This window comes from Phodopus roborovskii, unplaced genomic scaffold, assembly GCF_943737965.1.
Source record: "Phodopus roborovskii unplaced genomic scaffold, PHOROB, whole genome shotgun sequence".
In the NCBI taxonomy this organism is placed as follows: domain Eukaryota; kingdom Metazoa; phylum Chordata; class Mammalia; order Rodentia; family Cricetidae; genus Phodopus; species Phodopus roborovskii.
Genome location: NW_026125489.1, coordinates 1,965,451 through 2,031,893, shown reverse-complemented (window position 1 = coordinate 2,031,893; position 66,443 = coordinate 1,965,451). Strand labels below are relative to the sequence as shown.

Genomic DNA, 66,443 nt, shown 5'->3' with positions numbered 1-66,443 from the left:
CTGGACAGCTGGTCATGCTGGCCGCTCCGGTTGGACCACGTTGCATAATCCTCAGTCGCATCATCATCACCACGTCTCTGAGCGTTTTGATGGGGAGAAGGGGCAGTGTAGTGTGTATGGGAGGGGAAGATCCACACGGTCCTCCGTGCCCCCTTACCCCTTCCTACATCCCAGAGGAAAGCGGAGGGAACCTGGCTACACTCTGAAATGAGGCTGTGTGTTTCCATCCTGGGGTCAGGGGTCAGAGGGGTCTGTGCTTTGAGCAACCTGAGCCAGAGGCAGAGGGGTTCTAGCGGGTGCTAGCGGGTGCAGGAAGATGCATGGTGCTTATTGCTCTGTACCTTTCACTGGGAAGGAGGCAGCAGCCAACAGTAGCTCAAAGGTTTGTAAACTGAGCCTGCTGGCTTTAAGAAGGGAGGCAATGAAGTCGAATTAAATATAAAAGAGTCATTTGTGCAAAAATAACTTAAACAAATAAAAGACCTGGGGAAGGGGTGTTCCCCTTGCGCCTGATGAGGAGAGGCCATATACCACCCCCCCAGGCCTCTTCAGTGACATGGCTTTGGGGGGGAGGGGGAGCTTCCCTACCCCCTGCAATGGCTCAGGATGGGGTTTGTAGGGGAAGGGGTTGCATGTGTGCTCTGAGTGGGGAGTAGTGCCCCACCCACTGTCCACTGTGCACGTGGCTGGCAGGGGCTCCCAAGGCTCAGCACTCAGCTCTCCCCAGGCAGGGTGTCAGATCCAGCTTCAGGTATGGCTGCTATGGGGCCAGTTTCCTCCTCTTATTTTTGGCAGGACGTCCAGGGCGGGCCCGGGGAGGCAGAGGGACGGCCGCCTGTACAGAAGTTAAGAGAAGGTAACAGGAGTCTTCTTCCTCACCATCTTCCTCTTGGCTCACCTCCTCATGCCTCTAACCACACATCCACCCTGGCCCACACTTACTCTGGTTGTAGGGCTGGGATCCAAGGTAACGTCCTGGCGGGAGCTACTGCTGTTCCGGGCAGGGCTGCAATAAGGGCACAGATGATCAGGAACAGCTCCCAAGCACCAGGTGAATTTCAGAAGGCTGGGTGAGAAACTTTCTACATTTGGATAGTAAAGGCACAATATCCTTATTCATATTCAAATATCTGCCATTTTTGAAAACCAAGCCACTATTTGGGGCCAGGGGGTGTAGCTCAGAGGTAGAACACTTGGCCTGACATGCCCCAAGCCCCAGGTTGGATCCCCAACACCACAACAATGACAGCAAGCCGCTACGTGGACATTTTCTACAGTCCCAACAGAGGTGACACAAGGGTGGGCCTCACACTCACTTGTATTTTCTCCTCCGGCCACGACGAGACTTTCTGACTGTCCCCGGGGCCACCTGAGGAAAGATGGACAGGGTCCATGGTTAAAGTGAGGGCTGTGCTCGGGCGCCCTGAGCCCGAACCTTAGTTATCACACTTACCTTAAGGTCCTCAGAATGGGGCCCGGGAAGGGGTGGGTCCTTGGGCTCAGCACCCCCTTCCACTAGCTCCCCATTATGCTGCCAGTGGTGGGTCCTTCTTGGGGACCGTTCCATTTGTCCATTGAAGCCACCACGTGTCCCCCACTTGAGAGCCAGTCGGCCAGGTTCTCGGCGGCTGCCAGGCTTTCGGCCCCTGCCTGGCCTGGTCTCACCATTAATGCCCCTAAGTCCCCCTCCTCCCCTCCGGCCCCGTTTCCCTGACCCCCTCCCAGTGAGCAGCTCAGGGACTGGGGGGTCAGGAGAACCATGGGGTGGGGCTAAGGCACTGAGGGGAGGCCGGGCAGGCTCCGGTTCGAGGGCTGAGGCAGGGCTCTCGGGTGGCAGACAGGGGGCGTCTGGCTGCTCTGGAGGGATCTGCTGGCAAAAAACATCTCCATTTCAACCAAAGCCCTGCGTCCTCAGGAACCCTTCCCAGTTTTAAGAACCATCTTCTTCAGACAGACCCACCCACACTTGCTCACCTGGAGACTCTGTAGCAGGCAGGCTAGGGGACTAGAAGTCTCTGACAGGGAGGGAGGCGCTCCCCCCCCAGGGAGGAGCTGCAGTCCTAACTGGCTGGAAAGAAGGGGGCCAGGGGGCTGCAGCAGGCTGGGGAGGGGGCCAGGGCTGCTGGCCAGTGAAGACAGATCACCTGTGGGGAGGCTGAGGTCAGGGCTCTCCCTAGACGGGCGGGCGAGCTGGGTCTTACCCCGTGGCCACTCCCTCCCCAGCTGTCGCTGCCCTTTCCCACCACTCACCCAGCAGGCTGGCACTCAGCAAAGGGCTGACAAGTTGGGGGGGTCTCCCTGAGTTGGAGGGGGCCTTGCCCAGAGTGGAGGCCCCCGGGTCAGTAGTTGCCGTGGTGACACTGGAGGTAGGTGGTCCAGGTTGGGGGGCACTCAGGACACAGGGCTAAGAAGAGAGCGGCTAGAGCATGAGGCCAGTGCTTGATGGGCGGCAGTAGCTTGACACGCTCTGACTCCCTCCTCATACCCACCCTGCCCCCAGCCCAGATGCGTCTTCCCCGGCAGCCCCCAGGCAGAGTCCCCATACCCTGATCTACTCCTCCACCAGTGCCCTAGGCCTTACCTGGGGGGGTGTCCCCGAGGGGGGATCCAGGCTGGCAGCCAGCAGCGCAGAATTTAAAGCTATGAGGGTAGGGGGGGCTGATAGTGGGGGGAACAGTAGGGGGGGCAGGTCTCCCAAACCTGAAAATGGCTCCCCACTCGGACCCCCGGCCCCCTCTGCAGATCCTTCCCCGTCCCCAGCTGTGGGGCCCAGGGCCAACAGGGGCAGAAAAGAAGCAACAAGGTTGCTAGGGGGCGCAGAAGGGGGGGGGAGGAGGTCTGAAGGGGGCGGCGAAAGCAAAGAGGCCACCAAAAGCGAAGGCCCTTCGGGCTCGCCTGGGGCTAAGGGAGGGCCAGGTCCCCCTGGTGGGGGCAGCAGGGGCTCAGGGGGAGGCTGTCCTCCCCCAGCCAGCACACCAAATAAACTGTGGCTAAGTAATGGAGAAGGTGGAGGCTGTCCCAGACCCAGAGGGAGAGGCAAGGCCCCCAGCATCCCTGGGAAGCCGGCGCCACTGAGTGCCAGGCCCTGCTCGGGACTGGGGAAAGGGAAAGCCTCCCCACCAGCCAAGGGAGGCAGAGGGCAGGCTGGGCCTGCCCCCATCCCCAGCCCATCAGATGGGCTTTGAAGCACAGGACTGGGGACTACAGGGGCTTTGGAGGCAGCTGGTGGGACAGGGGCACCTGTAAAAGAAAAGAAAGCCAGCTCCAGGGAAGCCTCTTCCTGGAACCCACCTCCCTGTCACAAACCCCCCAGGCGAGCTCGAAACTTCCCGGGTGCCCCGAATGAGTGTACCCCCCCCCCCGCGCTCAGAAAGCAGCCCAGGGCAGGCACTCATACCTGGCACACTGCTGAGGCTGCCGCTGGTGGTCCCAGGCAGAGAGGGCTGAATGGGGTGCCTGGGCTGGGGAGGGCTCCCTGAGGAGAGGGTCGGGGGAGGAGGGAGGTGTGCATCTGACGCCAAGAGGTTAAAGCTTCCGTCAGAGTGTGGAGGGCCAGGGGTGGGGAGCCCCAGCAGGGACAGCACAGAAGGGAGAATGGGCTGGGACGGCTCTGGGAGAGGGAAGGCCTGGGGGACGGGAGCAGGGGCCCGAGGACGGCTCCGCCTAGGGGTCTGAGGGCCTCCCCCTTCTAGCAACCGCAAGACAGTCGGGGGCCTGCGGGGGCGACGCTGAGAGGGCCGGGGTGAAGAGTGGGAAGCTGAGGGTGCCTGGGCACGGGGCCTTCGGCCCTGTAAAGTGCTGGGAGGGGGCAGCGGGGGATGCTGTGCCTTGGCCGCTGCAGAGAGGAGGCTGCTAGCGAGGAATGAGGGTGCTCCAGGCCCCTCCACTGTGGGGGCCCCTCCCAAGGACCCCAGGACCAAGGGCAGGTGCATAGTGGCTGAAGACACTGGTGGCTGAGTGGCGGGACCAGGGGGAGCAGGGGGAGCAGGGAGATTATTGCTTGGGGGCAGGGGAGGGGTTGTTAAGGCATCACTACAGTGGAAGACAGGAGAGTCTGGAGGTGGGGCGGCGGCGGCGGCATGAGGGGCTGGGGCAGAGCCCAGGTCAGGGGGCACCAGGCTGCATCGGGGAGAGGCCCTCCAGTTGTAGGAGGGAGCGGGAGGGGGAGCACTGCCTCTGGGGAGGAAGCCAGGACCGCTGCTGCCCCCAGAGGGGACTGCGTCGGGAAGCCGTGGTGGTGGGAAGAGCCCTGCTGGGCCTGGGAGAGGGGGGAAGGACTGTGGAGCTGAAGGTGGTTCTTGGGGCAGGGAGCCAGGACCCCCATTAAGAGGAGTTGTAGGAGGAACTCGACAAGGAGGGCGGGCAGAGGGGGGCCCTGGGGACACAGTGTGGAACATCTGGGAACTTGCTCCCTCTCCTGCAATAAATGAGAATGAAGGGTCAGCTTGTGGGTCCCTATCATCGGTGTTCTCCAGCCTCAACTCCCCCAAGCTGTGTCCGCCAGCTCCATCCTGTGCACTCCTGCACAGCTCTTCCACCACCCACTGCCAGGCCCTCAGCTTTTCCTCTCTCTCCTCTAAAGTGGCAGGAAAACTCACCAGGAGAAGGGTGTGAGCAGGTGGTCTCCATGCTGCGGTACAGAGTTGCCATGGCAACAGCTTTCCGCCTGTGGTTGCACAGCTTGGTCATGTCCTCCTCTGATGCGGGCCCCACCCCAGCCCCACCCGGGGTCACCGGGGCCAAAGGGTCAAAGTTGAAAACCTGTAAGGTAGAAGACGTGGACAGGGACACTGAGGGGGGCGGAACCTTAATAAGGTACCATGGTCAGTAATTTGGATTAAGTCTTCTGGCTTATGTCTATAGGGATGCCAGGACTCTGACCTTGGGGACATTGAGTGGACACTCCAGACCGCACTTGCAGGTCCCATCGCTGAGGAGGTAGCTCCGGGTTTGCTCCAAGGAAGAGAGCTCTGTGCCACTTGGGCTGGGAAAGAACAGGGTCACGGGAATGGGCTAACTGTCAGCCAGTCTGGAGGTACTTCCGACCTACAGTTAAATGCTTTCCTGGGGAGCACGGGGCATAAGTGATGTGAGAAGCAACAAAGAGTCAGTGGCTTCAAAGACCCCGGGGACACAGAGCAGGAAGGCTGAGGTGGCCAGAAGAGAGAACAAGATCCCAGAGACTCAAGTTTTGAGAGGGCAGGGGAACTCGGGCAACAAAAGCACAGCTGGGCTGGGGACAACTCGGGGCCCCTGAGCAGCCATACCTGATATAGAACACAGCACCTTCTCGCACACAGCGCTGCCAACCGATGGGGACAGATGTGGCCACAGGGCCCCCAGCTCTGTCTGCTGCACTGGTATCATTGCCCCCATTCATTGTGTGTGATCAGCTCCCGGGTGCCTGATAACACACACACCCATGTGGGCACCGGGCCGACCAAACGGGGCTGGCTACCTGAGGGACGGTTCCGGGGAGGCAAAGGGAGCCCAGCGGAGGGCTGGGAAGGAGGAGGGATCCTCTGGCACACCACCATGGCTACCTGAACATCTCTGCAAACATTGTGGGATCCAGTCTAAAGCCGGGGCCACCAGCTTAGCCCACACCTGCAACACAAGGAAGAGGAGGACCTCTCACGAACCCACCTAACTCAAGACAGCACCGCAGCCCGCAATCGGCAAGGAAAGGTCCATGAATAACATGACGGATGCCTACGAGGGCCTCAGGGTTCTCCTGGTCGTGTCCACAAATGTCCTCTCTGAGCCAAATTCCCCAGGGACCACAGGAGTTAAGCACCTCAACTCCCAAGGACCACACCATCATACCCTAATTTCTTGACATATGAAGGACTAGTTCCCTTTGTCTAGGGACAGAAGACTCCAACAGGAGTGTGGGCTAATTCCCATAATGCCAGGCCACTAGGAAGTTTCCCAGTGCCTGGCCACTGCTGTCCCCTCCCCCAGGAAGATCATATAAAAAGTACAGATTGCCCCACGGGCCACCAAGCAATTGCCCAACTGCCTGGCAGGGTGGTGCCAACAGAAATGCCCCCGTGCCCACTCGGTCGGACAGTCTCAGATCTAATGCATTTGGAGCTCGAGAGGGGCTGGAGCCAAAGCCCTGCCTCCCTGCAGGATCCCGAGACGCTGCCGGTCCTCTCAAGCCGAAGAAAAGGGGGTCCATAATCAACCCCCGGCTTCCAGCGAGCAACAACAAGTACTCCCTGGCACGCAGGGGCGACCCTCACCAACCTCACCATCGCTCCCACCGCACACTGCCGGCTTCCAAACTTTCCCTCTCATAACAAGGCGCCCTGTCACCCAGACTGCTTCCTTCAGCTTGGGGAGGAGGGGAAGGCAGGCAGGCGGGCGCACGAAGTAGGAAGGAACTTGGGGAGAGGGCGGGTGGAGGGTGGGCGAAGCGCTGGAGGGAGGGAGGGAGGAGGGAGGGAGGGAGGTCAGGAAGGCACAAGTCAGGCACCGAGGGGGAGGGCGGCGGGGGCAGGTGAGGGTGCGGGCCGTGGATGGCGCCCGGGCAGGGCAGGGCAGGGCAGGGGCCGGGAGGACGCGCGGACGCCGAGGGAGGGGGCAGAGGGTCGGGGCAGAAGGGGAGGAGAGCGGGGAGGGGGAGGGGCGGGGGGGCCGGGCCCCGCACTCACCGCGGCCCATGGTTCGGCTGGCCCCGCCCTGCGCAGTCGCGGCCCAGAGGTTGAGCGGGAGGGGGTGTGAGGTGGGTCGGTGGAGCCCGAGCCTCCGGTACGGCCCCGGCCGGTCTCAGCAGGAAGCGCCGCCGCCGCCGCCGCCGCCGATCACCGAGCGGCCTCCCGCGCATGCGCCATAGGGGCCAGGGGCAGCCCTGGGGATTCCGTTCCCAGAAGGCACCGCGCAGGCCGCCGCCGCCGCCGCCGCCGCCGCCGCCACCGCCGCAGCCGCCGCCGCCGCCGCCGCTGCCCCGACGGGAGAGGGGCGGGGCCGGCCCCCGCCCAGCGGACCGCAGCGAGCCAACAGGAGGGGACGCAGTGCGCATGCGGGAGCGCGCCGGCCCCTCCCCCACAGCCCCCCATTAATCCCCAAGAGAACAAACACCCCACGCGGCCGCCGCACCCCGCCCTCCGCGGAAGGATCTGGGCCTCTTCCCAGGCCACCGGTGGCCAATCGCGGTCCTCCCCGGGGAGGGGCCCCTTCCGAAGCCACAGTCTGCTGGGGGAGCCAGGAATGTCAGGTCCGGGAGGGGCCGGCCCTAAAAGATGAAAGTCGCGACTTGCCCTGCCCCGCCCCAGAGGCTGCCCGGGTAGTGTGCCGGGACTTGACCCGCCTCTCCAGGTCAACATGTCACAACACGACCTCCGCCTGTCAAGTCACGTGACCCCCGCCTGTCACTGACAACCTGGTCTGTCTTGAGGCCAGGAGAGACCATCTGGTTCGACCCACCCCCACCCCTGCTAACAGAAGGGGAGGCGAGGGTCTGCAGCAAAGCAGCGGTCTGGCCAAGGACCTGTCACTGTCGCGCCCTCCAATGGCAGCCGCTCCTGGTGCGGTCTCTGCTCAGACAAACTCTGGCTTGCCCGTCTGAGCGCATGACAGACTATGTGCTAGGACACCACATGGCCTCTCTTTTCGTGGCACGAAAAATACGTTTCGCGAGGCGTTTTTACTTCTGTTCAAGTTGCCCCCACAGTGGTCTTTATTTACCTCCACGCCTCGTTCTTTAATTTACAGATTTAAGGTCGCATCTGTGTCCCCCCTGATAACCCAGTGCAGGGCAGGCAAGCGCTCAAGTGCATGCGCGTCCCCGTCCCTACTGTAGGTCGTGACCCCAGACTCTTAGAGGCCAGCTGCTCGGCAGGGAGTCGCAGCACTTGCTTTCGGGAGAAGGGGAAGGGTGGGCGCCGGTCTCAGTGAGATAAGTAGGAGGTGGGACTCCGGTGCACTCTACAAAGAACTGGAATTCTGGCGTGCAATGGGCGACTCAAACCAACGCCAGCAAAGGTGCCCGTGCGGGACGAGCGGGTGCACGACCGAGGAAATGGCAGGACCTCGGCCTCTGGGAAGCGTTAGGAGGTTAAAAGAGGTGAGGTCCCTGTGGAAAGGCTCGCGGGGATGTCAGTCCAGGTGGAGCTGGTGCAAACTTTAGTGCGGTTCCAGGGCCTCGGCGCGCTTTAGCGGGGAGGGGCCGGGGGAGCTGGGAGCCCTGACGGAGGAGCAAGTTGGAGGTGATGGGAGGTGGGCAGAGCCGCAGCTCCCGGGCAGACAAGTTCAGGAAGGACAGCCGTTGGGGCCGTTGGACGCTGGGAGCTGGCGCTCCGCCCTCTTCCCTCTCTCCCCCACCCTACCCCGCACCTCCCACCACCATCGGTGGGCACTGCGCGTGCGCGCGCGCGCAGACACCGGTTGCCAAACATTGCATCATCCCCGCCCCCCGTCATCCCTCCCTCGCCACACGCTCCTCCGCCCGCGCGCGCGCATGACTCACTCGCCCCCTCCGCGGAGCCTCGTGACCCAAAGCCACTTCCGGGTCCGAGACAACGTAGGCGCTCCAGCCAGAGGGCGTGGCGGGGGCGGGGCCGCGGGGGCTCCTGAGTGGCGGGTGAGAGGGGTGGGGCGGGGCCAGTGCCAGCGTGCCGCTTTCCGATTGGCAGGCTCCTGGGCCCTGCCCCCCGAGGGGCGGGGAAGGCCCGCGTAAAAGATCTTCGCTGGGCGCTCCGGAGGTCAGTAGCCTGAGTCTCACGCGCCCATCCTATCATGTTGAAGATGAACGGGTGGCAGCGACAGAGCCAGAATAGAAGCCGGGACCTGAGGAGCGAGGCGAGTACCGACTCCGTCTACCCGTCCCTTCCCGTCCTCGGCAGCGTGGCTGTTCCCTGAGGTTGGGGGCGACTGCTCTGCAGGATGTAGCCCCACCCCGTCCACAGTGGCCCTGTTGGCGGAGGGAGGGATGAAGGCGGGGGAGGGGGGAGTCCCTGACCCTGGAGTGGTGCTCTAAGCCCCCTCCTCCTTCGGGCGATTGCATCTCTGTCCCCTGTCTTGGCTGTGCTCTGTGCCGCTAGGCAGAGGGACTCCGGTTGTCCTCCGGAGATCCATCCTCACCCTCTGTACCGGGAACTGCGGGCCGTCTTAGGCGGGGCATCAGGACACACCCCCATGTAGAGGACTCTGGCGTTCCCACCTCATCTCCAACAGCTTCCTTAGCCCCGACTCTCCCAAGCGGCTCTGGGGCCAGCATGGCCACCTTAGTCGCTGACCCTAAGGTTCGAGAGAATCCTAAGGCTTGACAGACCTTTGCGGGTAGGGGTGGGAGGAGCGCAGACGGGTTTTCCCCTTTTCCCCAGAGGCTTCTGTACACGAGAGCAGCCTCTGGACCCTCTCCAGGGTCTTGGGCTTCTCCCAGGATTGAGTTCTATCTCTTTCCCCAGTCCGCTCCTCACTAACCTCTGTAAGCATTGCGTCAGGCCGGCCCACTGTTTGTCTCTGCGCCCTCTGGCCTGGGGCCCCACTGCTGATGAAAGCCAGGCCCCACACACTGGAAGACCGAGGGAGTTTCCCCCAGAGAACAGCCCTGCAGAGAAACACTCAGGGCAATATTGCATCTCCAGTCCCCAGAGATAAGCAGCTCCAGCTCTGCCTCTGGGCTTAGCCCTCCATTCTCTTTAAGGGAAGTTGGGGGCGTGGCTTTTTCCCTATTCATTTCTAACAAATGCTTAATAACCATCAACTATGTGCCAAGCATTTGAGGACCCAAATGATAACACTGCTCTCAATACAGCCGGTATTTCTACAGAAACCAAGAGCTGACAAGTAAGAGTGCTTGGGATTGTGGGTGTAGGAATTGCCTCACTGGGATTTTAAGAGAGAGATCCAGAGAAGGCAAGCCTTGGAGCTCTGCAGATAGAAGAGCTTGTCAGGAGCAGTGGGAGCAGAGGGTTAAGATAAAGCCTGCCTGGTAACACAGGAGTGAGCATGAGAGGGGATGGGAAACAGGAAGCCACTGGAGGGATCTGGGCAGAGGAATGGCCTAAGGCCCAGTGTCATGGCATATGTATTTAATCCCAACACTCAGGCAGGGCCAGGCAAGTCTCTGAGTTCCGGAGCAGCCTGGGCTACAAAGTGAGACCTTGACTCAAATGAATCCAAAAATGTAGCTCAGTGATAGACTGCTTGCCTAGTTTAGAGGACAGCCCCAACAGTGAAACTCAAGTAATAAAAGACAAGAATAGAAATGGGAGATACCACTAGGGCATGGTGGCACACGCCTTTAATCCCAGCACTCAGGAAGCAGAGGCAATCAAATCTGTGAGTTTGAGGCCTGTTTGGTCTACATGTGGGTTCCAGGACTGTCATGGCTACATATGAAACCCTGTCCCTGTCTCGAAGAAAAGAATTAGGAGATCTCTTGAAGGAGTAATCTTGGGGAAGTAAGGTGAATTGGTTTCCATTTGGAAATAATATAGCAGAAGTACTTAGGCTTGTTCTATGAAGTGGCCAAAACCTTTAATCCCAGCACTTGGGAGGCAGAGGCAGGTGGACCTCTCTGAGTTCAAGGCCAGCCTGGACTATAGAGTGAGTTACAGGACCCTGTCTGGGAAAAAGAAAAACTCAGGCTTTAGGTACTTTAAAAGAATGTATAAAGCTGCCTGTGCCGCTCCATACTGAGCTGTGGGATGAGAGGAGGGAGCAAGGGTACGAGCAAGCGGAGTTGCCACTGATACAGCCCTGGAGAGGAGAGGCCAGCAGACTGTTGTAACTGTAGTCTGAATGCCTGCTACACATTCAAAAGGTGACACAGTAGAAGACAACAGGGGTGGAGGTCCCAGGCTAGATCTGGACCGGAGGGAACGTAGCAAGTGCTGCTGTACTTTTCCCTATAGTTTAGCCCTCACTCTGGCAGATTTGAGGTCTATCTGGAACTTAGAGAAAGCTTAGTTGGCTAGGACTTTGCTATTATGTAATCAGGACTACAAATGTCAGCAGCTAAAAATAAAATCAAGCTTGCCTCTATCCTTGGAATTGGTGGGCTGTCCTTGGGATTGGCGCTGGCGCGCGCACACACACACACACACACACACACACACACACACACACACACACACACACACACGTGTGTGTGAGAGAGAGAGGGGGGGGAAATTACAGTCTGGTCTACAGAGCTAGTTTTAGGACAGCCAGAGTTACACAGACAGAGAAACCCTGTCTTGAAAGACCAGGAGAAGGGGGGAGTGGCTAGAGAAGAAATAAACAATCCGAGGCTAGAGGTAAAGGACCTGTTTCTTTCCTCAAACAGTAAACATGTGTCTCTGTTCTCCACAGTGTTCCAGAAGGAAGTGTATCTTCATACATCACCATACCTGAAAGCAGGTAAACTTCACCCACCCCTCTCAAAGTCAACTCCCAGTGCTGCTTAGGGTTGCTTTCCTGGGACAGTAGTTAGCAGAGGATTTGATTTGCACAAACTTTTGCTGTCAGACTGTCTTTCTCTGACCCCATAACGTTATTTTTAAAGCACTTCCCAATTGAAAGCTGGCACTCACAGCCAGCCTCAACAAAGGCAATTGGTTTGTCTTTCCGAGTCACAGCCCACACCAAAGTTAGACAACCCCAGGACCTTGTGCCCAAGCTTCCCACACACGAGAGGAACACAAATGGCGTGGTAATTGCTCCTGGAATTCACCAACAGTGTTCCCAAGTGAGTTGAATACTTTTACTATATAATCCCATAAGAATATATATGCATAGCCAAGCATAATGCCCATTCTTGTCATCTCAGAACTTGAGAGGCAGAGGCAAGAGGATCATAAAGTTGAAGACCAGCCTGAGCTATCTGCAGTAAGACCCTATGTCAATAAAATGTCTGTTCTTAGGAAGTGGAGAGGTGGCTCAGTGGTTAAGAGCACTGGCTGCTCTTGCAGAGGACCCAGGTTCAACTCCCAGCACCCACACAGCATCTTAAAACCATCTATGACTCTAGTTTCCAGGGAACCCATTCCCTCTTCTGGCCTCCATGTGTACCAGGAACACACGGCACACAGACATACATGTAGGCACTCACACATGTATATTGAGGCTGGACTGGGGGTGTAGTTCAGTATTTGTGTATGAGGCAGTAGGTTTAATTGATGGCCAAAATCGCGTACAAAAGTGTATTGTTTTCTTCAGTCCTGGTAGTGTGTGCTGTATTAAGCATATATACAAGGCTCTTGCTCAGTTCCTCGCACAACAAATGACAGAGCAAAGGAATGGAAGTGGGAGCTGGAGAGGAAACTCGTCAGTGAGGCGAGGTGGCCCTGAACTGGGTTCCAGGACCCACATAGGTGCCTCACAACTGCTGAACTGCAGCTCCAGGAACTGGCCCCACCCAGAGCACTCATGTGACCCGTGTGCATACACATGGAACGAGTTGTTTACAGAGACAAAGTTGTAGAAGGATCACTAAGTAATATTGTATTTACATTTATCAATTTTGGTTTTTCCTTTCTCTGTGCTGCCCTGGCTGTACTAACACCTCACTCTGTAGACCAGACTGACCTCAAACTCAGCGATCCTGCCGCCTGAGTCCTGGGATTAAACACCACTGCCTGGGGGTTCCAGTTTTTTCAGTCACATTGATTTTGTGTTGTGGGGTGCTAGCCGTAGTGTTGGGGCCGTTTCTGGCAGTTCGTTCCTTTCCTTATTGCTAGGCTTGGTTGGTGGCAGGTATTTCGTTACTCAGCCATTGCCATCCCTGCATTCACTCACTGTGGTGCCTGTGTGCAGTGGTGTGAGTGTGGAGGTCAGAGGACACCCTGTGGGAGCTGCTTTTCCACCCCCACCCACCCCCTGCCAATGCCCCTCCCTGACCCCCAAGTCTAGTAAGTTTTAAATCCTATGTGTTAAAGCAGACGTGAGATTGGTTCGCCAGCCGTGGTGAGTGGAACCTTTACCCTGTATATTCTCTTCCAGAATCCAGTCCAACCACAGCCATGGCAGCCGAGTCCCTGCCTTTCACCTTGGACACAGTGTCCAGCTGGGAGCTGGAGGCCTGGTATGAGGATCTGCAGGAGGTGCTGTCCTCAGATGAAAATGGGGGCCCCTATATCTCCCTTGGAAACGAACAGGTGAGTGAGAATGCTCGTCTTAAAATGGGCAAGGCAAGCAGGTGTGGTGGCGAACACCTGGAACCCCAGGCTTGCTGGGTTCACGGCCAGGCTTAGCTTGTCTAAGGACAAGCAGTAATAAAATAAACCCCACAAAACTGGGGAGCGTGTAAGCCTCTTCACAACGAATAGCCACTGCCCCTTCTCCGCTTCCTTAAAGGGGGAGTCAAAAACCTTCACTACGCTGGACCCCACGTCCCTGGCTTGGCTGACTGAGGAGCCAGGGCCCGCAGAGGTGACAAGCAGCTCCCACAGCCCCCGCTCTCCAGATTCCAGCCAGAGCTCTATGGCTCAGGAGGAAGAGGAAGATCAAGGGAGAAGTAGGAAACGGAAACAGAGTGGTCAGTGCCCAGCCCGGGCCGGGAAGCAGCGCACGAGGGACAAGGAACAGGAGAATGAGAGGAGAGTGGCAGAGCTGGCCGAGGAGAACGACCGGCTCAAGCGGGAAATCGAGCGCCTGACCAGGGAGGTAGAGGCCACTCGCCGCGCTCTCATCGACCGCGTGGTGAATCTGCAGCAGGCATGAACACGGGCCATCGCGTCCCCAGCACCCGTGTGCACACCGTCATGCCAATGCCAAGGGTGTTGGGTAGGGAGGAGAAAGGTCTCAGCTTGTTTGTATATATGTGTTGTCCGTTCTTTATTATTGTCCATACCCAGTAAAGGGACTTTGTATAAACATGGCCTCTCACTTCTTCTTGCCTTTAGGGGTTTCAATGGGTTTCCCCTCAGCCAAAGCCAACTGTTTCTTTAGATCCAAGAGCTTAGCCACCTCTGCAGCCACCTGGTTCTTGTCTGCCTTCTGTGCTTTCAGTTCCCGGACTATGCTGCCCTGAGAGGGGAGTGGGAGGTGAGGGGACCACAGTGTAGGACTCAGCCTCCAGTCCCCTCAGCCACAAGCGTCATACCTGTTTGGTCACCTCCTCCATCAGCATTCGTATCTGCTGTGGCCCAGCTGCTGAAACTTCCTCCACCACTGCTGGCTTGGGGGATCTTTTAGCCTGCAGAAAAGCAGTAGAATTAATGCTTGCTGCCACAAAGCCCTCTGGCATCCAGTTTTACACAACGGCTCAGAGAAAATGGTTACCTTTAACTCCAAGGACTCTTCTAGCTAAGACAGGAAAGAAAAACCTTAAGTAAGGAAGCAGCGAGGTCAGAGGTAGGAGGGGACGAGCGAGGGAGACAGACTTGCAGAGATTAAGGGGACAGTAGCATGCCTGCAGGGAAAGGCACGGCCGAGCTTGCTTACCTGGCCGCCTCCAAAGCGCTGCCTCAAGTTTTCAATCTGGTCATTTTCCAGTTTTTGGAACAAAGGACTGACCTGGGGGGAACACATGCCTGAGTCAACCACCAATAATACCCTCTACCACACCAGAGAGCCCACCCTCTCTGACACTCAAGAGAGCCCAGATGCTTTACAAGAAAGGAGTGGAGCACTGAGCAAGTGTCCGACAGCTTCAAGACCTCACTCACTACGGAGAGCCTGGACTCTTCATGGGGTGAAAGTAAATGGACGGGACAAAGGGTGTATGTTCATCATCCAGTGTCAGAGGAAATGGCTATGAACACCCAGGGATCAGGTCATCGCGGTCATCTTCAACCATGCCTACGCCACTTCCTGGCTTCTGGCATGAACAGCAGTAAGGACACATGGACAGTTCTGTACTCACCAAGAACCTTTTAGACAGGTGTTGGTGGTTCACGCCTTTAATCCCAGCCCTTTAGAGGCAGAGGCAGGCGGACCTCTGTGAGTTCGAGGCCAGCCTGATCTATAGAGTGAGTGCCAGCACGGCCTCCAAAACTACAGAGAAACCCTGTCTCGAACCCCCCCACCCCACCCCACCAAAAACCAAAACCACAAGAAGAACCTTTCATAAGAAGCTCCGGTGTAGAATCAGAATCGGGGAAAGATTTTACAACAGCTGGCTCAAAGCCAGATGTTTAAGGCAGTACTGTAAAAATGAGAACTTTGGTTGTCTAGCTCCACCGAGCTTAACGAGACCTACTGTGCCAATCTGATGGCCTGCTGGTAAGGCACAAATGAAGCTTGTGACGAGGATGCGGCATGCTGGAAGGGGAAGCTGTAGCTGCGTCTGGATGGTGGCGCTAACTGTGGGCATGTAAGGCTGGAGCATGACGGACAGCAAGGCAGCTATGTTTACCGCCACACCTGTCACTGTGCCTGCCCGCTGCCTGAGGAGAGAGAGGTCAAAGTTACCAAGAAGACATAACATAGCCTGCCGTGCCGTGCCCATAGGCAGCCACAGCCCCTGAACACACCTGTCCACCTCACTTCCTTTAATCCGTTTCCAGGGCTCATTCACTTGAATGTATTGGTTGCCGTGTCGAGATATGGTGAGGATACTACGCAAGGCATCTCGGATCCTGGGAAGGGAGGGGGCACATGGAGCTGCAAACTGTAGCAGGGCACGGCTAACATGACTGTGCTGGAAATCACTTACCGAACCTTTTCCAGCAGCTGGTGATAGTGCTGGAGTTCCCAGGAGATATGGGCCAGCAGGCGTCTGTCATCTTGCGTAAGCACCATCTCGGGCACGCAACCCCCAAAAAACTTAGACACAAACATGCCAGCTCTTGGGGTGGAGGAAGACAAGACAAAGTCAATGCCCAGTTTCCTTAGAGAAACTTCACCCCACTTCCATAACTCTTCGGGCTTGGGCCAGCCAGGGCTCGGCAGATAAAGGATGCCACCAAGCCCGATGACCTGACTGAACTCAGATGGTGGAAGGAAAAACTGACTCAGTCACATCCCACACTCGAACAGTAAACAGATGTCACAAAAACAAACTTCATCCTTGTGGCATCCCTGTGCAAACCTGACAATTCCTGGCCCCTCAAACTACAAGTGTACATTCTCTCTCTCCTAAAAACCTGATTCTGCAAACAAAGAAATAACTCATTTCTAGAAGTAAATATTCAGAATTACCAAGTTGAAGAGCATTACAAGCTAACAGATACTCTAATGAAGGCTGCTAAATGTGGTTAGTGTTGAGTTAAAGGTCCAGAACTCTGACTGAAGAGTCTTAACCCTGTACATGTGTGCCTGTCTCTGTGTGTGCGTGCGTGCATATGTGAACATGTGTGTTGTGTGTATGTGTGTGTGCATGTGTGTATGTATGTGCTGTGTACCTGTCCGTGTGCAAGTATGTGTGTAAGTGTGTGTGTGTGTGTGTGTCGAAGATGAAACTCAGCTTTGAATCTGCTACACAAAAACAAAGCAATTCACAAAGATTTGCTCGGTGACCCACCCTGCCTAACCACCCATCTCCAGCTAACATACCTGAGTACATCCAGTGTATGCTGGCCTGGCAGGGACAACTCTCCCCACCCGCTTCCTGTCAGCCCCCTCCCGCTTAGCTCCCTCCACACTGTGACCTTCCTGCCAGGTCCGTCCCACCTGTTGATGAAGTTGCCCAGATTGTTAAGCAGCTCAGAATTGTTCTTAACCATCATGTCTGTCCAGGAGAAGGCGCTGTCCTGGCCCTCAGGCCGAATGTACAGCAGATAAAAGCGCCAGATGTCAGCAGGGATCCCTGTATCCTGGGCCATGTCCCCAAACACTCCTACCCCTCGGCTCTTAGAGAACTTCCCATCCTCGTAATTCAGGTACTCTGCACAGAAGACAAAGGTTCAAATGCCACCCTCCCTCCTCCACCCCTGCATCTTTCCCTCGCTCTCAATGGGGAGTATCCAAAGGACCTTTCCATGCCCCCAATGTGGCCTCCTGTTCTCTACTTACCCTAGTTTCAGCGTTAGACTTTTGCTTTCCCTCTTTTGGATGGAATTCTCACTTTAATTACTTCCTATTTCGTCTCAGATCCTAACCTGAGACCTAGCCCGGCCCCAGGCCTGCCCGAGGCCTGATTCCTCGAATGTGCACTGCCTGGGTGCCTACCTGTAGCAATGAGGTTCTTCACTAAGGTATAGTTGTCTTCAGCTCCTAGGGCCGAACAAGGAAAGACTAGGCCATGGAAGGGAACATTGTCTTTCGCCATGAACTGGTAAAGGTCCACCTAGGAGAATACATTGGAAGAGACTGCCTGAAACCTTCTAACACTACACCTCTTACTCACCCTGCCCCACAGACAGGCTAAGGCCTGCTTACTTGTTCTGGATTCTTCCACCATCTCTCCCACTGGTCTGTATAGTTGGCTGTGATGGACAGGTAGCCAATGGTGGCATCAAACCAGACATAAAATACCTGAAAGGACACAGACAGCAATGGAGCAGTCTCAGGCTGACCTTGTAACTGGCAGCAGTGGCGGTCCTGAGGCTGAGCACTCTAAGCTGTGACTAAGGGATAAGGGCATTCACCTTGTCCTCGAACCCTTCCAAAGGCACGGGCGTTCCCCATTTCAGGTCTCTGGTTATGCATCGTGGCTTGAGGCCATCTCGAAGCCAAGAACGAATAATAAACCGGGCGTTGGGTGTCCAATCACTGCCAGGCAATGTCTTCCCCAGCCAGTCTTCCAGTCGCTTTTCCAGCTGAGATGACAGAAACAGGGGTGTGGCAGGACTGTCTCAAACAGGGCTGGCACCAAGGTGAGTGAGCACAAAAGCTTTGAGGCAGGGCTTCTCTGCGTAACAGCCCTGGCTGTCCGGGAACTCACTCTACACCAGGCTGGCCTCGAACTCACAGAGATCTGCCTGCCGGACAGTGGTGGCTCACGCCTTTAATCCCAGCACTCGGGAGACAGGCAGGTGGATCATTGGGAGCCTGGTCTATAGAGCTAGTTTCAGGACAGTTAGGGCTATTACACAGAGAAGACCCATCTTCAAACAAACAAACAAACAAACAAAAAAACAAGTGTACTGGGATTAAAGGCATATGCTAACACATGCAGGCAAAATCCCATACACGTAGAAAATAAAAATATTTTGTAAAACAGAAAAGTGTTATTGGAATTAATGAATTTTAGAATATGGGTGTTAGAGAGATGGCTCAGAGGTTAAGAGCACTAGCTGCTCTTCCAGAGGTCCTGAGTTCAATTCCCAGCAACCATCTGTAATGAGATCTGGTGTCCTCTTCCGGCCTGCAGGGATACATGCAGGCAGAGCATCGCATACATGATAAATGTTTTTTAAAAAATTTAGCATATGAGCTGGGTGCAGTGGTGCACAACTTTAATGTAGCTACATAGTGAGACCCTTTTGGAAGAAAAGAAAACAAAAAAACCCAAAAACTAAAATGAAATTTTGGGTTTTTTTTTTTTAATTTGGAAAATGGACAGCAGAGGAAAAGAACTGGAGCTGGTTATGTCTATCTGTAACCGTGTACTTGGAAGGCAGAGGGAGAAGGGTTAGGAGTTCAAGAGCCTCTTCAGCTAACCAGAGTCTAAGTCTTCACTATAATGGCACCCTGCTGGGAAAACGGTCTGGGAAATGGGCCTGGGACCTAACCCTGAAACAGGCAACCTGTTTCATCACAACAATGTGTCTGTTTACTTTATCACTTCTGAAATACAATCTTACTATCATGTAGCTCAGGCTAGCCTTCACTTCATGCCTCTCCAGGTGGCCAGCTTCAGCCCCTCAACAGCGTGCTGTCACCGCACCCACAGATGAGCCTCGTCCTCCAGTGCCAGCTGTGGGACAGAGTGACTCGAACGTACCAGGCCAGGAGCTCACCACAAGCTTTGTTCCCCAGATTATTTATTTGTTTGTTTGTTTGTTTATTGTTTTCTCGAGACAGGGGTTCTCTAGCTTTGGAGCCTGTCCTGGAACTTGCTCTATAGACCAGGCTGGCCTCCAACTCAAGAGATCCGCCTGCCTCTGCCTTCTGAGTGCTGGAACTAAAGGCATGCATCACCAAAGCCTAGCTAATTTTTTTTTATTTTTTTAAGATTTATTTATTTATTATGTATACAGTGTTCTGTCTGCATGTTTCCCTGCAGGCCAGAAGAGGGCGCCAGATCTCATTACAGATGAGCAGCCAGTACTTTAACCTCTGAGCCATCTCTCCAGCCCTGTTCCCCAGCTACTTAAATGTTTACAAGAAATAAAATATTCTTCCGAGTGCCCAAAGTTTAGTTCTCAGCACCCGCACTGGGTGATTCACAACTACCTCCAACTGCAGCCCCAGATCTGATGCTCTCTTCTGTCTTTCTTGGGCGCGCATGCACGCACACAAAGAAACACAAACAAAAAACTAAAATAAAAAGACTGGAATGGTGGTACACACCTAAGAATTAAAACAAAACCCCCGTTTGCGAATGGTTGGCTATCAGTGTGTGGCTGAGGCAGGAGGAGGCTGAAGAAGACCCTGAAGAGCAGACTGGGGGGACACTGACTCACTCACCTTAGGTAAGTCCAGAAACAGGTGCCGAGAGGACCTCACCACGGGGCACGACCGGCACACTTTGCATTGTGGCTTCTGTAAAGGGAAATCCCAGAGGGCGGAGTCCAGGTGGAGCAGGGCCCGGCCAAAGTTGAGGGAAATTGCGGGCAAGCTGAGGGCATGGGGGGATGGACCAAGCAGCCTCCCTCGAGATTAGCATCACAGCACCCCATGGGTCCATCCCCCCCATATGTGGCCTCCTTGCACGGTGGCAACCTCTGTCCCTGAGACTCAGGTCTCAGCGCTTACTGCATAACAGACAGACAGCCATGCTCAGCACAGGTTGGCTACAGAGCACATCACTGTACTCAGTTCTGAGTACTGTACCCAGGGTTCTTTGGTCTGGTTGGTTTTTTTTTTGAGTCAGGGTCTCTCTAAGTAGCCCTGGCTGTCCCGAAGTTCACCAAGCTGCATCTGGTCTACCTCCACAGAGACTCATGGCCCCTGTCTCCCAAGTGCCTGAACTGAAGGCATGCCCAGGTCTTTACTGTTGTTTATGAGACAGGGTCTGGAAAGCCCGAGGGTGACCTCAAACTCCAGATCCCTTGTATCTACTCCTGAGGGCTGGCACTGCCGGTGTGCTCTAACCTGCATGGCTGATCTACCGGGTTTGTTCCTTTTGATGTATAGATCTTATGTGTGAGGTGAGCCCGTGGGGATCAGAGGCCAACTTTCCACGATTCTCTTCCCTCCCACCACATGGGGCTCTGGGTTGCCAGGCTTGGCAACATTAAATGCTTTTACCTACTCATCCACCCTGCCAACCCTGACCCGAGGAAAGGCAGTAACTGTCTCATGACATGTCTTCTGAAGCCCTCTCTGTTCCAGCTGCCTCCTAAGACCTCTACAGACACCTCAGCTCAGCAAACGCAAACAGTACTTCCACCTTGAGCTGCGTGTCTCATTCTCTTACCCATGCCTGTGCCCACACATGGCACTCCCTTCTACCCACACCCCGTCTTCCCACTGCCTGTTACTAGGGCTCAAACCCACATTAGCCAAGTACTCCACCACCGAGCTACAGCTCCAACACTGATCCAAGGACCTCAAGCCATCCTTTACCCCAAAGCTAATTTCTCCATTTCCCTGTACTAGTGACCTAGTATAAACTAGTTTAACACCATCTTTTCACATCCCAGCCTCCAGAGTGTTCTCCTTCCTCTTTTGTCCAGCCCATCAGTTTCCCACACAATAGCCTCCCACTCAGCTAGAGTAGTATCTGAACTTCCCAAAGTTCCCATGTGAGATAAAAGCCTGTCTTGTCCATTCCCTCATTCCCAGCCTATAAAAGGACTCAACAATTGTTAAATAACCGAATAGTAAGTAAATCAACAAATGAGCTAACTTAGACTAGAAGTCAGATGTATTTATGAGAAAAAGAATAATCTACCAGATGTGGAGACATGCACCTTTAACCCCAGCACTTGGGAGCCAAAGGCAAGCACATTTCTAGAGGCCAACATGTGGATCTCTGAGTTCCAGACTAGCCTAAAATATATGTTGAGAGTTCCGTGCCTGTCAGGCTACACAGTGAAACCCTGACTCAAAATAAATAAATAAAAATAAAAATTCTGAATGGACAGTGAATGCCCTTTAAAAATAGCTGCTGTGTCCATCGGAGCCCATGGCTCCCTCGTTAGAGATACAGTTGTTTCCTTTGGGGACCCTTGGGCTCTTCCTCTTTCTTACCTTGAGTTCAATGGCATTAATGAGCTTGCCACACTTGTCACACTGGTCACCTCGGGCCTCTTCGTAACCACAGAAGGGACACACACCCTCCACAAATCGGTCAGCCAGGAAGCGCGCACACTGCTCACACCGTAGCTGCTCTACGGTGTCTTGCAACACGAAACCCCGTGTCAGCAACCTCTGGAAGATGTCCTGGGTGATTCTAGCAAAGTCAGCAAGCAAGGGATGAGGAAGAAGAGCCAGGAGCGTGGGCCCCTCCCGCTTCCTCTGCTGCTCTAACCAGAGCCCCAAATCCACAGGCAGAAGGCCTCCCAGGACGAAGGCCACCTATCGCTGATTAGAGCCTACTGGATGAGGCCCTCAGGGTTCTTCCCTCGACACATTGTACTACTTCACTTCTGCTGACTCTGCAGTCATGTCATTTTGTCTTGGTTTCATTTGGTTCTGAGGGAGGTCTCGCAGGGCCGACACTGGCCACCATTTTGAACCCCTGGCCTTTCCTCTGCTTCCACGTCTCAAATGCTGTGATTATAAGCGGTATAAGCGGGTGACCACGTTTGTATGTAGTGCCATCCACTGTCACCAGGCAGAGGAAGAATGAGCTGTGTACTAGAAATATAAACTCCAGGTTGGGCTTGGTGGCAGCGCCTATAATCCCAGCGTTGGTAAATCTCGGGCGCGAGGGGTCCCCCGAGCTCAGGCTGCACAGTGAGACCCTGCCTTACGAGAGTCCCCGGCAGCCAGAGGCAGGGAGACGCCCTCTCTCGTCCTTCCTCGGGCGTTCCTCCAGGCCCCAGCCCTGTGCACAACTGTAAACAAGGAGCTCTCTTAAGGCCTGAAAAGCGCCCAGGCACCCGTCAGGAAGTCGGCCCCTAGCCACCCTGGCTCGTCTCTGCTTTTCCCATCACCCTGGCTCGTCTCAGCTCTCGGTCTGTCTCTGCCTCATTATCCGGAACCTACTTGGTCTGGTATGGAGTGGTGGTGCGGCCAAAAGTATCGAATGAGATATTGAACCAGCGGTAGATGTCAGCGTGGATGGCATGGTATTTGTCACAGATTTCCTGTGGCGTGAGGCCCTCTTCCATGGCCTTGGTCTCTGTGGCTGTGCCATACTCATCTGTACCACACAGATAGAGGGTGTTCCACTGGCGGAGACGAGAGTACCTACAAGGAGGCAGGGTGGTTAAGGGAGGGCTCCTCCAGCCTCCTCCACACCTGCCCCCAGCTCCCCCAGGGCCCACTCCCCGCACTAGCCCCACCTTGCAAAGACATCGGCACTGAGCACACAGCCAATGATGTTACCCAGATGGGGGACGTTGTTAACGTAAGGGAGGGCACTGGTAATGAGCACATTCCTCTCTCCAGCCACAGGCAATCTGGCAAAAAGGAAATAGAAGAACTCACTGCAGGGATGCAAGTATCGTAAAAACAAAAGACTAAATCTAGAATACCGACAGACGAAATCTAGGTGCCTCATATCCAAGTCTGTCCTCACAGGGATCCACAGAACTATCAGCCCAAAGTTGCTGGTACGGGCCCTGCCTAGTCGGGAAGCTTCATGCCGGGAAGCTTCATGTGCTGCCTGGGTAGTGCATTCCCCATTCCAACAGCTTCCTCTTTCACTCTCACGACCTTAGCTCATCCTCAGGCTCAAGCCTCCCAGGCACCAACACAATTCTCTCACGATGCGTCTGCCCATCATTCACTGTTTCCAAGCAGCCTCCCAGTACTGACTTCTTCTTACCAAGTTCTGTGTCACTAGGACTCTCAATCATTACCTGAAACAAACTACAGCTAACTACCTCCACACAGGTAGAGACGAGATGGTGATCCTGGGACAAGCTGACTAGATAAGACTAGCCAGAACCAGAGAACTCCAGGGTCAAGGTCAGCACCAGACCCTGAGGTCTCATAAACAAAATCAAGAATGATCAAGAAAGACCTCTCTCTCTCACACACACACACACACAACACACACACCCCTGCAGAACAAATAGTCTTCACAGACACTATCTCTTCTCCAAAACCATTTCTAGTCATGCCACTCAATCTGCTGACTGAAGTCACTCATCACCTTTTAATGCTTCTCCGCCCTTGACAGCTAGCGGTACACATTCCCACCTCCCCACATCTCACCAAAGCTCCTGTCATTACACACTTCATTACACACTGGTTCTCAGTCCCTTGCTTGTTCTTCCCAGAAGGTCTACCTCCTGCAGGGCGCAGCTGACTTCCTCCACAGAATCAGTAGTAATCTCTCATACACTTCTTGGCCTGTCTTCCCATAACTGGATCCCATGAACTGCTGACGCTCACCTTCCACATCTTCTGCAAGGCCCTTTCTTTCCCTGTCTTTGCTGCAGCCCAAGTCCTCTTGGGCTCTGCACCAGCTTGTGGGGCGGTCCTTGAACAGCACCTCTAAACTTGTCTTATCATGGGCATGCCAGCTACTGTGACAGACACAGACAAGAATGCCCTGGGTGCCCTGGGCTCTGACTATCATCCAGTCATCCCCCTTACTCCTAGGGATACTTCCAAGACCTAGTGCACTCCTGACTTCACAGACAGTACCAAACCCTACAGCTACTAGCCTTCCCCCTCACCTACAAAAGCATCTAGGCATAACTTATACACAGTATCAATAAACAGCAACAATGTAACAGTCCTAATGATATGCCATAAAAGTCATTTAAAACTCATGGGTGCTCAGGAGGTGGTGGTGCTCCCTTTAATGCCAGTATTTGGTCAAAATTGAGTTCCAGGACAGGCAGGGCTACTTGTGGATGGGCTATTTCTGGAGTTTTTCCATATAAAATTTTCAGATCTGGGCAAAACTTTGCCATTCACATCCGCAGTCCCCCTCATACATAACACACTCGGTAGTCGGACAACTGAATTTGCTCAAGAAGTCTATTTGTGCAGCACTAAAGACTGAGCCCAGGGCCTCATGCACGCTATGCAAGAACTCTACCCCTGACCCTGGACCTTTCCGTCTGATTAGTGGGTGGTTTTTAACGGTAGGGCCTGACCCCCTGGTCACCTTGCCTGCTGGGACTAACCTGCACATGACACTACACCCGGCTCCCAGCCCTCCTTTTGCCTTTTAAAACAAGGTCTCTAAGCTGCCCAAGCTAGTCTGGAGCTTGAAATCCTCCTGCCTCAGCCTCCCAAGTAGCTGGGATTACAGGTTCGGCCAATGCCAGTTGACTCCTGTTTAGGCAGTTAAACACGTTAGCCAGTATAAATATAAAAATGGCAGACATGGAGGTGCACTTCCCTAATCCTAGCATTTGGAGGCAGAGAAAGAGCCCTATGAGTTCTAGACCAGTGTGGTCTACACCTTGAGTCCCAGGCCAGCCAAGGTTAAACCTCGACTCAAAGGGGATGGAGGGTGGCGAGACAGGTGAGTGGTTAAGAGTGTTTGTTGCTCTTTCACAGGACCTGAGTTTAACTCCCAGCACCCACACAGTGGCTCGCAACAACCATCTGAGACTCCGGTCCCAGGAGATCCGATGCCTCTGCTGACCTCCATAGGAACTGCGCGTGCATGCAGTATACATACGGTCAAACACTCAGACTCATAAAACAGATAAATCTGAAAGAAAAAACCATGTGTTGGACTGGGACAGGCATGTCCTAACACACATGTGGAAGTTGAGGACAACTGTGTAAAGCCCATCTTTATGTGGGTTCTGGGAGTCAAACTTGGGACATCAGGCTGTGCAGAAAGTGCTTTTCCCACCAAGCCATCCCGCTGTCCCTCAACTAGTAACACTTTTTAAGAGGGGCCTAGTAGCTGTCTATGGCCATGCCATCCTGAACGTGCCCAACCTTGTGGATCTCAGAAGCTAAGCAGGGTCGGGACTGGTTAGTGCTTGGATGGGAGAAGAGAGACCGAGCTTGGTAAGGTCTCTGTTCTGTTGCCCCTGCACTCAGGGGAGGGGCAAGCGAATAAGGGTTCAATGTCATTTTCATTTGAGGCAAGACTGCGCTTAAAAAAAAAATATTTTAAAACAGAGAGGTCAGCCAGGTGGTGGTGGTGCACGCCTTTAGCCCTAGCACTCAGCACCCGGGAGGTAGAGGCAGGTAGATCTCTGTGAGTTCGAGGCCAGCCTGGTCTACAGAGTGAGTTCCAGGACAGGCTCCAAAGCTACAGAGACCCTGCCTCAAAAATACAAAAGCAAACGAACAAACCCCAACAAAAAACAGAGAGGCCTTTGGTTTCATGACGTTTTCCTTGCAGTCTTTTCTTCGTTGGACTTACTAAGTGTGGCAATTTTGGGAACACCTTCCTACCCTGCTGGAATCAACATTCCATGAGCAAAGAAGATGCCTGTTGCTACCCCAGCAACAATTCCCAGTTCTGAAACGGAACCCCCTGCCGTCTACTCACACTGGATGCTGCTGTGGCTGCAGCGGGGGCAAGCTTCCCAAGCCCCGTTCCCAAGCAGTCACAGCCATGAGGATGTCCTCCTCTGACAGGGTAGCCAGCTCCTCCTCCTATGAAGAACACATGGGGGCCCCAAGGTAAGAAACTCAGCTCTTGCTCTCTACCTACTAAGAAGGCGGCCACAATACCAGCCTCCTAGCCACCTCCTAGCTCAGACCCCAAGGCTCTGCAAGGTGCTCCACCCTGTTCCAAACCTCAGGTTCATTGCTGACCGCCCTCCCCTCGGGAAGGCGGGGCTGGGGCTGTTTTTGGAGGTAGGGACGCAGAGCCAGGACACCTTGCTGTTTCAGCACAGTCTCTGCAGCTCTCTGGCATGGTTCCTGGGTACTCAGCATCTGGAACCAGCTTTGTAGAGCACCCAGCTCCTCTGTAGGCACAGCAAAAAGAAAGGCAAACGGGACATCAAGATGGGAGGCAGGAGTTTGCAACCTCTTCAGCGGTGTCTTCAGACGCTGTCCCCAGCTGCCCAGCTGTATTCTGCTAGTTTCCTGTCTTCACACACTGTCCCCAGCTGCCCGGCTGTATTCTGCTAGTTTCCTGTCTTCACACGCTGTCCCCAGCTGCCCGGCTGTATTCTGCTAGTTTCCTGTCTTCACACGCTGTCCCCAGCTGCCCGGCTGTATTCTGCTAGTTTCCTGTCTTCAGACCCTGTCCCTAGCTGCCCGGCTGTATTCTGCTAGTTTCCCTGTCAAACTGTACCTGCAAGTGAATACTCAATATTCTACTGCTCTATAGCCCAGTACCAAGCTAGCTCCAGGGGTTGGGGATGAAGTGGCATGTATAATTCTCACCAGGGAGGTAAGTTGGGTCTTGCAGTAATGGATATAGCGCTCCCCACAAAACAATGTCAGCCAGAGATTCTGTGTCCTGGTTGGAGAAAGAAAAAAAGTACACGGTTGAAGCACTCATGCATTTCCCAGTGGTATTAGTGAATGTTTGTTCTTTTCTTTCTTTTTAGTAAAGTCTCACATAGCTCTAGCAGGTCTTGAACCTACGTAGCTAAGGATGACTTTGAACTTCTGATCCTCCTGATTCTGCCTCCCAAGAGCTGGGAGGACGGGTGTGTGCCACCACAGGGGTTACTTTCTATGTACCAATGTGTGCTTTCTGACATAACCCTCACAATAACGCTAAACAAAGCAGGAACTATTACTCCCAATTCACAAGTGAACAAAAAGAAAACTCAAGGGTTAGTTGTGGCTCGACTTTAATCCTAGCACTTGTGAGGCAGAAGAGCCTGATCTCTGAGTTCCAGGCCAGCCTGGTCTACAGATCAAGTTCCAGGACAGCCAGGGACACGGAGAGAAACAATAGGGATTAGAAAAATAAGTGATGTGTCAAGGTTACACTGCCAATAATTGGTAACTGGCAATTAAGTCCTACACCATAGCCTTTTACAAACCACATACCAAGACCAACTCACCCCAACCAGGAATGGACAGTGTTGACGACTCAAGCTGTGATCAATGTGAGTCAGGGCTCTCCGAAGCGGGCCAAGGACATCTTCCCCTTTCTTGCCTTGAACCACTAAACAGTGTAGGGCAGCAGACAAAGCAGGCTACAATGCAGGGAACATGGGTCAGGGTATTCAAGCAAAGGACAGGCAGCCTGCCCTCCCTCCCCAGCTCACGAATCCCACCTGCAGCTCTGTGGCTTCCCACTCTAGCCACTGATTAGTGAGGTCATCTTGCTCCCAGCCAGATAACAGAAAAAAATACCTGTCCAGGGAGAGAACAGGGGTTAAAAATTGCAGGGTTCCTTTGTGAACTTCATGTATGAACCCTTGCTGAAACCTTATGCAAGTAAGGTCACCATAAGGTCAGGGGGGCCATCTATGATCCAGCCACCTCCCCACAGCAAGAAACAATCAGTACTGACCGGCAGATGGCACTGGTAGAGAAGAGGTAGTTGCCACTATCCAGCTGCAAGACCGGGGCCTTAGGTCGGGCCAGGAATGGTACCACACACTCTTGAGAGAGGAAGATGAGTGAAAACGGGGCAAAAAAGAAAATTATCTGACAACTTCACATTTCCCGGGGGAGGGAGGGGGGTGCTGGGGACACCGCAGGTTCCAAGGTAGCAACACTAGAAGGGGTTAAAAGGGGGTGGGTCTGGAGTGTGCTAGAGAGGCTAGCAAGTGTTCAGTTGAGGGTGCCAACTGGAAACAACAGGTGAAGACAACCGAGACGAGGTGGTGGGTAGTGCTTCAGACAAGAACCGGATCTGACCTGAGGTCAGCGTGGGAGAACATTTATTGAGGATCTGACAAGACTGCTCTTTAAAAGGCATCCAAATAATTGGCTGGCAATAAGAACAGGTAAACGCGAAGGGCCGGGTGTGCATATGTCTGTATTGAGGTCCCAGGGAGGAGGGAGGGCTACGGGAAAAAAACCAAAAACGACAATGGGGTGGGTGGAGGTTCTCATGAGTGACCGGGTTGGAGGGATGCATGACGGGCGGGGGGGGGGGGGTAAGAAGACGAAAGTAACTTATGCAAGAGAGATCGAGGAAAGAAAGGGAGAAGGAGTGACCAAAAATAACGGAGCGGGCTTGGCGGACCTGTGTGAGTGAGATGAACGCCGCCCTCACCCTCCGCCCACCAGTCGCCACTCGAGTACCTTCGGGGCCTACGGTGCTGATGAGCAGCTCCGCTCGGCCCCGGACCCTCGCGGCCGCAGCTAGCACGGGCAGGCTCCCCGGGGAGCCCTCGCTCACGAACAGTCTCATCTCGCCTCGGAGCCCACGCTGATGCAACCGGAACCGGCCTCCCGCCGCTGGGTTAAGCCGCCGCTGCTAGGCATCTCGGGAAATGGAGTTCTGCGTCGGCCCGACGCTCGCGGCCGGCTCCCGGGGAGTAGACTACATATCCCATCATGCATCACGACGAGACAGGAAATGGCTACCGACGAGACCCGGAAGTCAGCGGTGGGAGGGGCTAGCTCGGCTCCTCGGTCCGCAACCCGGGTTAAAGCCGCTGCTCTAGAGCCAGCGGAGGGCGGGGACAGAGTGGTGGCTTCCTCTGCGCTTGTGGCGGTCGCGATTGCTGATACTCGCACTCGCCGATTTTTTACTTCGTGTGTGTCGGGGGCGGGGGACGTCTTTCGGGAGTCCCGCTGCCCGGTGTTTGTTTGGTTGGGATTTTTGTTGTTTCGCTTTGGGATTTTGTCTTTTGGTTGGTTGTTGGTTTGGTTTGGTTTGGTTTGCCCAGACAGGGTTTCTCCGTGTTCAGCAGCTCTGCCTGTCCAGGAACTCACAGCCATCCACCTGCCTCTGCCTCCAGAGTGCCCACGTTAAGATACCTCTTATTTTACATATGTTCCTCTGGTTTAACTTTTGAAACCTCTCACTTCCCCCCACTTTGACCTTTTCCTTACGTATGCCTTCATCTCCCTTTTCTGAGATTGTCTAGTTCTACAGAAACTTCAGGCTAGTGTTGTTATTTTTATATTTTTGGAAGATTTTTATGTATGCAAGTTTTGCTTGCAAATGAGAGTAACATTTTTGTGCGGGGGTCCAAGGAGGCCAGGACAGGTTGTCACCTGGAGCTAGTGTTACAGAAGGCTGTGCGCTGCCTGTCGTGTGTGCGCTGGGAACCAGATCCTGGGTCCTGTGCAGGAACGTCAAGTGCTCCTTAACCTCTGAGTTCTCTCTCCACCCCGTGTGTGTGTGTGTGTGTGTGTGTGTGTGTGTGCGTGCGTGCGTGCGTGCGTGCGTGAGCCTGGGTCTGTTAAGACCAGACTAGCTTTGAACTCAAAGCATTCCATCTGCCTTTGCCTTCTGAGTGCTGGAATAAAGGGAGTGTCCCACCACATCCAGCCCCCACCCCACTCCTTTTTCTCCCATCTTTCAATTTTATTTGTGTGCAGTGCTCATGGAGGCCAGAAGAGGGAGTCTGATCCCCTGGGCCTGAAGTTTCAGGCATTGTTATTTCACTAACACAATCAGCTCAGTCCTCTGGAAGAATGGTCCCTCATCTTTACGACTGAGCCATCTTTCCAGGCCTCCTCATTTACTTTGTTGGACCCTAATTCTGGGGTCCTGATGGACCGGTGGGAGACGACACAAACACCAAAACCAGGAGATGCAACAAGCAAGAGGTGTTTATTGAACGGGTGCACTCGGGTGTCCGCAATCTCAGGGAAAGCTGCACACCCCTCAAAGGGTTTAGGTTCTTTTTATAAAGACAAGCTGCAGATCAGCCTACATGCATGGGGCACAAGGTGATTGATTACAAAATATGATCTCATGTTTGAGAGATCACCTAGGTGTGACCTGTTCTTAATTCAAAGGATAAACCATAGAATGACTTGGAAAGTCCCTAGACTGTCCGTTGGCCAGGAGTGACCCAGATGGGGCTGTTCATCTGGAATCATTTGTTCCAGGGTTGGGGGCCAAGACCCGTGAGAAACTTTTTTCATACTCTGGCTTTCTCTTGGCTGTACATTTAGAACCTTCAGTTATTCCACAAAGGTTTGATGATTCAGTAACTAGCCCTATTTAACAAGATCAGCCCTAGCATGACCACTAGGCCAATCACCATAGTAACCTTTCTTGTTCTCATAATTCCTGTTTTTTCCTCCCATGTCCACGTCCATTCTTTATGATTTTCTATATTCCGCTTGCAAGAATTATTCTCCTGCCCCTTTCCTACATCCTTGTTCTGCAAACTAAGATCATTCACTTTTCAGGTAGGTCTCTTATAGCTTTGGCTATCTTGCAATAGAGGATATCCTTGAAGTTCTGACTCTTTTGTCTCTGTCTGCCTAGTGCTGGAATTACAGGGACGGGAACACCACAGCACTGCTGTGGAGTAAACCCAGGGATTCATACATGCTAGGCAAGCACTCTAGTTTGGTTTTGGTTTTTCAAGACAAGGTTTCTCTGTAGCTTTGGAGTCTGCCCTGGAACTAGCTCTTGTAGACCAGGCTGGTCTCGAACTCACAGAGATCCACCTGACTCTGCCTCCCAAGTGCTGGGATCAAAGGCATGCGCCACCATCAAATCTCAGTGTTGGATAACCAGATGAGTCGAGGCAATGTTGAGGAAGCAGACACAGTGCTGCTGGGCCTCTATCACAGGGTTCCCTAGGAGACCCTAGGTACCTCCTCTACCACATCGATTCTTATCACAATGCATGTTAATTGTATGCGAGGGGGCATGGGCCCATATTTATCATCATAATTGGCAAGGTGGTACCTAAGCATTATCAAGGATTCAATAGACACATTGAATTTCAGCCTAGCAGCTGGATGCTGGTTCTGAAAGAGAAAAGGATTTGTAGGGAAGGTTAACATTTCACTTTGGTACATACTGAATTTGTATGTGTAAGACTTTGGGAGTTCTCTGGTGGACAGTGGATAATATGACCAGAGTGCTAGAGAAAGATCTAGACTGGAGGTAGTGCTTAGCAGGATGCAGGGGCCATTTGAGAGAGTCCGATCACCCACTGAGGGAGCAAACATACACAAAGTGCAGAGGACACAGCTCAGATGGGCTGCTGTGGTTTAAGAGGAACAGGAAAGGATGCAGCGCGGCAGAGGAAAGGGCAGTTGGGCCTCATGCCACGGAAACGTCAAATGACTTAAGGATTGGGAAGTGTCTGCAAGGAGTGGGTATCCTTGGAAGAGGGGAGAGGAAATGAAGATTGCTTTGTGTAGTCAACTTCAAGAAGTTTGGGGGGGAGGAACTAAAAGGAGGGCTGGAGAGACAGGTTTTTGTGGTTTTGATTTGCTCTTTGAGCCAGACTTTTGACTAGACAGCTCAGACTGACCTTCAGCTCTGTTCCTAGCTCAGCCTCTCAATGTAGCCCCAGTGGTCCTAACTTGCTCTGTAGACTGGCCTTGAACTCACAGAGATCCTCTGCCTCTGCCTCTAAAGTGCAGGGATTAAAGGTAGGTGCCACCATGCCTGGCTGCTATCTCAACCCCTCAAATGCTGAAATTTACGAGTATGGCGCCATACTCTCGTAGAAGAAAATTTTTAGAGAGACTTGGAAAAGTTTCAAAATGGGTAAAAGCCGGTGGTTAAGAGCACTGGCTGCTCTTGCAGAGAACCCAGGTTTGGATCCCAGCACCCACACAGCAGCTTACAACTGTCTGCAACTCCAGTTCCAGGGGCTCTGGCACCCTCCTCAGGCCTCCATGGGGGTTCTCCATATATTCCTGGCTGTCCTGAAACTCACTCTGTAGATCAGGCTAGCCTTGAACTCACAAAGATCTGACTGCCTCTGCCTTCCAAGCATTAGAGCTAAAGGCATGTGCCACCACTGCCTGGCCAAAAAAAAAAAAAAAAAAAAAAAGGCCAGGTATGGTGTCCATTGGACAGAGCACACCTTTAATCCTAGCATTCGGGAAACAGGCAGTAGGTGGATCTCTCTGAGTTCAAGGTCATAGCAAGTTCCAGGACAGCCAGCACTACATAGAGAAACCTGTTTCAAAAAAAAAAAAAAAAGAAAAGAAAGCCAGGTGGTGGTGGTACTGTCTACAGAGCAAGTTCTAGGACAACCAGAGACACACAGAGAAACCCTGTCTTGGGGAAAAATTAGCAGTGTAGATTTTAACTGTTGGCAATTCCAAACAACTCAGTCCCACTGTCCCCTAAGAAGAAACTGATGAGCTGATGTTAGCCCCCAACCTATCTTTTTTCTTCCTTTTTTTGGGGGGGGAGGGGGAATGGGTCTCAGTGTGTAGCCCTGGCTGTCCTGCAACTCCCTATGTAGGCCAGGCTGGCCTCAGATCCACCTGCCTCTGCCTCCTGAGTGCTGGGGACACAGGCTGCGCCAGCACACCAGCCACCTGCTGTGACATCTTGGCCCACAGCTGCATAGTTCCCAGTGCAGTCCTAATTAGTAAAATCACTGTGTCATCCTAAGGCCTGTCCCTCCCTAGGACACCCACCGATGGGCTCATTCCCTGCCTTTACTTGCAGTTCCTGGCCAGCAGGCTCCTTCCACACAGGCGGTGCCAGTCGGTTCTCGTTAAGAATGGAAATAAAGCTGTTCAGGAGATGGCTCAGCACTTAAGGGGGCTGGCTGCTCTTCCAGAGGACCTGGGTTCAATTCCCAGCATGCACATGACTGCTTACAGCTGCCCAAAACTCCAAATCCAGGGGATCCAACACCCTCGTCTGGACTCCTCGAGCACTAGACATTTGGATGGTGCAGACAGACATGCAGACAAAACACACAAAACCTGGGGACCCCTCCAAAAGGCTGAGGCATAGAGGACCACACCCCCAAAATGTGTCCTAGGTGGGACTGAATGATTCAAACCCTTCTCTCTCTTTACCCCTTTCTTGTTCTTACAGTCTGTCTGTCTGTCTGCCTGCACAGGAAGCATGTAAGTCTGAGGCACTCGGTCACGGAAACAGAGGCCTGTGCAGTTATTGAAGGGCCATAAGTCATACCTTTTATTAGTCATTATCTCTTGTACTGTTGCCCTCCCTGTGTTCCTCTTGGCCTGATTCCTCCTCCTCCTCCTCATGGTCTTTCAGTGCGTGTCCAGCTGAGGACTCCCACCCGGCACCCAGGACACTCTGCCCCCTCCCCTGGATTTCAGTTGGCCCCCACGAGGTATTTGGAGGGAAAACTTAGCAAGCTTGGTCATCTTTTCTGATTTCCTGCCCTTCCCAGCCATGTAGGCCTACTGACCACATCCTCTCCTACCTCATTTCTACACTCATTTCCTCACCAGAGCATCAGTGGCGCAGTTCTCAGCCCCCAAACCCATGCTGACCTTTCCCTGTCAAGGGTGTCAGTTTACTCCTTTTCACTGCAGGGTCCCTGTCCTCACTCACCCAACACACCACACACACCCTGGCCGTCTGCATGGAGGCACCCACTTCTATTTCCTTCTGGAACTTCAAGGCCCCCTTTCCCACAGGTGACAGACAGCCCTGAGGCTGACCACAATGCTCTCGGGCCGTGGGTGGCCAAGTATTTGGGGAAATCTAGGATTGAGCCTACAAAGCCCTTCTCAAGGACCTGAGCGGTGCCCTCCATCCCTTCACGTATACTGGGGCAGATGGCAGGCAGGTGTCTCTGGCTGAAGGTGACCGGTTCCTACTGCTTCGGAAGACGAACTCGGACTGGTGGTTGGCACGGCGCCTGGGAGTGCCCCCCAGATCTCAGCCCGTCTTTGTCCCAGCAGCATACACGACAGAGGAATCGCTCTCCTGCTCTAGACCAGTGGATGCTACCCACAATGCATCCCTCTGGAGTCCTGGTAAGTATACTGCAAGCTCTTCCCTGTCACCTTCCTGTCTTCCCGGCTTGAGTTACACGGTGGGTTTACCTCTAGCTTCTGCTAACCCCCTTGTCTTGCTTTCCTTTGATAAGTCTCAGGGTTTACACACTCACAATAAATACTCACACACTCACACACACAGCATAGTGGTATCCCCCTTTATCCCCTCTAGCTCCAAGTTGTCTAGATCTCAAGTCATTTCCGGCAGCTTTCCTCGCATTCCTTGACAACTCAGCCAAGGCCTCAATCTGTCAGCGCCTGCCACTCCTCCCTGTCTCCTTTTGCAGGGACAAAGCTCTTTCACAGCCCCCTGGAGGAAGTCTACCTGTCTCAGGAGCCCCGGGGCTGCTTCCCAGCAGCCTCCTCCCGGTCCCCACAACACGGGCAGGTGTGTCAGCATGGTCAGCTTGAGGCCCTGCTTCCTGAAACCCCTCCAGGAAGGGCCGAGAGGAAGATCGCCCTCCCAGGAAGGCTGGGTGACAGGGGCCAGTGCTGTCACGGTGAGTTACACTTCATCAGAGTGTGGCCTGTCAGCTACACGACAGCAGGGGCCCTGCTCTGGCCACGCTGGTAAGGGGGACAGACAGCTTCCCTCCCTTGGAAGGGCTGAGAGTTCGAGAGTAAGTGAGGCTGACAAATGCAATGGAGAAGAGAGGCTGAGAAGTCCCTGCACACACAGGAAGAGTGACCACGAGTAAAACAGGGCATGAGAGAGGAGAGCAAGCACCGCAGGCCCTGAGGGACAGGTAGTCCATCGGGACAGGAGGGAACAACGGACTGCTTTTCCTCTGGTTCTGACCCCTCGCCCGGGGCAAGGTTTGTCCTCTGTCCAGTCTCCAAGTCAGAACAGCAGCAAGTTCCTTCTCAAGTCTTAAGTCCCTCGTTCAGCCCCTCCCCTCCAGGTCTACTTTGCCAGTTGTATTTCCAGCCAAGGTCTCCTCTGTATGTGGTAGGCCCGGCTGAGCTAGGCTCCTTAGGCAGGCCAGACTGACCTCAAACCCGTGCGATCCTCCTGCCTCAGCCTCCCCAGTGCCGGGCTTACACGCCAGCCTGGCTCCCACGTCCCCTGTGTCCTGTGGATGAGAAAAGGGCCCTCTCTCAGCCCCCCCAGCTTGGCCTCTCACGTCTTGGTGCCTTTTACTCTGAAAGATGTGAGGAAGGGGTACTCTCTCCGCCCCCCACCCCACCCCAGCCGGTTCCCCTTTCCTGCAGCCCTGGGGCGGGGTTGCGTGGGGGAGGAGGGAAGTTGGCAACAGGAAGTGAGGAGAACAGCAAAGAAGGCTGTGCGGGGAGAATTTTTTAAAAAGCATCCGGGGACTGGGGTTGCTACCCCTGTCCCAGGGTCACCCTGGCCGGGAGCTGAAGGTGAGTAAATGGGAGAGAGATTGGGAGGGACAGGGGCAGAGTAACCTCCTCCCCCACTTCCCTGACAGGCACCATCCCCCCCCCTCCCGTCAGAACTCCCTCTGTATGCAATCTGGTTGGCCTTCTCTGACATCCAGGGTCCCAGTCCCAAGACCTTGCATCCCCTCCCCCCCCCCAGGCTGGATGCCCAGGAGCAGCTCCCAACGGGACAGAATTCTAAAGAGAAAGGCTGTCTCTTCCTTCAGCTATCAGACCTCTGAGGCACGGACCCCAAGGAATTAGAATGGCCCCAGGAGCCTTATGCTGGGGAAGTAGAAGGCGTCGGTCCTGATACTAGCCAGAGAAGGAACGTGTCTCCCTGGAGGACAGCTCTTAGAACTTGTCAGGTCTGCTGGGTCCTGGTGTAGCAGGGAATGGAGCCGACACAAAGATGGGCAAGGACCACACTGCTCGGTTTCCATTACCCCCTCCTCCCAGTCAGGGCCTGGAACTCGCTCTGTAGGACCAAGCTGGCCTCGGACTCACAGGGATCCCCTAACCTGCTCCCTGAGTGCTGAGATTAGAGGTGTGCAGTCCTGTGCCTGGCTTTATCGTTATCTCTTGACCTCTATTCAAACTTAACCCTCATGTTAGACCCAAAGGGCAGCATTGGGGTCGTTGTATTTATTTTTATGACCGATCACTTCTCAGTGTGGCCACACTGACTAAATAAACATTTTATATGTCCAGTGTTTTGCCAGCTTGTATACCTGTGTACCACCATGCATGCAGTGCCGGCAGAGACCACAAGAGGGCGTCCCATCTCCTGGGACTGCAGTTAGTTTTTTAGCCCTAATGAGGATGCTGAAAATCCAGCTGCACATGCCCTCCCTGCCTTTCCAGAAGGCAGCCAGTGCTCTTAACCACTGAGCCATCTCTCCAGCCCCAGATAAATCGTTCTCTGCCCTTTAGCATTGTTTCTTTAATTGATTATTGGGGACAAGTGGCAGAGCTTAGACCGCCAGAGCTGCCAGGACACGGGCCTCAGCCCCCAGTAACACCTGGACCTCACCTCTGGATGCCGCCCCTGTGCCACAGCCATATTCGAGACACCACTGTCGCCCTGCCTGTCTCACTGTCCTTCAATCTCCTTTTCCCATTTCCCTCTGGGGCCCTCAGAGGGTCAGGTCGCGAGAAGTGTTGAGCTGCTGAGGGACCAGCCGAATGTTGTTTTGTCTCCCCCCAAACCCAGAAACCCGGCTCCATGGAACAGACAGAGACCCTGACCAGGGGTATCGGGGCCCTACACCCTCAGGAATGGCTTGATGCACAGGTGAGGAGCCCCGCCCCCCCCCACGCGTCCCAGTTAACTTTTTATCACTTCTCCCTTAGGCAAGGCGTTCTTCATTCACTACCCACTGTAACAGTAGCCACACCCCTTCCTCTTGCAACCCAGGGCCTCCAGATAGAGGGTCCCCTCTACCTGTCTCAATTCCCCATCCTCAGGGTTTACCGAGCCTCAGCCGAAGCTCCCCCTGGGGAGACGTGTCAGACCAGCGGGCAGCCCTGCAGCCCTGTCCGGCTGAGCCACACCTGGACGACCCCCATGTGAGTGTTTCCTGTCTCTGCACCCTGACTCCTGCTCCTCCACGACTCTTCTTTTCTGGATGCTTGCTTTTCTCCCGTCTCCCCCACCCCCAGACTTTAAGGGACCTCACCCCTTGGACAGAACCCTTGGCGGCTGTGGGTGGCACAGGGTGGCTGGCAGACAATACCCCTTATCTTTCCCAGGAGGAAAAGTCAGGCCTGATCAACATGACCAAGATTGCTCAAGGAGGTCGCAAACTCAGGTGAGGACTGGGGACAAGTGGCAGAGCTCGGATTGCTAGAGGTCTGGGCTGTCGGATTTCACAGGGTGAAAAAAAGCGCAGGCACTCCAGGTCAAATTCTAAAATGACCTTTCCACACCTCTACGCCTCCCCTCCCCCACAGGAAGAACTGGGGCCCGGCTTGGGTGGTGTTAACTGGCAACAGCCTTGTGTTCTACCGAGAGCGGCCGCCGCAGTCTGCGCCCTCCCAAGGCTGGGTGAGCATCGGCCAGGGGATCAGCAAGGGGTCTGGGGGTTACCGGTTTGCCGACTGAGGTGGGGGCGGCGAGGAAGGAAATGGAGAGGGAGGTAAAGCCAGGAGGAAGCGGCTCACCTGCCCCACCCCCACCCCGCCCCAAGAGGGAGGCGGCGAAGAAACAAACTGTTAGTTAGCCTCAGTTTCTCCCATCGTGGCCAGGCGCCAGCTGGAAGCCGGCCGGAAAGCAGCGTGGACCTGCGCGGGGCTGCCCTGGCCAGCGGGCGCCACCTGTCCAGCCGCCGCAACGTCCTGCACGTGAGCGCCCTCCCGCGCGCGCCCCCAAGGACGTGGGGACCCAGTGGGCGGGGTGACCCGAGGGCGCGCGTCCTCGCGGCGTTCCAGGCTCTGCTCGCCGACTGAAGCCTCTCCCCGCCCGGTCCCCAGATCCGGACGGTCCCCGGCCATGAGTTCCTGCTGCAGTCGGACGAGGAGCCGGAGCTGCGAGCCTGGCACCGCGCGCTGCGGGCGGTCATCGAGCGGCTGGTGAGCAGGGTGCAGACCCCTGAAGGGAAGGGGGGACCCGCGAGGGACGAGGGAGCGGGGAAGGGGCCCTGAGCTCGACTCAGGCTGGAATGTGGGGGGGGCGCCCATGCTCTCCCGGCCGCGGGGGTCTAGGACCGCGAGAACCCCCTGGAGCTGCGTCTGTCGGGCTCGGGACCCGCAGAGCTGGCGGAGCTGAGCGCCGGTGAGGATGACGAACTGGAGTCAGAGCCGGTGTCCAAGCCACTGATCCGGCTCAGCAGCCGCAGAGTTTCCAGTACGAAGTGGGGCTGAGCTGGGCGGGCTGGGGTGCAGGGAAGGAAGGAAGGGTCCTCCGGCTGGAGCTCACGCTCCTTGGTGTGGCAGATCGCTGCGCAGAGGGCACTGAGCAGAAGAACCGCGTGCGGAACAAGTTAAAGCGGCTGATCGCCAAGAGACCAACCTTGCAGAGCCTTCAGGAGCGGGGCCTGTTCCGAGGTAGGCGGGGCTGGGCCACCTGGGGCACTCTGCCAGCTTTACTAGGGTTTCTGTTTTGTGCAGTTTTTTGTTTTTGTTTTGGGTTTTGTTTTGATTTTGTTTTTCCCTGTGTTGCTTTGGACCCTGTCCTGGAACTCACTCTGTAGACCAGGCTGGCCTCGAACTCACAGAGATCTGCCTGCTTCTGCCTCTGCTGGAATCAAAGACGTGCACCACCACTGCCCGGCATGTCTTGTGTAAATCTTGGTTTTCGGGTTTCATTATTGTTGAAACAGCCTCTCAGTATCTAATCCCAGGGTCGCTCTCAAACTTGGGCAGTTGGGATTACAGGTAAGAGGCCCTACGATGGGTGGTAGTGCCTCACACCTTTAATCCCAGCACTCTGGTAGAGCGAGGCCAGCCTGGTCCACCCATGGAGTTTTGGGACAGCCAGGGCTACACAGAGAAACCCTGTCCGGAAAAACAAAAACAAAACAAAACAGAAGCGCCATGCCTGGCCTGAGAAGTGTGTTTTCAGGATGTTTGTATTCCCAATCTTAGCATTAACCAAAACTCTAGTGAGACTCAAAGTAGAACTTCCAAACATCCCTGCTTTCCCCCTACTCCTCGTTGTTTGAGGAGCAGAGGGAGGGCACCATTGCTCCCCACGTGACTTTACTGATGTGTCCCCCCAACTCATCTGCAGACCAGGTGTTTGGTTGCCGGTTGGAGTCGCTGTGCCAAAGGGGAGGGGACACCGTGCCCAGCTTCGTCCGGCTTTGTGTGGAGACTGTGGATAAAAAAGGTGGTTTTCCCAAAGACTCCAAAAATCTCCCCTTTCAAGCCCCAGATCCCCTGGCCCCATCTCTACCCTCTCTTCCTCAGATCACAGGCACGCACGCACGCGCGCACGCACGCACGCACGCGCACGCGCACACAGGCTTCCTCATCTTCCCGGTTCCTCTCCTCCTAGGTCTAGATGTGGACGGCATTTACCGGGTGAGCGGGAACCTGGCTGTGGTCCAGAAACTTCGCTTCCTGGTAGACAGAGGTGAGATGCCTGCAATAGTGGATCTAAGAGCCGGGGACCTCAGAGCCCAGATTGGTTCTGAGGGAGGGAGGGGCAGTTGCGCGTCTCTGGTACTGGTCTGTTTTTGTGCACGTTACAGAGCGGGCAGTAACCTCCGATGGGAGATATATGTTCCCCGAACAGCATGGACAAGGTACTTACGTGGGAAGCCACTTACACACCCTCTTTGTACCCCATGGGACCCCCATGTCTGGCCCCTGCAAAGGCTGTCATCCCCATCCTCTCCTTCGTTGCCCTGCCCATGGTCACATTCTTGTGACCTGTCTTGACTGGATTCCCCCTAAGTTCCGGACCTGACCTTTGAGACTGGGTTTCTCTGGTTCTCTTGAGCCTGAAACCCAAGAAACCTCTTCATCCTTCTAGAAGGCAAATTAGATTTAGACAGTGCCGAATGGGATGATATCCATGTGGTCACCGGGGCCTTGAAGCTTTTTTTCCGGGAGCTGCCAGAGCCTCTGGTGCCCACAACACTGCTGCCGAGTTTTCGCGATGCCCTGGGTAAGAGTCAAGAGCTTTGGGCAGCACACCTACACCTGACCCAGGAGGACATGTATAGCGAAGGACAGATCAGAGGGTCCCTTCCGTCTTTACTTACAAGGGTGGGAAATAGTTTACATGCCAACTCTAGTTGCTTTGGGGGCGGAGGTGGAGAAATGTGTGTGCATGTTTAGAGGGCCGGGCTGAAGAGAATTCTGAAAGTCACAGCTGAGCCACGTGAAGGAGTGGAGGCCTGTAGCTCAGCAGTAAATTTTGTGCTTGTTGTGCAAGGCTGTGGGTCGAATCCCTTGTTCCAGCGTGCGTATGGGGTAAGGGTGGTGGTACTAGCAAGCGATATCATTCATGGACGTGGGAAAGAGTGAATTTACCCTAACCTCAGTCCCCTGTCTTTCCCGTTGCTCTCTCTAGAACTTTCTGAGCCAAACCAGTGCCTCTCTGAAATAAAAAAATTAGTGGACTTGCTGCCAAAGCCCAACCATGACACACTGCAGTATATCCTGGAGCACTTATGCAGGTCAGGACCTGAGCAGCCTTGTTCATGCTGGGGAGGACGGAGTGGGCGTCCCATCGGGACTCTGATCACAGAGCCTGGAGATAGGGGCACACCGACATGACGTGTGTCCAAGCGCGTGATAAGACCAGGGTTGCTATGAGAGGAACAAGGGATTCTGTCTCCCTCCCTGGCCCAAGTCTCCCACTGGGTAGGGTGGCTTGTTTAGCTGAACACAAGCCTCTCAGGTTGTGAGCAGAGAGGACTCTGGGGTTGTCCCTGGAGCTCGGAACTGAGCACTTGAACCCGACTGTGGCTCCAGCTTGTGTCCCGAAGCTCTCTCCACTGGCCCATCTCTGCACCCCTCTAAGTCTGTACTCGGTTCCTTCAGCCAGCATGTGGAGGGGTCCCAGAGCGATCTCTGCCCTGCTGACCTAATGGGGCCATGCTGCCTGGTAGCGGTGTTATACTGGTTCATAGTGGGTAACTGTCGCCCATCTCCCCTCTCCTTGGCTTTGTCCCCAGGGTGATTGCTCACTCAGATGAGAACCGAATGACGGCCCACAACCTGGGAATTGTGTTTGGACCAACGCTGTTCCGCCCGGAGCAGGAGACCTCTGACATGGCCGCCCACGTGTTCTACCCTGGGCAGCTGATCCAGCTCATGCTTAATAACTTCCATAGCCTCTTCACCTGACACGGGTGGATGGGCCAGGGAAAGGGCATCTCCTGCCATCTGTCAGCCAGTCTTCTGATTCGGAGACATCCCGTGAGTCCTCCCAAAGGACACTCTCTCACCTGAACCTTTTTTTTTTTTTTTTTTTTTTTTTTTTTTTTTTTTGAGACAGGATTTCTCTGTGGCTTTGGAGCCTGTCCTGAAACTAGCTCTGTAGACCAGGCTGGCCTCCAACTCACAGACATCCGCCTGCCTCTGCCTCCCTTGTGCTGGGATCAAAGGCCTGTACCACTGATGCCCAGTTCACCTGAACTATTAGATGTGGGGGTTTTCTGGAGAGGAAGGGGCCATGAGCCCCACATTCTCTCCCCAAGGTGACGAATACGGCACTTGATCTCAGCGTTCCTTTATTATCAGGAAACTGTCATTATTAAAGTGTTCTCCTGGCACATACATAGACTAAATACAGTCCCCAGCCCGATCCTCCCATCCCTGGGCACCCTGGGAAACAGGATCCATCCAGTTGGGATTCCTTATCCTTTTAGGCACTAGAGTTGAGGAATTGTGTCTCTCCAGGCAGAGACCCCAGTAAGACACTCATGTTACCCACTGCCATGTTGGGGGTCCCAGAGGGAGGTGGGGTGTTTTTAGAGCTGGCCCCTTGCTCATGGGAAGGAGGAGGACTCAGCCCCTGGGCCTCATCCAGAATAGCCACGAAGTCCAGCTGAGTGCTGTCCAGGTCGAGAGAGTCCAGAGGGTTGGACACTTGCCCTTCAGGGGGAGGGTACAAGGCAGGGCCTGCTCCCAGTCTGCCCACTTCTGGATGGCCACAGCTGGGGTTGGTGCCCCCCACCTTGAGAGGTCCATAGCAAGACGGCAATGGCGGCAGAAGCCGGGGTGGTGCTGCTGCTGGCTTATGGGAAGGCCTGTTCACCGCCACCGCGAACGTCTCATGGCACGGTGAAGGGTCAGGAAAGGAGCCGGGCTTGTGACTGGCCAGAGCAGGTGCAAAGCCAGACCCATACGTAGCTGCCGGACCCTTGACAGGGCTCTGATTAGCCTGGGGACCCCCCAGAAACTTGGAGCTCTGATACGGAAGTTCCTGATTGGGGAGCCCTCCCCGGCCCTTGCCCTCCCACAGCAATTCCTGCTGCGACTGAACATAATTACACACGAGCTGAGCTTTGAGCTGTCCTGCGGAATGAGAGGGGGAGTCGAAATTGAGGCCAGGCCTGTGTTCTGGGGGAAGATAATCATGGGGAGGCCGAGGGTAGGCACCTGACTGGGGGTACTGGGGAGGAGGGGGTTGGGAGTAATGGGAAAACGGAGGTTGTGGGCCTGGGGGCCCCTCAGTGGGGTGGGCATTGAGGCAGGGTGCCAGTCCTGTGGAGTTAGACCCCACCAGGCACCCTTGTTCTGGTTTTACCTGCACTTGTCCGTAATGTTCAAGCCGAGGACACTGGCTATAGGCTCCACTTGGAGCCTTAGTGCTGGGATACATCCCAGAATGGGAAGGGAACTCACTCCATGTTTCTGGGGTGGGGTCAGGATAGGAGGCCTGCTGGGGACAGTGGCTAGGGCCATAGCTGGTCAGTGGACCAGGCCCAAGAGGCAGGGACCCCGGACCCCTAGCTCCATAGGGCTCAGCCACCGTTCCCTCTGGTGCCCCGCATCCCAGAGAGTCGCATCCCAGAGAGTCGGCAGATGGGAAGTCCACATACGGGTTCAGACCATTGCCCATCATGGAGGCCCCAACCTCTGGCTCCTCCTGTAGCCCTCTAGTGTCCATAGCAACATTCTCAGTGATGCTGGGGGGCTGTGGTGAATAGACAGAGGTAGGGAGGTGAGGGTCGACGTTCCTTCCCGTTGCCACGCTAGGGGGCGTGTGAACGCATCCCAAGCTCTTAAACCGCTGGACTCTGGCTGGAGCGGGGTGGTCAGCAGCCCGGGCCGGGTCACTGGCCCTCCGGGCGACCCCTGCATCGGGGTTGTATCCCGGGTACTCAGCTCGGCTTCTCCAAGAAGGTACAGGGAGACTTCCCATCCGATCCAGGCTGTGTGCCGGCGCGGGTGGGGTACCACTGCCCCTGGCTGAAGCATATCTTGCACGGAGCATGTAGTGCTGGGCAGGCGTGAGGCCAGGTAGGGAGGACACTCCGTTCTCTGGTGGGGATCCAGGCGGGAAAGGGGAGGCCAGCGAGGAGCGGCGGCTGACGGTGTAGGCCGAACTGATGCTGCTGGAGCTGCTGCTGCGGCGGTCAAGGGAGCCTGGGGGTCCCAGCCGGCGAGACACAGGTGTACCTGCAAATGACAGGAGAAGGGAAGGGGCTAGGGAAACCCTGTGGGCCCCACCCTGCCTATCCCACAGGACAGCCTTGACCTGGAACCCCAGGGTAAAGAGTCCTAGGCTTCTTCACCCTGACCCCGCTGTCTGTCTCAGCAATTCAGGCGATTACAAGTGTGTACGGTACAGCGGCAACGCATCGCAAGTGCAGTGAACACTTGCTGCTCCTGTCCCCACAGTGGTGGGACTTCAGGGGCACAACCGCCACCCCAGATACATATTACAATTCCCGATCGATGGAGGAAAAATGCCTTCAAGGAAGGGGAAATATTGCAACTCAAAGGGTGACCCCGACACCTCAGCCTCTGGACAGGCCCACAGCTTAGCTCAGCAACACCTCCCACACCCAGGTCTCACCAGCATGGGCCAAACTGGGCAGTTTGAGGCCCCGGGACCCTAACGGCCGGAGCTGATGCAGCTGGTCCAGCCTGAGGTTCTCCAGGCGGTGAAGTGTGGAAAGGCCAGTGCCAGCAAGGCAAGGTCCTTCATCCAAGCTGGACAGGTCCTCAGTGCTGCCCCCGGCGTTGCCAGTCATCTCCACACCGCTGTCCGTATTGGCTGCGCTGCCGGCTGGGGAGTGGTCGCTGCTGCAGGAAGATTGTGCTCCGGGGCTCTGCTGCGGTTTCTGGGGGGAGGGGGGAGGAGGAGAGTGGAGAGCGGCACCCACCCCCACTCCCTCTTGGGGAGTGGCTGAAGCCGGTGTCCCGGTGATTGCAAGGGTAGAGAGGACTAAGCCGGCAGGGTTAGGGTGAACTGGAAGAAAATGGGATGGGTCCCACGGTTCTACGACCGTGACAACTTGTCTTCTCCTGTTGGCTCTTTTGAAGAAAACACAAAATACACACACCTAAGGCTTGTAACTATATAGTTAAGTGCTACTTAAGAGCGAGTCCATAGGGGGCTGAGGATTTGCTGAGTGGTGGCGAATTCACTCACGTGTGTTCATATTCCCAGATGGCACAACCCCCCCCCAAAAAAATATGTTGGACCAATTAAACATCTGACGATTGTAACGGCACCCTTAGATCTGGGGTCCATCATGGAGCAACCCTAAAACTAGGGACAGGCAGGCTGGCCGAAGAGGACTGCATGTAGGAGGGGATGGTTCTAGGAACAGGCTGGAAAGAGGTCAGGCATGGCGTGGGGTATGGAGGCAGGACTTCCCAGGCTGGCTCACCATGGTACCCTCCGGCACAGTCAGTCTGCTCTCTTCCCTTATGGGCCCTCCTTCCCTTTCCCGCTTGGGCTCCACCGTGGAAAGGGACGGGGCCCGTGGCAAAGGGCCATCCCCTCGATGCCTCTTGGTCACGTGGGCATCAGGCCCATGCACCGTCTTGACATGTTTACGGAGTGAGCTGGGATCCGTGTAGCGCTTGGTGCAGCCGGGCAGCTTGCACACGTATGGCTTCTGTGGAGTAGCATTGCCGAGCCGGAGGGAAGGCAGAACACAAACAGAATGGGGTAAGTGAGGGAGGACACACAGCCTTCGGGCCAGTGAGAGGGATGTGAGCCCCTGGCGGAGCAAATCAGGAGAGGCTTATAGCAGGGTTAAGAAAACACATGGTGCGAGCCTAAGAAAAAAAGAGGTGATCCCCCTCCCCCCAAGGCTGTGAGGCCACATAAATCCAGAAGTTGAAAGGTCAGGGGTCTACTGTACATTGACTTTCCCCAATGTTTCTGGTATAAATCACGGTGTAGGGTCGTTGCCAGGGGAGGCGGGTATCCCTTAGGAGGGAAGAGTTTGCTGGGGCACTCACCTCATTGGAGTGCGTCCGATTCTGGTGCTTGGCGCGGTCACTGGCGTTGCTGAAGGCCTTGCTGCAGCCTCCATGCTCACACATGTACGGCTTCTCACCCGTATGGGACCGAAGGTGCGTCTTCAGGTTTTCTAGGCGGGAGTATGACTTACGACACCCTTCAAACTGGGGGACATGAGAGGGGTCAAGCAACGTTTCTCAGACAGGACCCAGAGATTTAAGGTTTACACCAGAGAATATAACTAAAATGGGGGGGGCCCACGGGAACCCAAGAGAATCGCAGGAGTTGGTCGGGCACAAGGGCAGGTGGGTGAACTGAAGGCAGAGAAAGCTGGAAAGGGTAGGGGACGGCCAGCCGTGAAGCAGGTCCCCCAGCACAGAGCTGCCCTCAGCAATGATGCCGGGCCTGCCCACCAGGCAAAATATTAGCAAGAGTACTAAGGAGCCTACAGTAAGGGATTCATAAGTATGTTTTTGTTTATTTTATTAATATTTTGGTTTTTCGAGCAGAGTCTCACTGTGTAGCCTTGTCTGTCCTGGAACTCACTCTATAGACCAGGCTGGCCTCGAACTCACAGGGATCAGCTTGCCTCTGCTACCCAAGGACTGAGATTAAGGGTGTGTGCCACTAAAGCCTGGCACATGTTTTCATTTCTTTTAAAATCAAAGGGAAAAATAGGTTTTTCTGATTTGAAACTTAATTTTGTTTTGCTTTTGCTTGCTATTTATTCATCTGTGAGATTGAGTGTCATCTCTAACTAGCCTGGAACTCATCATGTAGCCCAAACTGGCTTTGAACTCACAGAGATCTGCCTGCCTTTGCTGCCTAAGTGCTAGGATTAAGGGTATGCACCATTAGGCCCGGTTTGATTTGGTGTTTCTTTTGAGACAGAGCCTCAAATGCTTGACCCTCCTGCCTCAGCTTTCCAAGTGCTAGGGTTACAGGCATATACCACCATACCAAGAACATATTTTAGGGCCAGCGAGATGGCTCAGTGAGTAGAGAGAGGCATGTGCGGCCAGCCCGCCAAGCCTGTCAACCTGAGTTTGATTCCCCAGGACCCACCTGGCAGAAGGAGCGAGCCAAGACCTGTAGGTTGCCCTCTGACCTTCACACATGCCTTGGAGCGCAAGCTCCTCCCCCGCCCCCCATCCCATCAAATGTAACTGAAAACATTTTAATATATATCAATACACTCATCTTTCCATCAACACAGTCTTCAGCAAGATGTTTAAACGTGTGCTTACGAAGGAAGGGGCGTCGGAGGCAAAAGTCTACCTTGGACCAATATGGGGAGGGGCCAGGTGCCTCACCGTGCACTTGTGCGGCTTCTCGCCCGTGTGTCTGCGCATGTGCACCACCAGCATGTACTGGGCTTTGAAGGGCCTCAGCTCCCTGGAGCAGCCACCCCAGTGGCACACGAACTCCTTCCGCTCCCCGTGGATGTGCTCGCTGTTGATATGCTGAGGAGGGGACAAGACAAGGCTTTCCGGGGCGGGGTTCCCGATGCCACTCAAACCCCAACGCATCCCTTTCATTCAGGCCCCATTCACCCTCCTCAATTCTGCCTCCTGCGGGCGGGCGTAAGCGTCAGGAAGGCAGCGTTTCCCACACCTCAGGCCTTCTAGCCTTCTAGAGCAAAGCTACTCCCAGCTTGGGGCTACAGGATGGAGCGTGCCATCTCTGACCCCAGGACCTTTGAGTGGCCTGCCCGCGGCGGACGGACCATAATGCCCCACTCAGTCTCCCACAGGCTCCCAACAACCACCTGTCACCCCCGGAGCTCACATGCACCAGCTGCTCCTGGGAGTCAAACTCTTGGCTGCAGCCATCCCAGCGGCAGTCGGTCTCATACACAGATTCAGGCTCAGGTTTCTCCTCCAGCTCTTCCCGCCCATCCAGCATCCCCAGCAGGGGATCCTAGGGCCGGGGAGACACTCTTAGGCTCACGGGTGGTGAGTTTTGTTTTGCTCGGGTCCCATAGCGAGCGCCCGCCCTCTCCCTTACCTGTGTGCCTGTGGAGTTGGGGCTGGACAGGTCCCCTTCCAGCGGCTCCTCTGGGCATTTGCCCACCAGCATGTCCAGCTCTGACTTCAGCTTCTCCAGGGGGAGAGGCAGGGGGAGAGGATGGAGGAGTCAGAAAGGGTGCCAGCCTTCTCTGCCCTATGGGCCCCCACCCAATAGCAGGGCTCCCGTGAGTGTGGACGGACTTCCTCAACGGGATGGACAGGACGTGTGCTCTCGACTGAGAAAGTCTGAGTGGAGCTGGCTGAGGGAAGGAGGAACCTGCCATCCACACCTCTACCTTCCTAGCACCAAAGGCTTTTATGTGCCAGCTTCCTTCACCTTCCCCTCTGCTAAGTTCATCACCCACCTAGCCTGAGCTGGGGAAGCCAAGTACGGTGGCAATGTGGACAGCCCCACCTGGCAGGTCTGATGTGGTCCCCGGGACTGATGATGAAGCATCATTGCACTCCGAGCAGAGTCATGTGGAACACAGGGCTGGGCTCCATAGGAAGGCGAAGTCCCTTTTTGGTGACTCATCTGGGGTGGGAATCCTAGAGATGGGCTAGGTGAAGAGGAGACTGTTATTTAAGACTACCAGTCATCAGAGTCCTTGCTCTGTTCTGTGGGGTTCTGGAAGGCTTGGCTGAGTAAGCTTCAGGGAGATTCTGAAAAGGGTTCCAGTGCTTTGGGGGGGGGCGGTTAGGGATTCAGGCTGGGCTGGAGGTTTGAAGGGTCTGAGTCTTCTAATGGGTTTCAGTACATATTTTAGGGGCCTCTCAGCTGGAGGCAGCCAGCACCTCATGGTGCCAATGGAGAGATGGCCGTAGGAGCCTCCTGGAGATGAGCAGCGCGAGTTGATAAAAGCCACAAGGGAGCTGGGTGAGGTACGGATGACAGTCTGTAGATCCAGGCTGGCATCAGACAGAGGTGAAATGGACAATGCCCGCTTCTTTGTCAATTTGACCGAACTCCGGGGAGGAGGGAAGACTGGTCCTAGGGCAGGAGACGGGAGTCAAGACACAGCAAAGGGGGCTGCAGAGCGGGCTCAGAGGTTAAGAGCATTGGCTGCTCTTCCAGAGGACCCGAGTTTGATTCCCAGCACCCACACCTAACACCTATAACTGCAGCTCCAAGGGTGCCCTGCACCTTCGCACTCACGTGTGCAAACCCGCACAGACACACACAGAGGTTATTATTATTTTTTTTTTTTAAATTAGGGTGCTGGAGAGCTGGCTCAGAGGTTAAGAGCACTGGCTGTTCTTCCAAAGGACCTGAGTTCAATTCCCAGCAACCACATGCCATCATCTGTAATGAGATCTGGTGCCCTCTTCTGGTCTGTAGACGCATATGCAGGCAGAATGCTGTATATATAATAAATAAGTAAAAATTAAAAAGAAAAGAAAGATGCAGTAAAGTGTCTCAGTGCACTCAGTATGTAGGGCTGACTCAAAAGACCAATTTTTTTTTCTTTTTTGCCTTGGTGGACCCAGGACCTCTTGATGGCTCTCTGATGCCTGTCATCTCTGGACACCTTCTTCCATGGAGCTTGGTCCTTGCCTTCCCATTTCCTCCTTCAAAAGAAGTCCCAGAGGGGCAGAGAAGGAGCAGAGATCGCCCAAGTCCTCACCCTCCGAGCAGCCGTTGGTCTCTCTGGCAGACCCATAACCCTGGGGCCCTGACATAAAGTTGGCTTGGTGGCAAAAGGGCAAACCAGAAAATCCTAGAAGAGAGAGACAGCAGGCAGGGGGCATTTGATGGGGACACACAGGACTTACCTTGGGACCCCACGTGAGATATGACCCCCGACTCCAAGCATGCATGGCATGGGGGCTGGAAATCCTCCTGTAGATAGGAAACTATCGTGGGGAAGGGATGAGACTGAGAGGACTCCTAGGTGAGATCTGCCCACTCCTCAAGTCCCAGGGACTGGTAAACACGCTCACCTTCTGTCCCCAGGCTGGGGACCCCTTGGTTAGGGAGGGGCCGGAGACAGCACGGGTCACCATAGCTATTGACTTGTGGCGGAGTCATTGAGTTGAACATGGTGTCTCAGAGGCGGACGAGGGACACTGCACACAGGAATGCAGATTTGCCAAGTTATAACGATGGCGAGAAACAAGATAAATGGCCATCTCAGGCGCAAAACCACGGCCAGCATGTCCCTTGTGCCCCTAACCTCTCAGAGATTGGTCATGGAAATCACGTTGAAAATAATGTCACTGAGCAGCGTTAAAAAGGAAGAAACAGCCCTCAAGGGAAGGCAGAAGCAGCCTGCCGGGCCTGGGGATCTTTTGGGGGAACGGGGTAAGGGCCTCGTGGTCTGTGTATTCACACGGGAAAGTTATGGACTAATTGATCCGACATAAATTCCAGGTGGTTTTCATGCCATGCTCCATCCCTCCACTGCTTCTCGTCTGGCCATGGCCAGCTTTGAAGAGTGACTGAGGAACTTCATGCCCAGGGCTGCCACAGCCCAAGAACGCCTATGCAATCTCCCCAGTGTCCACTAGAGGGAGACCTCGCTTCAGTCCAGATTGGCTGGTGGGGCCAGAAGAGAACACAAACGATCTGTCCTCTCAGCAGAGAGAGAACTGTGTGTGGGAGGGAAAAGCGCTTCGAAGCACAGCGTCTCCTGTCTGTTGAGTAGAAAGGATGGAGGCTAAAGTCATTCCGAGGCGCGTGGAGCCTGGGCCCACCTAACCCTTTTGGCCTGGGGACGGGGGAGTGGATAGGAACTCTGGGGAAGGGCTTAATGAAGATGAGAAAACCCAGTCCTCTATTGCAAAGGATCAAGACAGCCAGGCGAGGGTGCGAGGTCCAGTTTTCCTTCTCCCAACCAGTTTTCACTCCGCTCCACGTTTTCCGGTGTTCCGGGAGCGGAGGGTGGGGCGGGGCGGGGTGGGGTGGAGAACCACCGGGAGCGGGCCGGCCGGCGCGGTGGGTGATCCCGGGATGCTGGGTTTTAGGGTGAGGGCGGGGCAAGATGGGGAACGGAACCCGGACCCTACGACCCAGCCCAAGAGCTGCAGCCGGGGCTGTACCTATGCTAACTCCTCCTTTTCCAGCTGAGACCCGGATCCCGCATCCAAGACCTCCCAGCTCGACCTTGGCACTCACGCTGGGGGGTGGGGGGCACAGCTGGCTGGCAGCTGGACGAGGGGGCACGTCTCCTGCCTCCTCCGCTGTGACTCACTCGAGGCAAGGGGGAGGACCTGCAAACGACCCCCGGACACCACACGCCCCCTCAGAGAGAGATGTCACTCTTCCTGTCCCATCGCCCGGCCACCCCAGGAGACACGACGAGAAGGGGGCGACGGCCCTCCTCGCCCACGCGCGCCACAGCCTACACGCACGCCTCCCCCTTCATCCTAGTAAAGATGTCTCCAGCGAGCTTTTCCAGTTTCCAGTGAGGGTTTTTCTGGGCGGGATGGGGGAGAGAGCACTCGGGATTACCCTGCCAGAGACCCGAATCATCTTCAGTGTCTATTTTCCAGAGTCCTGTGCGTACCCCTTCTCCCCAACTCCCAGGAGCCGGCCCCACCCCCTTCTCCCGGCCCCGCCTTCCCCGCCCCCGTGCCTTCTCGGCCCACCCAAGTCGCCGCCGCAGGCTCCGGCTGCAGACGGCTCAGCTTCCCCCGCCCGTCCGGGGAGCCCAGAAAAGCGGGGGGGGGGGGGGGTGACGGGTGGAACATTCTTCCCTTCTCTCTCTCTCAACGCATCCTGAAAGCAGGCAGTGACGCGCGGGGTGGGGGACACTATTGGGAAGTGGGGTCCCTATGGTGGAGTGGGAAAGAAGAAACCAGAACCTACAGTGCCCGAGTCCACACGGTGCGCGTGGAGAGGACACCTTGGGCTCCCGAGTTTCACAGCCGGCCTCCTAAGGGTTAACCCCTGCAGACCCCCGGGAACCCCCTAGTGACGTCAAGGGCGAGCCGGAGACGTCCGTCCGGCGGGGATGCCCAGGAGATAATGGGGTGGGGGTCCTTCTGAACCCCGCCCCCTAGGGGAAAAATCTCCCGCGTTCAAGAACTTTCCTCCCAAAAAACTGCCCGTCTCGCTCGCTGCACTGGAGGGGAAGACCTCTACCATGAAGGCCCCCTTCTCCAGGCGCCCAGAGCGCTCGGTCTCTGTCCCCAAAGCTAACTGTCCCGGGTTGATTGTTTCAGGGTCATGGGGCCTGAAAGAGGATTCAGAGCGGGGAGCAAGGGCAGGCAGGGTGGTCTAAGCCAGAGGAGGGGCCTCGGTCCCCAGCTCCCGTTTGGGCGGGGGGCCAGCGGGACACACAAGCTGGCAGTGGCCAGTGGTCCCGCTCTGCTCCAGCAGGGGTCTCCTGGCGCCTGGCTTCAGCTGCCCCGGTGGTCCCGAGGTCAGGGGGTCAAGACAAGGTCTCCCCAGAGCTCGCTCTTCCTCGGGGCCTCGCCCACAGTCCTTGGGACTAAGAGGCACAGATTTGCTACGGATTTCTCCCCTTGCTCTTAAGGCCTACACTACACGTTTGGAAACCCACCCAGCTTCCTTCCTAGTCCAAAAAACACTCCTTTGCCCCCAAACCCAAGCCTCCGCCGGGACGTCTGTCACAACACGGGTCAAGAGTCCAATCCCAGCCCGGCCCTCAGTGACTTTGTTGCCTCCAACACGCCTGCTCCCCCACCCCACCGAGCGCTTTCCAAAGGAGCCCAGACACGCACCTGGAGCTCCCTCTACCACGCAGACCTCCAGCTGGCTGTCCCAGCGGCCTCTTCATGCCAACATCAAGAAAGGGAGATATTTCTAATAGGTGGGAGAGCGCAGACAAAGAGACCAGGGACAGACAGACTGCCAGAAGAAAAAGGAGATAGGGAGGAAAAGTAGGCACGGATTAAAGCAAAAACGGGAAAAACATCCAAACTTCCTAATAGCGCACCCCAGTCTCTCCCACCCCACATTGCCTCTGCTGCGCTCCGGGTCTCCTTGTGGGATGGGGTGAGTCCCTGGGCATCGCAGCATCTCCTCGCCCCCTCCCCCACCGCTCCCAGGTGGTCTCCCCTCCCTGCCCCTCCTCTCACCTCGGTCGGGGCGCACGGCTCGGGATGCGCGGTCCAGGTTTGGAAACTGGGCGGGGGTGGGGGGGTGTGAGGCGGGGAGGGGGGCGACAGGGCCGCTGCCGGGCAGCTTCAGTGCCACCCCACCCCCCCAACCTGGCCCCCGGCCCTCCCGCCGGCCCAGCCCGCCGGGCCGCGAGCCGGGACCACCCGCGAGAAGCGCAAACTTTTTTTTCCCCTTTTGCAAAAACTTTTTCTCGCTCTTGCTACCGGCGCGCCGCCGCTCTTCCCGCTCACTGCCCTCCAGTACCCTTCCTCTAGGCCGCTCTAGAAGATGAGGCGGGTGGCTAGAAGTTAGAGAGGGGGTGCCGGGCTTATGGCACCCCCAGGACCCCCAGGATCCTCCCCCTCCCTCGAGGGACCCTATACTGCCTACAACCCCCCCTCCCGAACACGCTGCTCTTGGTGCGCGGTAAATCCCGGCGCGGATCCCTGGACCGGCTGTCCACGAAGAGGACCTGAACCAGAGCCAGGAAAACATTGAGGAAAATATTGCGCGGCCGGAGAGGGCGGGCGGGGGAGGGAGGGGGGAGCTCGCCCCAGAAAGTTAACTTTGCAGGTACGGCCGTCAGCTCTGATTGGTCTTAACTGAGCCTTCTCCATGTTGTGGTCTACTGGCCAGCGTCACTCTGGGGATGGGACGTGGAGGATTTGGGAGATTTGGGTTTGGGCAAAAGGAGTTGGGTTGGCTGCAGTAGGAAGGTTTTTTTTTTGGGGGGGGGGTGATATGAGGCCTAAGGAGCATGAGAGAGGAGCATGGGCTGCAGTTGTAAGTGCTGGGTGTGTGTTCACAGATCACCCATGCGGCGTGCTCTCTCCAAAGGATCTCTCCACAGAACCCCCGTTCTCCCATCTCCAAATTCTGGATACTGCGGCAGCCTGCACGCCTCTCTCTTTAAGGCTTCCTGCCCTCTGCTGGTCATCCTCGCACATGGCACTCGTATGTGCGCAGCCGACTTGATTGCACTGGCAAAATTAAGGACATTTGACAGGTTCCCTTCAGTTAAAAGCCCAGGGAGGGAGCTGTGTGAGCCCAATGAAACAGAAGGGCACACCAGGGAAGATTGCTAGTCCTCAAGGTAGTGCCTGATGGGGAGCAGCCTGTCTCTTTGGATTTGTGTGGCTGTGGTGACTGGACACAGGGGAGAAGGCAGCTAGTTCCGTTTCCCACCTGGGAGAGAAGCAAATGCATGGAGGAAAAAGCAGTCCCTTCCCTCAAAAAGATCTTTCTCGGGCCTGCAAGGTAAGTGTGTTGAAACAAACAAGGTGAAGCTAGGGACCAATTTGAGACCTTACAATTGTGGGGGTGGGAACAGATAATGGGCCAACCTGCCACTCCGCATGACTGACAGGTTCCATCCATAGCAGGTACGGGGAGCCGTGGTCAGGGCAGACCAGTGACCACAGAGAAGGAGCGCTGCGTATGTGTGACCCACTTTCCACAGCCGGGCAATTATGGAACCTCGTGCTTTCAAGACCCCTCTGTGGTCTTCTGACTTCTGCGGGAGGGGAATTGTTTCGTGTTTTGGAGTCAAGAGCATACTCTGAAGCTCAGGCTGACCTAGAACTCCTATCCTCAATTTACTAAGTGCCGGGATGACAAGCACAAACCAGCCAGAGTCCTGGCTGCTTTTGTGTGTCAAGGTGGGAGAAGCTAGAGCCATCACAGAGGAAGGGACCTCAGGTGTCATCCAGCTGAAAGGCATTTTCTCAATTAGTGATTGATGGGGGAGGGTCAAGTTCCTGGTGGGTGGTGCCCTCCCTCAGCTGGTAATCCTGGATTCTATAAGAAAGTAGGCTGAGGGCTGGAGGGCTTGGTGGTTAAGAGCACTGACTGCTCTTCCAGAGGACCTGGGTTCAATTCTCAACATCCACATGACAGCTCACAACTGTCTGTAACTCCAAGATCTGACACCCTCACACAGACATACATGCAGGCAAAACACCAATGCACATAAAGTAAAAATAAATAAATTATATCTATAAAAAATAATGAAAGCAGACTGAGCAAGCCAGTAACAGCACCCTCCATGGCCTCTGCATCAGCTCCTGCCTCCAGGATTCTGCCCAGTTTGAGTTCCTGTCCTGACTTCCTTCAGTGATGATCAGCAATGTGGAAGCGTGAGCCAGACAAACCTTTCCTCCCCACTTGCTTTAAGGTCCTGGTGTTTTGTCACAGCACTGGAAACCCTAAGAAAAACAGTCTCTTCCAGATTTATTTTTTAATTACTTTACTTTTTGTTTTTTGAAACAGTGTTTCTCTGTAACAGTACTGGCTGTCCTGGAACTTGCTCTGTAGACCAGGCTGGCCTCAAACACACAGAGATCCCGCCTGCCTCTGCCCCCTGAGTACTGGGACTAAAGGCATGCACTACCACCACCCAGTTTATTTAAAATTTTTATATTATTTTTTAATGATTATGTATTTAAATGTGTATGAATGTTTTGCCTGTGTGTATATATGTGTACTACTTGAATTTCTGGTGCCTGGGGAAGTCAGAGAGAGGGTCAGGTCCTTTGTGCCTGGAGTTAGGAAAGGTGGTGAGGGACCATGTGTGTGCTGGAAATTGAATTCAGGTCCTGTGGAAGAAGAGTCAGTGCTCTCAATCACTGAACCACCTCTCCAGCCCTGATGATTGATTGATTGATTATTTTATTTGAAGTAGAGTCCCTCCATATTAGCTCTGGCTATCCTGGAATTCTCTATGTAGACCTGGCCTTGAACTCACAGACAGCAACAACAACAGCAAAAAAGCCTGTGTTTCCATGCTCAGGTATCTACCTTACTTTTGTTAAGATTTTACTTATCATGTATACAGTGTTTTGCCTGCATGTGCACCTGCAGGCCAGAAGAGGGCACCAGATGCCATTACAGATGGTTGTGAGCCACCATGTGGTCACTGGAATTGAACTCAGATCCCCTCGAAGAGCCGCCAGTGCTCTTAACCCCTGAGCCATCTCCCCAATCCTCTTTTTTAAAATTTAGTTTATTTTGCACTTTATTTATTGTGTGTACCTGTAGCAGAGGGTGCACTTGAGTGCTGTTTTAGTCACTTTTGTTATGATGAGACATCGTGACCCACGGCAACTCTTAAAAAAGAAAGCATTTAATTAGGGCTGGCTTACAGTTTCAGAAGTTTCATCCATTATCATCATGGCAGGGATTATGGTGCCAGGCATGGCGCTGGAGAAGGCGCTGAGGGCTACATCCTGACCCTCTGGCAGAGAAACACTGGGCTTGGCACGGGCAGCGGTGGTGCACGCCTTTAAACCAGCTCTCGGGAGGCAGAGGCGGGAGGATCTCTGTGAGTTCAAGGCCAGCCTGGTCTACAGAGAGTTCCAGGACAGCTTCCACAGCTACAGAGAAACCCTGTCTTGAAGAACACACACACACCAAAAAAGAAAGAAAGAAAGAAAGAAAGAAAGAAAGAAAGAAGGAAAGAAAGAGAGAGAAAACTCAAAGTGGACTTCAGTGACACATTTCCTCCAGCAAGGCCACACCTCCCGACCCTTATAATCCTTTCATATAGTGCTGCTCCCTAGTGACAAAGCATTCAGCTAGATGAGTCTGAGAGAACCAATCTTATTATTATTATTTACAGTGTTCTGCCTGCATGTGCACCTGCAGGCCAGAAGAGGGCGCCAGATATCATTACAGATGGCTGTGAGCCACCATGTGGTTGCTGGAATTGAACTCAGATCCTCTGGAAGAGCAGCTGGTGCTCTCAACCTCTGAGCCATCTCTCCAGCACCCTCCAGGACTTCTAATAAAGTTAAATGTTGATTCGGAGGGCAGAGTCAGTGACTGGCTGACCAGAATTAGCCACAGATACATTGTTGGACCAAGGGAGTCGAATAGAAAGGGATGGGAAGAGATAGAGAGGGGATTGGAGATATTTCAATGACTTTTTGATCTGGGAAGCAGAGAGTAGGTTCAGCCATGGCTCCTCCACTGTTCTTTGGATTTATCAGGCTTTTATCTTAGTTTCTGACTCCCCACTTTTTATTAATACTAGAACAATTAAGGTAAATGCATCAGGACACACCTTCCAATCTTTCCCAGAGAGTTCTACCAACTGGGACCAAGCATTCAATAGACAAGCCTCTGAGGGCATCTCACTCAAGCCAACACAACAGCTTGTAGGCACTGGTTCACTCCATTCAACCTGTGGTTAATCCAAGTATTCAGGCTTGGCAGTGGTGGGTGCCTTTATGTGCAGAATCAGCTCATCAGCTCTCCACCTTGCTTTTTTTTGTTTTGTTTTTCAGACAGGGTGTCTCTGTATTGCTTTGGAGCCCATCCTGGAACTCACTCTGTAGGCCAGGCTGGCCTCAAACTCATAGAGATCCGCCTCCCTCTGCCTCCCAAGTGCTGAGATTAAAAGTGTGCACCACCACTGCCCAGAAGTTGTTTTGTTGTTATTTGTTTTTCAAGACAGGGTTTCTCTGTGTGGCCTTGGCTGTTCTGGAACTTGTTCTGTAGACCAGGCTGCCCTTGAACTAAGAGATCGCCTACCTCTGCCTCTCAAGTGCTAGGACTGAAGGTGTGTGCCATCACCATCCTGGGGTAGAATATTGTTTTAAGGTGAGTGGCTTTTGTTTTTACTGCATTAGTTTAACTTGGTGAAGCTGTGATTCTTTGCCTGTTTGAAACACCTGATGATCCTAATAAAGAGCTGATCGGCCATAGCCAGGCGGGAGCAAGGAAGAGAGTATAAAAACAAGGAAGAGGAGAGCGACAAGAGGAGGACTTCAGGGGTCAGACACCCAGACACCCAGACACACAGACACACAGACACCCTGACACCCAGACACACAGACACCCAGACACCCTGACACCCAGACACACAGACACCCTCACACCCAGACACCCAGACACACAGACACACAGACACACAGACACACAGACACCCTCACACCCTCACACCCAGACACCCAGACACACAGACACACAGACACCCTCACACCCTGACACACAGACACACAGACACACAGACACCCTCACACCCAGACACACAGACACACAGACACCCTCACACCCAGACACACAGACACCCAGACACACAGACACACAGACACCCTGACACCCTCACACCTAGACACCCAGACACACAGACACCCTGACACCCAGACACACAGACACACAGACACCCTGACACCCTGACACCCAGACACCCAGACACACAGACACCCTCACACCCTGATGACCAGACACACAGACACACAGACACACAGACACCCTCACACCCTCACACACAGACACACAGACACACAGACACCCTCACACCCTGACACCCAGACACACAGACACCCAGACACACAGACACCCTCACACCCAGACACCCTGACACCCAGACACACTGACACCCAGACACACAGACACACAGACACCCAGACACCCTCACACCCAGACACCCAGACACCCTCACACCCTGACACCCAGACACCCAGACACCAGACACCCAGACACACAGACACCCTGACACCCAGACACACAGACACACAGACACCCAGACACACAGACACCCTCACACCCTGACACCCAGACACCCTGACACCCTGACACCCTCACACCCAGACACACAGACACACAGACACCCAGACACCCAGACACACAGACACACAGACACCCAGACACCCTGACACCCAGACACCCTGACACCCAGACACACAGACACCCTGATGACCAGACACCCTGACACCCAGACACCCTGACACCCTCACACCCAGACACACAGACACCCTGACACCCAGACACACAGACACCCAGACACACAGACACACAGACACCATCACACCCAGACACCCTGACACCCAGACACCCTGACACCCTGACACCCAGACACCCAGACACCAGACACCCAGACACCCAGCAAGCCACAGAGTAAGAAGGAAAGTAAGATATATAGAAGTAAGAAAGATAAAGCCCAGAACGAAAAGGCAGATGGGTTCATTTAAAGATAATAAAAGCTGGCTAGAAACAAGCCAACCTAAGGCTGGACATTCATGAGCCTCCGTGTATGATTTACTTGGGAGCTGGGTGGTGGCCCCCAAAAGAGACAAAAAAATCTTAGTACACCATCCAGTTAGCCATCTTTTTGTTTGTTTTTGTTTTGTTTTTGTTTTTGAGACAGGGTCTTTCCCTAAACTTGACATGCATCAATTCAGATAGCCTTCTTCTGAGTACTGGGGTCACAGATGTCCCCACCCTGGAATTTTACAGTGATACTGGGAACCAACACAAATTCTATCTTGTGTGTCAGGTTCTTTACCTAAAGAGCTGCCCGCAGCCTCTCTTAGCTGAAGTAACTTGAGGGTCATCTATTGGATTTTATGTGCATGAGTGTTTTGCCTGCATGCATGTATGTGTACCACATGTGTGCTCACTGACTGTGGAGGTCAGGAGAGGGTGCCAGGCTCCATGGAGCTGCAGCTTTGATGGCTCAACCGCCATGTGGATGACAGGGACCAAACCGCGCTGTCCTCTGTGAGCAACACGGTCACACTGTCTTAAACACTGGGTCAATGCCCCTATTTTTAACTCTTTATTAAAATATTCATTCATTTGTTTGTTTGTTTGTTTGTTGAGAAAGGGTTTCTTTACATAGCCCTGGAACTCACTCTGTAGCCCAGGCTGGCCAACTCAGAGATCTGCCTGCCTCAGTCTCCTAAGTGTTGGGATTACAGGCATGCACCACCACTGCCTGGCTATTTTTATTTTTAATTGTGGGGTACGTGTACATGAGTGTGGGTGAAGGTCCTTCAGAGCTGGAGTTACAGGTAGTTTGTGAGCCGCCTGGCATGGGATCTAGGCATTGTAGGTACTCTTAAATAATTTTTAAGAAGATGAATTGATGCTTCTTACGTGTGACATCCATATTTCAGCATTGTGTTAAAATTTAAAGGCAAAAAGCATGGTAACAAAAGAACACACAGCCAGGTATGATGATTTATGCCTTTAATTCCAGCACTGGGGAGGCTGAGGCAGGATTGAGAGATCCAGGCCAGCAGTTTCAAAAACAACAAGGTGTGTGTGAGGTGGAGAGATGGCTCAGCTGTTAGGCACACTTGTTTCTCTTACTGAGGACCTGAGTTCTGCTGGCAGCTCCCACGGGGTCTTGTAACTCCAGTTCCAGGGAATCCAGCGCCCTCTCCTGACCTCCACAGGTATTGCACTATATGCAGATGAAAGACTCACACATATGAAATAAAAATAAGTTTTGGTTTTCCCGATACAGGGTTTCACTACACTACACAGACAGCCTTGGCTGTCTTGGAATGCTCTTTGTAGACCAGTCTGGCCTTGAACTCACAGAGATCCACTTCCCTTTGCCTCCCCCGAGTGCTGTAATTATAAGTGCAAACCACCACACCCTGTCCCTACTGTAGAACCTAGAAGTAATAATAAGAGGCAAATAGCATCTTAGCATTACTATGAAAGTGGTTTCGAAAACTCGGAGAGGGCTTTGGGGACCTGCCAGAGGTCCCCAGACCACTCTTTGCTTACGGCCAATCACACCAACCCCTACCACAACTCACTGTTGCCTTCCTTTCTCGTTTTTATTACGAAAGTATAAATTACATCTTTACGGGCCCAGCATCCCTTCTTACTCACAATTCCAGGACCTCCTAATTCCCTGACTCCTCCACCGCTTCCTCTTGACATCTCTTCAAACCAGGCATCAGTCCCTGTTCTTAGTGCTCCCTTGGCACTTCCAACCTGCTGGGACCTCTACTCCCTGCTTCGCTGTTTGAGGGATTTCTTTCCCGGGGAGAGACTAAGTGATTGTCCCTGCTGCCTTCTTTCCCTCCCACGACATCCCCTGCTGTCCTGGAACAGGGCTCGATGTAGGAAATGGTGCTGGCCAGGCAGTCCCCTTGAGAGGAAACAGTTTACCCATCTGTCCGCATTTGCAACCGCCTGAAATAGACGGGAATCTAGGGCAAGGAAATGCCCATTTGAGTTCCATGGGGGTCAAGCCCAGTCACACCGCCAGGTAGCCTTGTTGGATGTCTGCGTGGGTCAGCAGACCCCGTGCTTCCAGACACGGGAGTCTTTTGCCGGGGATCCTCCAACCTGAACCTTGAACTTCACTCAGAGCCGTCAGGCCCTATTGCTAGCTGCAGCCACAGGCCTCCACTACCATGTCTGGCACATCGGTCTTGACCACATTGCCGTTGTGGTCGAGGTAGAGCAGTGAGAGAGGTCTTCGTGCAGTGGGGACACAGCAGGACGAGCCCGCAGGCCAAGGGTTGTTGGCTTTGAGGAGGCTGAAGACAGCGGAATGGAAGGAGGCGGCGATGCCAGGGCTGCCAGCCAGGTGGGGCGGGCATTGCCCGCTGCAATAATTCAGATGGTACCCTTCTGGCTGCAGGATCCAGTCCTGCCACCCCAGCTCCTGGAAGTCCACATAGTGGTCTCGCCTACAGCATAAGGGGGTCTCCGGCTCACAGGTGGGGGTCCTCCTTCTGGCCCGGCCTGCTCCGGGTTCAGCAGCTCGGATCTTAAGTTCCAAGAAGGGACGCTGCTGTCCCTCTGTGTCCAAGAGCCGGCGTGGCCGTGGAACGACAGTGCTGTGAGGGTCCAGGGGTCTGTAGTCCAGCTGGAGTTTCACGACTCCAGACTCCTCACCGCGCAGGCCGCTAGAGGGCAGAGTCAGGGCGTGCCAGCCCGAGGAAGTCGTCCTGTGCTCGGTTAGGAAGGTGCGGGATCCCCGGCAGCCGCTGGTGCCGCAACGGGAGGTCCTCAGGTTGAGCGTGCCAGGGAAGGACGGGGGCACGTGCAGCCAGAGGCGAGCATGGTACAGTTGGTGGGAACGAAGAGGGGACAGCTGGAAGGTGAGCATGCAGCGCTGGGCTGAAGTGGATTTGTCTGCTCAAACGATCAAAAAACAGAGGGGAAAAAAAAAAAAGAAAGAAAGAAAAGAAAAATGTGAACAGAAAAATGTGAACAGAGACAAGCTTCCCTTTGACACGCCCGCCACTCAGGTCTCTGGGAAGAGCCTGGACTACCTCACAACCAACATCCTCAGCTCCGCCTTCTCCTGCCTGCCACACCCCATTCCTCCTGCCTCGCTTGCAGGACTCCCTTCCTCCATTTCCCTGTCTCTCTCCACCTCACCCACCTACGACGGTGGCAAAGCTGATGACTTCCTCCCGGTTGCCAGGAGCCACGCTCCGGGGCTGCAGTCTCCGGAGGGCTCTGGTTAGCGCTGCCTGGGGCAGAGGGCGAGTTATTCTGGGACGGCTGGTCAGGTGCAGCCCCTCCAGGATTTGCTGCTTGGCTAGCTCTAGGACCAGAGCACGTTCTCCTCGGGGTGCCAGGGTCGGGCCCCCACAGGACGGGCACGCAGATCTTGTGCTCTGCACCCACACCAACGCCCACAGCAGCACTGGCCAGAGCTCTGAAAGCCCCATGCTCCAGGTAGATAGATGGTAGTTGAGAGCCTCGGATGGCAATCGAATGAGCCACAGAGGGAGCAGCAGGAGCGGCAGCTGTGTCACAGCAGCTCTTGACAAAGGGCAGAGCTACTTGTCCTCGGTGGCCTGGGGCTCAGCATGCCTGAGAGCAGTTCAGCTGATGGGCAGCTATGTTTGACCCTCGCGGCTCGCGACTGACCACTGAGCAGGGCCTCTTTAGAGCCAACTGCTTGGGCTCCCTCACCTAGTGGTCAGCCAGCAGACCCAACCTCTGAGCCTTAGGATTGGCCAACTGCACTGCCCATCAAGGCCCCTGCAGGGCGTGGAGGTCTCCCCTGGGGCTTTAGGTAGGGGTGTAGGGGGGCGGGGGGGGGGAGAGTGCAACGTGGAATACATGATGCAAGAAACAGGGTAGTTTCATATGCTCAGTTCCCAAGGGGAAGGACTCCATAGGAGCTAGGTGGGGATGGGCGGCTCCCTTACATGCCATCTTCCCAGATTGCCCACGACTTCTGTAATGGTTTCATGAGGCAGCCATGGGTGCCAATGGTTAGTCGTCCGGGGATCTCCGGGTCAGAAGAATTGTGGTCTCCATTTCACCTTTACACCTGGGTCAGGGTGCGAGTTTGGATGAGGCGGTAGGAAAATTAGAGTCCTCTTGCTCAGGCCAAGGTGGCAGTACCACGGGACACTCACATTACCTTTTGACCCTGCCTGTGCTGGCTGCCCAGAGTCCAACTGGGAGAGGGCCAGAGCTAGGGGTGAGGACGTGCTTCCGTGATGTCTGGGGAAACCCAGAGAGGTGGGGGCGATGGTGATGCAACCCGACAGCAGGGCAGAGTCCATCAAGGCTGGCTGGGGCATGCGCGTTGCGGGGCCTGTGAGTCCATCGAGGCTGATGGGGGCATGCACCTTGCAGAGCCTGTGCCCAGAGACTACTTGAGGGCCCACTGTAGGAGTTGGCCAAATCTGAGGCATCCTAGGTGTTGTGCCAGGCCTCTGTTAACCTGTTTCCTGTTAAAGCAGGAAAGGGGTGGCAGACTTGGCTGCTGTTCATCCAACCATCTAGCCACTCTTCACTGGCTTTGGTTGTGTGTGTGTGTGTGTGTGTGTGTGTGTGTGAGAGAGAGAGAGAGAGAGAGAGAGAGAGAGAGAGAGAGAGAGAGAGAGAGAGAGAGAGGAGGGAGAGAGAGAGAGAGCATGCGCATGTGTGAGCATGTGTGTGGAGACTGGAGGACAGCCCTGGGTGCCACCTTCAGGAATATCATTAATCTCCTTTGAGACAGGGTCTCTCATTGGCCTGGAACCCATCAGTTAGGCTGGCCTGGCTGGCCATCGAGTCCCAGGAACTGCCTTTTCTTTGTACCTCCCCAGCGTTGGGATCACAAGCTCATGTTCTCATTTCTCCCGGCTCTGGAGACTTTAATGCAGGCCTTGTGCTTGCAAGGCCCGGCTTTACCCCACTACATTCTCCCCCGCCCTTCCCCCACCCCGACACACACACACACACACACACACACACACACACACACACACACAGGGTTTCCTTTGTATAGCCCTGGCTGTCCTGGAACTCATTCTGTAGACCAGTGTTGGTATTAAAGGCCGTTGCCACTACTGCCCAGATTTTTTTTTTCAGTCCAGTCAGATTGGTTTTATTATTGCTTTCTTTGTTTTTTGTTTGTTTGTTTTTGTCTTTTGAGATGAACTGTTTTTGAGTTGGCCAGGCTGTCTAGTACTCCTAGATGTAAGTAGGTGACCCTTCTGTCCCAGTTTCTTTAGTGGGAAGACTATGGTGAGTTCCTTTATTGAGCCAGGATCTCCTGTATTCCAGGCTGATTTTGAACTCCCTCTGTAGCCAAGGAAGACCTTCAGTTCCCTACATTGCTAAGGGTGACCGTCAAGTTCTGTTCTTGAATGCTGGGGTTAAAGCAAGGACCGCCCACCACGCCTGGCTTTTATTTGCTGCTGAGGACTGAAACTAGGACTTTGCACATGCTAGACTAGTACCCTACCACTGAGCTACACAGCCAGCCCTAAGGTGCATGGCTTTAAAGGGAAGTGACCCTCTGCCTCTGATACAAGAGGTGGTGCCTGGCTAGCTTTTCTCCTTGGGTCCAGTTTAAGAAGCTGGAAGACACCGTTGAGAAAGATGTGAAAGAAAGGTTTCCCTGCCCACTCCCTAGCTTCCCCTTTAGCTGGCAGGGTTGCCTGGAGAGGTCCAGATCTGGACCAGGGGAAAGGGATGTTCTTTGAAGGCCGAGCCTCAGTACCACCAGTGTCCACCATGTGGCAGTGCCTTGCCACTGGACAGCAGCCACGGGACAGCGGCCAAGACTCCTGGGGACAGGGTTGAGGCTGCTGGAGAGAGGAATATGCCTCATCCTCTCCCTTACCATCCTGCCTCCCTCCCAGACAATGGGAAGGGCCACACAGCAGAGGAGGTCCCCCCACACTACATCCCCGCCACCTTTGACACGTGGCAATGAAGCCTGATGGCAGAGGCCAGACTTCCTAGAAATCCAGGGCGCCATGGAGTGGCGAGGGAGGAGAAAGGGTTAGGAGACAGTTCTAGCCACCTGCATCCCTCCCCAGGCCCGGAGCACCTTGGAGGCTTCGGCCACTGCTTTCTGCAGCTCTTGGCCCCTCTCTGTTTGTCCCTGCAGGCGAGGGACAGCCTGATCTGGACCACGAGCCTGTGCGCGCCCACTTCTTGGCGGTGCCTAGGACTTGTCTGTGCCAGGGAGCGGGCTCAGGGGAAGTGGCGCGAAGTGGCGCTGTAGGAGTGGCTGACACGGCCACCTTTCCCGCACCTCCTTGTCAGGTGCCCGTGGGTTCACGTTTTCCCACCCCTTTGCTGTTTCTCCTGGCCTGGTCCCACCTCCTCAGTGACACTTACATCAGAGCTCAGCTATAAATACGCTCCTAGATCTTAGTCACTTTCCCAAGAAGTGCTTCCAGGTTATAAATACCCCGGCATCTGCCACACTGCCTGACTTGCCACCAAGCTGGCTGGGGGCTGGGGGCTGGGGGCTGGGGGGTAGAGACAGGCTTGAGAGTGGGAAACAGAGGAAGCAGGGTGGCTTATTCACCCTGGAGAGCAGCCTGGAGTTTAGGGGTGGGGGCAGGGGGCTCAGGGCGAGCATGTCTACATGCCAGGTTCTTCCCTCCCACCCCCTCCCCCCTTTTTTTTTTCAAAAAGCAGAGCCAAAAAAGAAAGTGAATAACAGAGCCTGTGTTTATTTTTAAATATGCTGTTTTGCTCATTGTGGATTTGCAGCGTTCTCTATGTTTGAGAATCTTTCATTAAATTTTCTCCATTGACGGATTGTTTGCCTTCGCCTTAAAATGTTGCCCACACAGGTGACCTTACCCTGGCCTTGGTCCTGGGCACCGGGACTGTCAGTATAGGGGAGGAAGATGGCTGAGACAGGGTTAAAAGTGGGACACACCGACTAGAGGGAGGGGCGGAGACACCCTGAACCTTAGTCTTCCCAAGTGAAGATGGGAGGGCTTCCACAGGCTGCTTAGGAAACCCACAGCTCAGGCTTGCAGCCCCCCACCCCCAGGGTCTTCTGAATTTCCGTTGCAGGGACCTCTTACCCAGGTCGGAAGAGATTATATGCTGAGCAAACACAGACATCACATCACCCAAAGGACACATGGGTTTTGCGCAAGCCTCCCTTGGGCTGCAGACGATATCGACCCCATGGTTCAGGGCTGTCCAGCCAAAGGGAGGAGGCGGTGAGGAAAGAAGGGCAAAGGTCTAAAGAGGACCAGATCTCAGAGTAAATGCTGCCCTCTTTTTATCCTAGATCCCTCCTCTTCTTGTGCCACTCAAGCTTCCAGGAAGGACTCGTGGCTGCAGTTCAGGCAGTGGGGGAAGTCTAACAACCAGCTCCGAAAATGCCTCTGCCTCACACCCTGTGTGGCCAGTGTTGCCTTGGTAATTGATTATTGATCTGTTTCATCTCTTGGAGGGAGTACAGATCAAGATGGGATTCAGGCAACAGCTAGTTCAGTATTAGCCATGAAACCGTTAGAAGATCGTTCTGGAAGGATGGAGGGAGATTAGGGAAGAAGAGGCAGCCCGGAGGAGGATGAGGCATGAAGTATGAGATGGATTGGAACAACCAAGCTGGAGGGGACCATGGGGGGGGAGAGAGGAGGATCCCATTGTCTTGGGTATCAGGGAAGGTCCCAACAGGACACAGAGGACATTTTGAGCTGCCTCGAGAGGACTTAGTGAAGGAGTTACGGGCTCATAGGTAGGGTTAAGAGACCCAAGAAAAAACAATGTTCAAGGCTGGGCATGGTGGTGAAGGTAGGTGGATCTGTGAGTTCTAGGAAGCCTGCTCTACACAGTGAATTGAAAAAAAGAAAAGGAGGGTTAATCAAACCCCAGGGACTAGAAAAAAGGGCAAGCCATCTGGATTCTTTATGCTGAAATAATGATATTGGAGTCCAAAACCTGGAGCCATATGGGCATAGCACAACCAAGGTTACAGAAGCAGGGAGTGGGAATAGGAAATACTTTTCTTCTTTTTTGCTCCTTTCCTTTCCTTTGTGTGCTGATACATTGTTTATGATCTAATGAAGCCACTGAAGATCAGAGTGCACCAGCCACACTAGACAGCCACAGGAGCTGGGCAATGTTGGCACACACCTTTAATCCCAGGACTCAGGAGACAGAGGCAGGTGGATCTCTTTGAGTCTAAGACTTCCCTGAGCCACACAGAAGTGAATCAGTCTAAAAGAGCAACAGAGCTCACACTTTTAACCCCAGCACCACAGAGGTATATAAG

General features: G+C 54.5%; 6 protein-coding genes across 11 annotated transcripts in view; 2 read left to right on the top strand and 4 right to left on the bottom strand.

Annotated features, from left to right (window-relative positions):
- The window catches only part of Mbd6 (methyl-CpG binding domain protein 6), a 7,069-nt gene extending 139 nt beyond the window's left edge, over positions 1-6,930 (bottom strand). Inside the window, exons 1-13 of one of the 5 annotated variants that reach the window (XM_051176116.1) lie at positions 6,660-6,930; positions 5,544-5,607; positions 5,268-5,404; positions 4,882-4,984; positions 4,599-4,761; positions 3,398-4,417; positions 2,582-3,240; positions 2,251-2,404; positions 1,975-2,144; positions 1,454-1,870; positions 1,317-1,369; positions 943-1,006; positions 1-835 (exon numbers count right to left, since the gene is read on the bottom strand). The exon at positions 1-835 is cut by the window's left edge and continues 139 nt beyond it. In XM_051176116.1, coding sequence (XP_051032073.1) covers positions 761-835; positions 943-1,006; positions 1,317-1,369; positions 1,454-1,870; positions 1,975-2,144; positions 2,251-2,404; positions 2,582-3,240; positions 3,398-4,417; positions 4,599-4,761; positions 4,882-4,984; positions 5,268-5,380 — 2,991 coding nt within the window. In that variant the 5' untranslated portion in view covers positions 5,381-5,404; positions 5,544-5,607; positions 6,660-6,930 and the 3' untranslated portion in view covers positions 1-760. Of the gene's footprint in view, positions 836-942; positions 1,083-1,316; positions 1,370-1,453; positions 1,871-1,974; positions 2,145-2,250; positions 2,405-2,581; positions 3,241-3,397; positions 4,418-4,598; positions 4,762-4,881; positions 4,985-5,267; positions 5,405-5,543; positions 5,608-6,252; positions 6,358-6,659 lie in introns of those variants that run through there. The other 4 variants (XM_051176115.1, XM_051176118.1, XM_051176117.1 and 1 more) reach the window with 4 other exon arrangements.
- Positions 6,931-11,297: 4,367 nt separating this feature from the next.
- On the top strand, positions 11,298-13,800 carry Ddit3 (DNA damage inducible transcript 3). The gene is made up of 3 exons (XM_051176126.1): positions 11,298-11,352; positions 12,934-13,088; positions 13,288-13,800. The coding sequence occupies exons 2-3, from the start codon at positions 12,954-12,956 to the stop codon at positions 13,651-13,653; spliced, it is 501 nt and encodes a 166-aa protein (XP_051032083.1). The 5' UTR covers positions 11,298-11,352; positions 12,934-12,953; the 3' UTR covers positions 13,654-13,800.
- Positions 13,775-28,411, bottom strand: Mars1 (methionyl-tRNA synthetase 1). 2 transcript variants are annotated; one of them, XM_051176120.1, is made up of 22 exons: positions 28,243-28,411; positions 27,503-27,593; positions 27,264-27,342; positions 27,048-27,182; positions 26,416-26,491; positions 25,819-25,991; positions 25,568-25,674; positions 22,434-22,550; positions 22,135-22,338; positions 21,175-21,376; positions 19,447-19,521; positions 17,463-17,633; positions 17,254-17,349; positions 17,044-17,161; positions 16,546-16,759; positions 15,590-15,721; positions 15,408-15,512; positions 15,134-15,320; positions 14,377-14,448; positions 14,215-14,238; positions 14,036-14,128; positions 13,775-13,959 (listed from the first exon to the last, which is right to left on the bottom strand). In XM_051176120.1, exons 1-22 carry the CDS (start codon positions 28,349-28,351, stop codon positions 13,816-13,818), a joined length of 2,724 nt encoding a protein of 907 aa, XP_051032077.1. In that variant the 5' UTR covers positions 28,352-28,411; the 3' UTR covers positions 13,775-13,815. The 2 variants fall into 2 exon arrangements, with proteins under 2 accessions (XP_051032077.1, XP_051032079.1); XM_051176122.1 differs by lacking the exon at positions 14,215-14,238.
- A 6,719-nt stretch (positions 28,412-35,130) lies between these two features.
- On the top strand, positions 35,131-41,150 carry Arhgap9 (Rho GTPase activating protein 9). The gene is made up of 15 exons (XM_051176123.1): positions 35,131-35,232; positions 36,464-36,544; positions 36,718-36,819; positions 37,003-37,061; positions 37,204-37,297; positions 37,498-37,593; positions 37,723-37,821; positions 37,954-38,095; positions 38,185-38,295; positions 38,981-39,079; positions 39,248-39,325; positions 39,444-39,497; positions 39,728-39,862; positions 40,271-40,376; positions 40,878-41,150. The coding sequence occupies exons 2-15, from the start codon at positions 36,476-36,478 to the stop codon at positions 41,047-41,049; spliced, it is 1,416 nt and encodes a 471-aa protein (XP_051032080.1). The 5' UTR covers positions 35,131-35,232; positions 36,464-36,475; the 3' UTR covers positions 41,050-41,150.
- Positions 41,151-41,535: 385 nt separating this feature from the next.
- On the bottom strand, positions 41,536-52,054 carry Gli1 (GLI family zinc finger 1). Its single transcript, XM_051176127.1, has 12 exons — positions 51,826-52,054; positions 49,081-49,206; positions 48,765-48,857; positions 47,935-48,130; positions 47,555-47,699; positions 47,138-47,227; positions 46,919-47,050; positions 46,444-46,593; positions 45,130-45,294; positions 44,550-44,780; positions 43,730-43,997; positions 41,536-43,329 (listed from the first exon to the last, which is right to left on the bottom strand). The coding sequence occupies exons 2-12, from the start codon at positions 49,178-49,180 to the stop codon at positions 41,570-41,572; spliced, it is 3,330 nt and encodes a 1,109-aa protein (XP_051032084.1). The 5' UTR covers positions 49,181-49,206; positions 51,826-52,054; the 3' UTR covers positions 41,536-41,569.
- Positions 52,055-60,195: 8,141 nt separating this feature from the next.
- Inhbe (inhibin subunit beta E) lies at positions 60,196-61,635 on the bottom strand. The gene is made up of 2 exons (XM_051176342.1): positions 61,344-61,635; positions 60,196-61,090 (listed from the first exon to the last, which is right to left on the bottom strand). The coding sequence occupies exons 1-2, from the start codon at positions 61,633-61,635 to the stop codon at positions 60,336-60,338; spliced, it is 1,047 nt and encodes a 348-aa protein (XP_051032299.1). The 3' UTR covers positions 60,196-60,335.
- Positions 61,636-66,443: the final 4,808 nt, after the last annotated feature.

Coding starts and splice junctions, on each gene's coding strand:
- Inhbe (XM_051176342.1), bottom strand. CDS start 61,635: ATGGGGCTTTCAGAGCTCTGGCCAGTGCTGCTGTGGGCGTTGGTGTGG. Junction 61,091..61,343: donor CAGCTTTGCCACCGTCGTAG/GTGGGTGAGGTG, acceptor TCGTTTGAGCAG/ACAAATCCACTTCAGCCCAG.
- Ddit3 (XM_051176126.1), top strand. CDS start 12,954: ATGGCAGCCGAGTCCCTGCCTTTCACCTTGGACACAGTGTCCAGCTGG. Junction 13,089..13,287: donor TCTCCCTTGGAAACGAACAG/GTGAGTGAGAAT, acceptor GCTTCCTTAAAG/GGGGAGTCAAAAACCTTCAC.
- Arhgap9 (XM_051176123.1), top strand. CDS start 36,476: ATGGAACAGACAGAGACCCTGACCAGGGGTATCGGGGCCCTACACCCT. Junction 36,545..36,717: donor AGGAATGGCTTGATGCACAG/GTGAGGAGCCCC, acceptor CCCCATCCTCAG/GGTTTACCGAGCCTCAGCCG. Junction 36,820..37,002: donor CACACCTGGACGACCCCCAT/GTGAGTGTTTCC, acceptor TATCTTTCCCAG/GAGGAAAAGTCAGGCCTGAT.
- Gli1 (XM_051176127.1), bottom strand. CDS start 49,180: ATGTTCAACTCAATGACTCCGCCACAAGTCAATAGCTATGGTGACCCG. Junction 47,700..47,934: donor CTCTCCATTGGCACCATGAG/GTGCTGGCTGCC, acceptor CTCTTCACCTAG/CCCATCTCTAGGATTCCCAC. Junction 47,051..47,137: donor CCAACTCCACAGGCACACAG/GTAAGGGAGAGG, acceptor CCCCGGCCCTAG/GATCCCCTGCTGGGGATGCT.
- Mars1 (XM_051176120.1), bottom strand. CDS start 28,351: ATGAGACTGTTCGTGAGCGAGGGCTCCCCGGGGAGCCTGCCCGTGCTA. Junction 26,492..27,047: donor ACTGTCCATTCCTGGTTGGG/GTGAGTTGGTCT, acceptor TTCTCCAACCAG/GACACAGAATCTCTGGCTGA. Junction 22,551..25,567: donor CAGCCACAGCAGCATCCAGT/GTGAGTAGACGG, acceptor CCTTTTTGCCAG/ATTGCCTGTGGCTGGAGAGA.